This window comes from Zingiber officinale, chromosome 9B (genome assembly GCF_018446385.1).
Source record: "Zingiber officinale cultivar Zhangliang chromosome 9B, Zo_v1.1, whole genome shotgun sequence".
NCBI lineage: Eukaryota > Viridiplantae > Streptophyta > Magnoliopsida > Zingiberales > Zingiberaceae > Zingiber > Zingiber officinale.
Window position 1 is genome coordinate 12,119,682 of NC_056003.1, and position 72,089 is coordinate 12,191,770.

Consider the following 72,089-nt stretch of genomic DNA (forward strand, 5'->3'; position numbering starts at 1 on the left):
CTAGGGCACAGCGCCGACGTCCTTCTTCCTCTTCCTTTCTCTTAGCAACCGGTCGGCGGCTTTTCTTCTTTTCCCTTGTCGCTGGCCGGCCATCCACAACCACCCTTCTCCTTGCGATTTCCAGCGGTGACTGCAGCGAACACAAGTGGCAGGAGCGGCGAGCTTGGCAGCGATTTCCGATCATCCACCTCACCGGAGGGGTTCTCCGGTGAGATCCTTCACCTTCCGGCACTTTTCCAAGGCTTCACCGTTTGGGGGTTCAAGCGGCAGCGGTAGTAAAGTGTGCGGCAGTCCAGATTTTCCAGCAACTTCCAGCGAAGGAGTTCTTCGTTGGAAGATTCATTTGCCATCATCATGTCGAAGCAAGCGGCACCCGGCAGTAGGATTCTATTCACCGGCTTTGGGGGTTCCGGAGCCGGGTCTTCGTGTGACGACGAGGGTAGTCATTGGTATTGGAGGTTGATGTGTGAATTGTGGATAGATTAGCTTAGTTTAATTTTGTTAATTTTGTCAATTTACTTGTGTTGATGCTTTTGATTGAATGCTTGTATCAAACTTGATTCCCAATGTTTAAATTGCACATACTATGCTTAATTAGTTTCATGCATACAACGTGTTCGATCAATTGCTTCAACCAATAGTTAGGTTTATTTTGATGCATTTTAGTTTGGTTAATTCTTGCTTTGTCTTGTTCTTTTAATTTCTTTAAGTTCTAGCTTTGATTTAATGCAATTAGGTTAGGTTAGATTAGATTTCTTTAATGTTTTAGGGTTCATTAAATTCTTACTTTATTTCATGTTGCCTCTTAATTTCTGCAATTGTAGTTAAGTTAGGTTTAACTTTTATTACTTGCATTATTTTTCATTTACTAGATTAGGTTTCATTTAATGCTTTGTCATTTCATTCCCTAGATTAATCGTGTTGATGATTAACCCATAGCGTAGAATGACAATGTGTTGTGGATTAATTGTTGGCACTTAGTTAGATTTCATTCCAGCATTAGATTAGTTTCTTTCTTGTTCTGCTTTTCATTCGTAGAATTTAGAATCAAAACCCAAAACCCCTAATTCTATATCAAAAATCCCAAAAATAGGAATAATATACGATCCTAAGTTTACCATCTTACTGTTACATTCATTGGCAGACGACCCGAGTCATTTCTATGCTACATTAGCGTAGGAAGAGTTAGGTACTTCATTATTTGATGCCCAATTCATGACAAATTGGGTCATAATCAAGTCACAGTAACTAAAATACCCTGGGCGGACAATCAAAGGGTAGATGAATTAGCCAGGATGGCTAGCTCTTTGTCTACTTGGGTCCTAGATAGTCGATAGCCCAAAGTTTCCAAATAGCTCAGATTGACTTGCAGAACAACTTAGAAGAGCCAATCAATTGGAGAGCCCCAATAATCTTGTATCTTCAGCGGGGTATCTTACCAGCAGATGACGAAACAGTGAGGTTGACCAAGAAGAAAGATAATGCCCATACACTAATAGGAGACCAGTTGTATAAGTGGACATTCTCTTGTCCATTACTCAAGTGCCTAGGGCCGAACGAGGCAAACTATACTCTGCGAGAAATTCACCAAGGATGTTGTGGTAGTCATATGGGAGGTAGGATGCTATCTCGCAAAGTATTGCTGGCTGGATATTTCTGGCTCACCCTACAGAAGGATGTCCAGTAATTGGTGGCCAGAAGTATCAAAACCTATCCGATCGGTCGACTGAGATTTTGAAAACCTTCGTAGCCTCTTGTCCCTTTGATCAATGAGGCATGAACATCGTAAAGCCATTTTCCTTAGCCCTAACTCAGAAGCAATTCTTGCTCGTAGTAATAGATTACTTTTCCAAGTAGGTAGAGACAGAGGCCCTGGCCAGGATTATTGAGAGAACTATCATCCGGTTCCTATGAACAAATATTCTATGTCGATTTAGAATCTCGCACAAATTGGTCTCAAACAACGGGCGATAGTTTTAATGGCGCAAGATTCAGGAATGGTGTCAAGAATTTGGTATAACCCAAGCCTTCACTTTTGTAGCATATCCTCAAAGCAATGGGCAAGCCAAGGTCACTAATAAAGAGATAGTCAGGGGGCTCAAGGTCAAGTTAGATCGTGTGGGAGGTGATTGGGTCGAAGAGCTCCCCAGCATCCTTTGGGCATACCGAACGACTCCACAAGAAAGCATGGGGCTCACTCTGTTTCACCTCGTCTATGGCAGCAAAGCAGTTGTGCTGATCGAGGTCGGAGTCACTTCCATCCGGCGATTACTGTACGACCCTGATAATACCGAGCGACGACATCTAGAGTTGGATCTTATTAGCAAGATCAGAGAGAGAACTGTCACCCAGTTAACCGCGTATTGACAATGGATGCGACAAAATTATGATAGGAGAGTGATCCCCCTCTTATTCGGAGAAGGGGATTTAGTATGGAAAAGGATAAAGCCAGTGGGAGAGGTAAGTAAGTTAGCACCTCAGTGGGACGGTCCATATAAAATCATTAAAAAGCTCATGTTAGGTGCATATTACCTATAGGATGCTAATGGTAGGTAGTTGGACCTCCTGTGGAGTGCTAATCAGCCTTACTGTGTCTAAATGTGTCACTCTTTGTATCGACTTTTGTTTGAGAAAAAGATCTAAGGTCGTGGAGTATACGCTATTGGCATACGCACAAGGTACCCGGTCGGGAGAACCCGACTAGGATTATGCTTGAGCCTTCCAGGGAAGCAAGAATAAGAGTAACATAGGCACTCCTTAAGTCCTCAACTCATAGGACCTGGTTGGGTCCTAACATCCCTCCCCTTGTGCAAGCAGCAAGTAGAGCTCCTCCAGACCTCAAGTGGCTGTCCGGGTCTAGTCTGGCAAGGATCTAAAAATCACATTCACAATCAACCCATGCGGCTTTTAGCATAACAAGTTCCGCCCCACTCGCTCTCACTCGATGACCCACACTAGAAAGTATTCTCAGGGCATGGTCTATCCTATGGAAAAATTGTAAGGCAGGAGCAGGGAGCATGAGAGTAGAAGCCAAAAACAATCTTTTTATAAACAATAGGTATACTAGAGAGGGAATCATTTGAACTCAGAAAAAACATCATCCGGCATTTCTCGAAGGATCTGATGGTGATTTAGAAAGTCCTCCGGAGGGTTAGACGACAGATACCCTCCTTCTTTGAGCTATCTGACCGCTCCCACTGCTCCATATGAAAGTGACCGAGCAAAGCGGTCTCCTACCTATGAGCTAAACTCTAAGGAGCGCAAGTAATCTTCCCGACCTAGCCTTATAGGTTTCCAGGGTGGCGGCTGAGTTAGACAATTCAGACCGGGCTTGAGCTAGCTCCGTCTATAAGGAACCCAACATAGTGGCTTGGGACTCCAAATCTTTCCGATAATCTATGAGGAACAAGTCTTTAGAACTGAGCTCTTTGGTCAAATAGGTCATCTCCTTCTTATGCTGCAAAAGGTTGGAACCGCCAACCCAGCGGCCCCCTCAACCCGGCCCCACAAGTATAAGAGGGAGTAAATCACGGTGAATACAGGCCCAGCTATGACATGTGGTCTCAGGTGTTTAGCACGGACAGATATTGATGTTATCACATATGCTGCCGCAGACCCTCGACCTCTCGACTCATGCTGCAAGAATCCATGTCATAACCAGTTGATCCCGCCCGTGGGGGCTCATCTCCTTCTTATGAAATAGCTTGAAGTTGTCCAGGGCGACGGTTTGCTGGGTTAGCTCCGACAACACCTTCTCCTTAAGGGCAAGCTCCTCTTGGTATTGGGTGTCTACCTCTTGGTGGAGGGCTTCAAGTTTCTTTTTGTCATCCTATAAGAGATCTACCGCCTATAAGGCCTCATCGAGAGCTTGTGTCTAGGCTTCATTTAGGTTTTTTAAAGATTCCACCTCCACTTGCATTTGATGCACTGCTGGGATGGAGTTGGAGGGATGGGATTCCAGGCCAATGACACGGTCCTTCAAGATTTTGTTCTGCTGATAAGTGTCCATAATTAGCTGGCTCAAACGCAACCCCAAGGCGAAGAACTAACCAGAGGGAAGGTCAGTCAAGATCGGAAGAAAAAGGCAACAAAAGGAGTTGAAGGCTTATCACAGTAGCATCTTCAGAGAATACATCTACTTGGGCAGGAAATGCACTGACGTCTATCTGCTCCATAGACTACATCCAGACGTCTGCTAGCAACCCCTGTAACATGACTATTCCAGAGGGAAGGGGGGATCATGAAACAGCCCTCGTTGGGAAGGCACGGTAGCATGAAAGAGGAATATACGAGACTTGGAGGATCCAGGAGCAGTCTCGCTCAGAGCAAGTTGGGTGGAAGTAGAAGGCCTGGGGGATGAGGACCTAGCTGGGGCAGCTGGCGGAGATCGCCTCTCAGGAGCTCTTTCTTCCCTCCCAACTAGGATTTTCCCTTGGTCGGGCTCTGTCTGAGTCCCAGAAGGAATGGGAGAGCTTCCCGACGGTCCAGATTCTAGGACAGAGGCCGAGGTAGGACTGGGTATCTGGGCTGCGATGGATGCCCCGGTAGGTCTGGGCCTTTTCCGATGCACATGTGGTTGCTCACTCGAATCTAATGGCTATTCTGGAGTCATGGAGGAACAAGTTGTTGGGGTTGCAAGGTTACAAACATAGTCCCATATTGGAAACACATGGGAAAGATCATGGGTTTATAAAAGAAAAAGATATCTCTATTGGCATGAGGCCTTTTGGGGAGAGCCCAAGAGCAAAGCCATGAGGGTCTAGGCCCAAAGTGGACAATATCATGCTATTGTGGAGATATCTAAATTTTTTTCGATCCTACAAGTGGTATCAGAGCCCGGACTGCCAGAAGGTTTAACCGCCGACTGTGCACAAGAGCTATGGTCTGATTGAGCCATGTGGGTACAATATTAACCTCGAACAAAGAAAGTGGAGGCTCCTATGTTCGAATCAAGAGGACCAGACACCAGGCAGGAAGTCCTAGTTGCGACTAGGCAAGGAAGTCCTAGTAGGTCGGGTGGACCGAGGGGCAGGAAGACCTGGTGGGTCGAGGATCGGACGTGGGAAGCCTATGGTCCTTTGTTTGAGGGGGGGATTATTGGGGTTGTAAGGTTGCAAACATAGTCCCATATTGGAAACACATGGGAAAGATCATGGGTTTATAAAAGAAAAAGATATCTCTATTGGCATGAGGCCTTTTGGGGAGAGCCCAAGAGCAAAGCCATGAGAGTCTAGGCCCAAAGTGGACAATATCATGCTATTGTGGAGATATCTAAATTCTTTTCGATCCTACACAAGTAGGAGGAGCAGAGGGAGCCTTCTGAGTGGGATGAGAAGGAGAATGAACAGGCCACGTCGCTTGAGTAGCAGAAGGATGAGGGGTAGAAACAACCATGACCATCACGGAAGTAGTAGGAGTGGATGACGAGCTATCTCGCTCGGCCAGGATTATTCACCCTTGCGATTTATTTCTATGGAACTCAGCAGAAGAGGCCTAGATAAGGATGCCCGGGCGAGAGTGTCCATTGTAGCCAAGGAGAGGTTAGAATGAGAAGGCAAGAGCACACTAAGGCAGTTACGGTACTTACCCAGAGAATGTGGTATCTCTAAAGAAACGGAGCTTAACCCAAGCAGGTATAAAACGTCCTCTGATAGTAGTTCGTGTAGGTCAAAACGCCAGCCCTCTAGTCATGCCGATGCCTCTATAAAAACTAGATCTGAGTGAAAGTCTCCTAGCGATGGCACAGAGGGAAGAGTAGATTAGCGCCTGGTGCGCCACTCTACGACAGAGGGGAATTTGAAGAAAAAATACTTCTCTTTCAACTTCGGCGCTTGAGGAGGCATGGAAACAAAAGGAGTGTCTTAGTATGAGCCTGGAAACGAAAGAGACCCTCACTATGGCGTCAAGGAGTGAAAAGCAGTGAAACAAGTGAGGCATTAAGGGGATGTCACACAAGCAACAGATGAGATCAACCCCGCATAAAATCTGGATGGAATTAGGGACTAGTTGACAAAGGGAGATACGGAAGTAGCGACTCACGTCGGAGAAAAAGCGGTGAATGGAAAAGCAAAGGCCCACCGTAATTTGTTCCTTGAAGAAATTCATATGGTCATCAAGGGACTGGTGGGGACGATGGATCTCTGAGGGTATAATAATGTGTATATCGGTGGGCACCTCATACGTAAAGCGAAGATCGCCTAGATATATGCTACTAAAGGTTGAAACTACATGAGTGCACCACAACTCTGAAGGATCCATCAGTGGATTGAAGAAAGAAAAAAAGGAAGGGAAAAAATCGCAAAAGAAATGAGAGAAGGAAGGATGTTTGTGACTAGCAACAGGAAATTCAAGGGAGAGGTCGATAGGGGTTTCTTATAACAAGCAGAGAGGGTGTGCTACGTAACGCCTCGGTACAAGTACCAATCATGAGAACCATAGAAGAAACATGTGGCATCAACAAGTGGCATCATAGAATATCGTGCATAGACTCTCTTGTATGGAAAACGTGCATCAATGGGACACATGTCGGCAAGGGAATGAAAGCCTTTATGATATGGGAAATAGGCGAAGCTATAGTAATCCCCACTCGGGAAGGTGAGGTGGTTCTAGAACCACCATAGCTCATGCCCGAGTGGGCGGCTGACATCTACATAGTGAGACTCACCCAGGAAAATAGGATGACTAGTACTCTCAATAAGTCGCGCCTAGGGGAATGAGTCTCCTCTGCAGTAATACCAGCTCTGATAGACAGACCGGCTGGGCATCCACCAAGTGATCAGACACTCAACCTAGCACTTAACCGTAAAAGAGGAATATTAAAAAAAATCCCAGATGGGCCTAATTGATACGTAAATGACTCAGTTCACTGACAACATGCTCACTCACATAACATTCTCGATAACCACAGTAACAAAGTCCAAAAGAAGTTCTAAGACATTACGTTGATGTTTTCTATTTGGACAAGAGGAGACAGTAACAGGCCACTCCAAACTACTCAAAGATAGGAAAAGCCTCTTCAGGGAGCTCATTGAGCAGGCGAGTACGATCCAAGAAATCTTTGGGAGGGATTGATCGCAGCAAGCCCTTCTCTCACAACTATACCAGAGCCCCTTCACCGCCATAGCAGAGCATCTGGTCAATGAGATGACCTACCTTAGCCCAAAGTCCTTGGAAGCTAAGAAGGAAGTCTTGTGAGCTGCAAGGTAAGAGTCTTCCCCCACCTTGTACTCCTTCATCTCCTCCTGGGCCTCGTGTAGATCATCCACACCCCGATCAGCTCCAAGAAGGTGGCCACTGCCTCAATCTTCACCGCTGAGAGCTCCGCCAGCAGGACTCGATGGTGGCCTGATCCGCGCATCCGTTTGGTTCTTAAGGGTGGCTTCCTAATCAGCGTTGGTGGACAGTTCATTCTTTTTAGCAGCCAAGTCTGCCTGTAGAGAGGCATGGGCTACTTGAAGGTCTTGCAGTTGCGAGGAGAGGTTTGCGGCCTCTGTGTTCTTCGCCTCAAGCTCGGCCAGGATGTTGATACGTCTCAGGCCCTCAGACTTAAGTTTAGCCGCATTTGTTTGTAAGGTGACCTCTAGTTCCTTCACTTTGTCAGACTCAACGCGGGCCATGTCCAGGGTGGTCTGTGCTTGTTCCTCCACTATTTGCAGGTGAGACTGTATTAAACTATCTGGGGTCGTTATATCGAAAACCTGACCCACAGTAGCCAGAGATGCCAATTCCTGAATGTGAGCCCTCAGGGACTCATTTTCTCGATACAGACCGGCCACAAACTGTGAGACCCTCAATCCCATGACACAGGTCTGCAGAAAGGATATAATTAACGATGCTCTGGGGATATAAAGAGGGAATAGCTAGGACTTACCGATACTATCTGTTGGGAAAACCTGTCGCACAAATCTAACTGAGGGCATCCCAGTATCTAGGTGGTTGTGTCTTTCCATAAGTTAGAGCACCATGTAACTATATCTGGCTGCAGTTGGGGGAAGAACTAGAAGAAGGGGCTGAACCCAACACTTGGAGGAACGGTAGTTGAAAAGAGGAAGTAAATGCATACTGTCCCTTGGAGCGGCCCTTAGAGTGAGGGGAGGAAGCATGGGCCTCTGAAGATGGCTGGGTGATGAGCGTGCAACTGTCACTTGCGCAAGATCAAAGTAATTCATTTATACTCAATCGAACCCCTTAACCTACACTAAGGTAGTATAGTAGAGGATCAGGTCGTCTCTCACGTGGAACCAGTGATAGGACATTTGCTCTCAGACGAAATCGAATAATGAGGATTTTGTTTTAGAATTTATACACCTAATGCAAATAAGGAAATCCTAACTAACTTGCAAATATGGACTCACAATGCAGTGTCACTCTACGCTGCGATGATCCTTTCTACAGAAGAAACATGCATAAAGAAAGCAACAGTTAAACAAAAGCAATTGACTAAACAAACTAACAACAATTAATCAAAACCTAATTAAGCATAAGTGTTAAACTTGTACCACATTGTCACCCTATGATACAAGATCAACAATCATACTTAAATGAAACTAACATGCATAAATGAACTAAACATAGTGCAATCTATCAATCTAAGAAGCAATAAAAAAATATAACAAACTAATTAAGCAAGAAAGTAAACTACATTAACCTTAAACAATTAACATGAAGGAAAACTAACAACTAAGCAATTTAAACATGAATCAAAACAGTAACTACAACATCCTAAATGCATAAGAACAAAGACAAAACAAATCAAACAAGGAAACAAACTAAGTTAATCACCAAATCCACTCCTCTGTGATCGTACACCAATCAACTACCCTTCGTCGTCACACAAAGGGCCCAGATCTGGAACGCCATCACTGGTGAACATCACAAAACGACTGCCCTTGATCACGACCAGCTTGCTTGAGTGATCTGCCAGAATTGGAGTACTTCTGCTGGAATTGAAGTATACACTGAGATGGAACCTTCTGTTTGTGAAACGCCATCACCAGAAGATCCAACAATGTCAGTGATGAAGTTGAGAAGAAGCTCGCTGGAGAATAAGGCACAGTCAGATTCCTCTACTGGAATCCTCTGCTTTTATAATGTCGTCCATAGGAAGATGTCCGATGAGGTAGGGATGAAGAAGGAATACCTTGCCGGAGGAGAACGCTCCATCTTCAAGAGAACCCTAGACCCACGCCGCTGTCCGCTCAAAGAGACCGCCGGAGCTACTGTCGTCGCCGAGTTGAGCAGATCGGAGAAGAGGAGAAATGGATGTGGAGGACCGGGGAAGAGGCGCTGACAATACGAGAAGAAAAGAAAGTAGAAAGGGTTGGCCGACCGACAGCAAGGAAAGAAAAGATGTCGCCGACTGGTGGTGAGGAGAAGAAAGGAAGAAGAGGTGCGCGTGGGAGAAGTCGCCTGCCCTAGCCTAAGTCGCGAGGAAGAGAGCGCGATAGGAAGAGAGGCTGATAGGAAGAGATAGTGTGAGAGAAGGGAAGGTTTCTTAATGAGTTTCAAGGAAGAAAGGAAGAAGAGGTGCGCGTGGGAGAAGTCGCCTGCCCTAGCCTAAGTCGCGAGGAAGAGAGCGCGATAGGAAGAGAGGCTGATAGGAAGAGATAGTGTGAGAGAAGGGAAGGTTTCTTAATGAGTTTCGAGTTTAGGTCCATTAGAGCTTAGATTCGGATCCAATAACCAATAGGATTGAAATTGGGTTGATGAATTGGGCTTTTAAAAGTGGACTTTTGGATTGGATTGGGTTTTTGAAATTGGACTTGGAATCACATTGATTTGGAGCTCCACTTCTTGATGAACTCTTGGATTATTTGATCCTGATCAACGGTGTCACGACCCACCTTCATGACTTACCATACTGTCCATTCCTCTTAAGGTGGACGTTACTTTTCTTTTCTTTTCTTTTTTTTTTTCTCTTTTCTCTTTTTTTTCCTCTTTTTAAGGCCCGGAGGAGCATGGCCGTGTGACTCCACACGGCCGTGCCAGCTCCCCGCGGCCAGGCAACACACGGCCGTGCCAACCTTCCCGAGGCCGAAGAGCACCTGGCCGTGTCAAATGGCATGGCCGTGCTAGCCTTCCAGAGGTTGAGGGGCACCTGGCCGTGCCGAATGGCACGGCCCTGCCAGCCTTCCGGAGGCCGAGGGGCACCTGGCCGTGCCAGCCTTCCAGAGACCGAGGGGGCCACGGCCGTGCAAAGCCACACGGCCGTGTCACCCTGGCCGAGAGGAGGAAGGCTGTGGTCGTGTGACCCACACGGCCGTGACACGGGCCGTGTGGGGGGTCACGCCTAGCTCTAAGGAAAGGGTGGTTTCTCCTTTGTACTCACCCCTGGCATAGGGTTTCTCTCCCGTTGCTAAGGTAGAGGTCATTAACACACTAATTACTACCAAACTGTAAGTTCACCATACACAACTCTTACTAGTGTTTCAATAGAGTGGAGATACAAACTACATTAACATCAAGTTTCAACACACTCCTTGTACTAGCAAGTTCCAAGATCTTCTTCCACTATTCCGTCACACACACACCCAAACACTGCTCCTGTTGCCTCCTCCTACTCAAGCTTTCCTTTACCTTTATATGCAATATAAGGAAATGCAAATCTATAAGCGAACGCTTAGTAAGTACCATCTACTCACAAAAACATGCGTAGAAAGGAAACATGCTTTTTAAAACTGAAACTGCTTACGGAAAACATAAAACTTACGCTTAACGATAATTCACACTAAAACAGACAATTCTGAGAGATGTACATGGCATACATTTTCAAATAAATTTATCATGCAAAACCTCAACTTAGAACCCATGCTTTTGATGAAAACATGCAACAGAAACAGAAGTCTTATCATACTATAAAGTTCATCTCCAAGTTCTCGAACTTAGGAATTTCTTCCACTAAAGCAAACCTTAAATAAACGATGAACTTTGAAAACTTCATATTACATAACTACTGAAAATAATAATCAACTTGATTGGGCCCTGACATTGTACCACTTTGCACGCATCCTTAATAATATCTGAGGTAGCTAATCCTGAATCTATTAAGGTACTACTACTAGGCGAACTTATGCCTAGGGGCAATCTAAGAGCCCATCCCAAGGACTTTGGTCCAGTACATGCCATTTCAAAGTAAAATACTTTCTTTTAATACTTCTTTCTTACACTTGCACTAAGTTGTCATTTAGACAAACACCTTGTGTGCACTTAACCCCACACTTATAGGGAAGCATTTTAGGCACTTGAATATATGCTTCTTAGTCCCAAATTTATATGGGAAGCCATTCAAGACACTCCAAATATGCTCTTAATCCCAAGATTTGTAGGGCATCTTACATATCATAGCATGAATCTTCTTTAACATGCACAATTCTTTAACATGTCTAAAACATATCTTAACATGTATCTTTTAAATCATGCATAAGAGATCTTATAAAATGCTTCATCGAGGCAACTTATACTGCAGGTGAGTGGCACTTACCTCCTTTCGCTATTTCCTTACTCTTACTTCTCTAGGGTTTAGGGAAACTCAACTCCCCCTGTATGTCTTGGTCTCCAACCCCACGTACTAACCCCTTGAGAAAACCTCCTCTTAAGTTCCTCTCTTGGAAAGCCTTGGAGACTTGAAACCCTAGGGTTCTTGGCCGAAAATCAAAGAGTGAAGAAAGAGAATTTCGGCTAGGGAAAGAGGAGGAGATGAAAAGTTAGGTTTTCATCTCTTCCTTTCCCTTTTATACTAAGTGGAATTTTAAGCATCTTTTCCACAAAAAATCTGCTTATAATCAATTGTTTCCTTTTGCCAATGTGATGCTTTATGACCACCCTAATGACAACTTTAACCAATCATATATAAGAGGTCATGGGTTCAATCCTAGCCTAAGGCCATTTATAAATCTATTTTTTTTTTCTTTTATCTCTTGTTCTACTTCTTTTTGCTCTTTTGAAATAAAGGAAATTTTATTGGTGTTACAAACGGTCTAGATTACTTCCCTACAAAACAAGATGCACCTTTTAAATAAAATTTTAGAAAATATAGGAAGAATTACATCAATGCTCCAAATAAATTTCAACTCGTAAAACATGATATAAATACAGAATTAAATATACGAGAGGGTAAAAATACTAAGTATAAGAGCCAAAATAATGAAACAAAATACAAATTATCAATTCCCCCACACTTATTTTTGCTCGTCTCGAGCAAGTCAACAAAAGAAGAAAATAACTAACATGCATTCCCCCAGCAATTCTTAATCAAGCTTAGAAAATAGTGAAAAGAAAGTTACCTAGGATTGTCTAATTCAAATGACCACAACATTCATGGATTCCATTCATACACTAATTAACAAGTATGATAACTTCAATCCATAGTGAATAAACTGAGAATGATCATAAAATAACCTCACAAGTATGATAACTTCAATCCATGAATAAACTCATGGATTCATGTACTACCATATGCTTGCTTTACTTCTAATCTCCACCACTATATACATGAGAGTGCACAATAAAATAATGAAGACATTATTTGAAATATAAGGAAAACATGAATCAAAGCAAATGATATGATAAGAAAAGAGATGAAGAAGATAAAGCAAGTTATTGGTGGAAGACATGGACATAATGGAACGTTATATAGATGAGTACAAGAAAATAATGTCGAAAAAGATATTCCATCCAACTTCCAAACTAGCTCTCAAAAACTCAAAAAATATGAACAATCTCTACTATAGCTTTCCAATACAAATCTACACATGATATACAATAAAATCTCAATGTCGTTACAATAAAGATTATTACTCACAAAAAATTCTACCACAAAGGCATATGAAATGACACAATATGTCAAAGAACCAAGCTACAAATCCAATAAAGATGTGGACAATCTCTACTATAACCTTTCAATAAAAATCACTCATGATATATAATGAAATCTAAATATTACTACAATAAAAATTGTCACTTTCAAAAATTCTATCCCAAAGGAGTGTAAAATAGCACAATATGTCACAAACATTTTCTTTTCTTTTTTTTTCTTTTCCTATTTTTTTCACATTTCTATTTTTTTGTCATTTTTTTCATTTCCGTTTCCTTTTTTTTTTCAATTCAATTTTTTTTTATTTTCAACATATCATGCAATAACCCAAATTTTTTTTTCTTTTCAACATATCGTGCAATAACTCAAAAATCACCCCTAATAGCTCAACTAAAATGATAAAAAAAAACATGGTTCACCTCCTATGCTTCCCCTAAATTACACTAAGCTATTCCTCTCCCCCACACTTAAACTTTTGTCTGTCCCGGGTAAAATACTCATCATGTACATCTAAGATGTCCACATCCATGAGAAGAAAGCAAAAGAGGGAAATAGATGAAAGAGAGAAAAGAATGAAATGCCCAAAGATAAGGGAATTATTCAAACAATATGTGATAACAAGAGGAATGAATAAAAGGAAGTAAGATAGCCTTCATAAAAATCATGCAAACCTATGATAATGTGGTCTCGAAACAATTAAGCAAGTTCTAGAGTAGCAATAACCACAAGTGCATCACACATCAATAGGAATAATAGGCTCAAAAATATCCTCACTAGGTATATCAAAAATTATCATCTCAATTTACCAACATGAAATCCATCATCAAATTGTAATCACATGCAATCCAAGAATCCAATCATGACAATAAATCATCAAACTCGACAATCAAATTTAACTAGCTTCCACAATTTCTAAGATGATAAAAAAAATACATAGAGAATTTATTATGAAAATCGACAAGACAAACGACAAATGAACTACTAAGCAAAAGCAAATAACGCAAAAAAAGCAAAGAAAGTAAAGACATATATACAAGCAAAAAGAAAAAGAAGAAATAAGATGGAACAGACTCCCCTGAATTTCTAGCGCTCAGAGCTGATTCAGTTTCAACAACCAATCTGAAAGTGGGATGAATGTAGGTGAAGTGAGGATCGCTCCCTCCACCTTCGACTCCTCAAAAATTTTCTCCAGTGGCCGAAGACGGTTCAGTTGGAGTTGTTGGTGCAAGGTGCACCAGAATCAAACCTGAGTTTTGATGTTGTCAAAGGTTCAAGTTAAGTCTTGTTATGATCTGATGATTTGGCTAAGTGTGCAGACTATTTACTCAATCGGGAAAGCCCTAGTCACGGCCAGACAGTAAAGTCCAAACAAGTCTGGAGGACCCAACATTTGGCAGGTAGGTTGAGGTAAATAACTGGAGGAGCGACAGTGAGGTCGGGTTCCTGAAGGGAACAACCTAAGGTCGCTGATCCAACTGAAGAAACCAGGAAGGTTTCCAAGTTGAGATCAAGACAATCTTAACTGTTATACTCATGCATATTACTACTCATGTATTATAATTGTGCTAACTTTGTTTTACAGGAATATTATTGTTATATCGAACTAACTTTATGTTGCAGAATCATATGACCCCTTGAACTTCAAATGGTCATAACTTTTGACTCAGAACTCAGAATCAGGATCTATCAGTGGCCACGCGACCAGCACTCAGAAACCTTCATTTGACCAAGGGTTCTGTCAACTGAACAGGAGGTTCAGTCAACCAAAAAAGGTATTTTATCAGTCGACCGAACAAAGGTTCGGTCGACCGAACAAGCAAATTTGGCAAAACAGATTAGGCTCGCAAACATGGTATCACAGCATGATCAGTCGACCGAAAATGAGGTTCGGTCGACCGAATAGTAAAAGCATTAATGGAGCATTAAGTGTGAATCTCGGCGAGAAGGGAAGTTCATCATTCGGCCCACCGAACAAGGTTATCGATCGACCGAACCATTAAAGATCAGTTAATGCTCGAAGATCAGATCTCAGCGAATCTCAGCACAGAAGGAAGGGAGCAGGTTCGATCGACCGAACCCAAGGATCGGTCGACCGAACGTCGACGGTTCTTATAAAAGAGAGCTCGAGGTCCAAGGCTGAGTAACACTGTTTTGGTTTGAAATTCATCTCTGTGGAAGCTTCTCCTGATCATGCTACTGCTCTACAACTTGCAAGCTACTCCATCCAGAAGTGCCGACCAAGCTGCATCCTAAATCAAATTGTCAGTATATTTTTATTATAAGCTTGCATTGTAATTAACTCAAGTAAGATAGTAGGCTGTTACTATCTTACTCATCTTTTGTACGCACTGCTTCTTTTCGAGGTTTTTGGAAAGAAGAGACTTAGTGGATTGCCCATCGATGCGGTCAAGGATCGCGGACCTTGGAGTAGGAGTCGACTTAGGCTCCGAACTAAGTAACCGAACCTGTTCTCTACTTTTCCGCTGCACGACTTTGTTTTTAAAGTAAAAGAAAAGTTTTAAAAGCGCGATATTCACCCCCCCCTCTATCGCACTCATCCCCAACAATTGGTATCAGAGTCTCGTAGCTCTGAAATTACTTAACCGTTTTTCAAAGTACTTTTAAAACTTTTTCTTTTCACTTATTCCTTTTCTTTTTCTTTTAGAATTTTCTTTCTTTTTCCAGCACTACTAATCCCAAGACGAGAGTCTTGAAAATTCTTTTTGTTTCTCAACTTTTAGTGCAAGAAAAAATGGCACAATCTGAGGGATATTCGACCGTGCGTCCTCTGCTATTCGATGGAAGCGATTTCCCATATTGGAAAAAGAGGATGAAAGTTTTTCTCAAAACAGACATTAATCAATGGTTCATTATCCGATGCGGTTACACATCACCAGTCAACAACCTAGAGGAATGGACAGAAGAGATAAAGAAGAAAGTACAAATTGATTCAAAGGCACTCAACACTTTACAATGTGGATTATCAAAAGAAGAATTAAAACGAGTCAGCCCCTTCGAAAATGCAAAAGAGTTGTGGGATAAGTTAGTCAAACTACATGAAGGGACAAACAAGACAAAGATAATAAAGCGTAATCTTTTATTAAATTCATTACTAAATATTAAAATGTTAGATGGTGAGTCGGCAAGCCAACTACACATGAGGATTAAGGACATCCTTAATGGACTACATATCATCGACCATCAACTCGAGAATCATGATATCATCAGGTATACACTTAACTCATTCCCTCGAAACTCCTTATGGGCATCTATTATAGATGCCTATAAAGTTGTGAAAGATTCTTCTACTATTAAATTAGATGAATTATTTTATGAATTAACATTACATGAGCAGACTAACTTGAGTCAAACCAATAAAGGATTAGCTTTGTATGCAAGACCAAACAAGGAAGCTAAACCCCGAACAAAACCAGAACCAAAGCACTTGAGTCATATAGCATTTATGGCAAGGACAGAAGAGTCCGAATCCGAGTTTGAAGATGAGTATGAGTCAGAGTCCGACGACGAGTCTAAGACAAGCCACAGATTTGCATCCGTTTCCGAAGGATCCGATAAGGTAGCTTTCAATTCGAAGTCTGAAATGTTTAAAGTAATTAAATGCTTGTTTAAAAAATTAACAAAATCTGAAAAACAAAATAACTTGCTACTTAAGGAAATAGACCACCTTAAGGAGAAAGTTAACTTGAGTGACTCGACTAATCATGCTCAAGTTGGAACTTCGACTCAAGTTACAAAACTTGAGGAAGAAAATTCCAACTTGAAAGGACAAGTCGAGCGACTCAAGAAAATATTGGAAAAGTTTGAACTGGGATCCAAGTGTTTAAATATGGTACTTGGGTCGCAACGAGCTGTGTACAACAAATCGGAACTCGGCTATAAATCAAATAAAACAAACAAACCATACTTGTCTTTAATCAGTCAAAATGTTAGAAGTCAAGTCCAAACATGGGTTCCAATAAAATATTTAACCAAACCAATTAAATCAAATTTTTATTTGATCCCTAAGAGTCAAATTCACTACTTAGATAGACCATATCTAAGTTATGACTCAGGGGGAGCAAATAGAAAAATAGTTCAACCAACTTTACATGCTTAGGATTAGGTTTACTTTCTGCTTAGAACGGTTAGTTAAAAAGGTTTACCAAATCCTATAACATAGCATCAGAATAGATTGGAATGATAGTACGTCAAGGAAGCTTTATCGAATGCATGTCAAGGCTGAATCTTGTGTATTCTACCTGGTGCACTAGACTTAGTGGATCTGACCGAAGCTACCCCAGTCAAACATGGGTTAGTTAGACCAAAACTTTAGTATTAAGTTTTTGGGGCGGGACTATTTTGGAAAGTATTCAGCAAGTGGTCTACCGTTGATACACAAGAAGGTTATATGCTAAGCCACTGAACTAAAAATTTATCCTTAGGAAGCTTGCTTGATTAACCCAAAGCTAAGTTTGAATCTAACATGGGTTCAACAATTTTTTTAAAATATTTAATTAAAACTTAACTTAACTTAAAACTTAAAAATAAATTTAAACTAAAACTTAAAGTAATTAAACATTATAAATAAAACGTAAATATTAATAAACCTAAATGAAATACTAAAACTTAATTTTAACCCCAAGTAAAGTTTAAAACTTAATTCTAATTAAAACTAAAAATTAAATTAACACTCAATTAAACTCAAACTTAATTTTTAAAATTATAATTAAAACTTAAAATTGTGAAACTTAAAGGAAAACTAAATCAACTCTAAATTCAAAACTAAATGATTAATCAATTAATTGAACTTGAAATCACTAATTAATTAGTTAATTTTCTTTAACAATTAATCTTGAAATTTCTAAACAAAATAAATTTATAATAATAATAAACTTAAAATTAATTAAAACATAAATTAAAAATTAACTAAATTCAAGGTTAATAAATTAATTAATTAAAACTTAAACTAAAATTTAAAAATATAAACTTAAAACTTAAAGTAAAAAAAAATTTAAAAAAAACTTACACAACATAAAATTTAATCTAGACCTAAATTCAATACTAAAGATTAAAACTTAATTCAAATTTAAATTAAATTAACACTTAATCATCTCAAAATTAAACTCTAACTTAAAATGATAATCATTTTTATTGAAACAAGTAATAACTAATCTAACAACTATAATAATGTAAACAAAATCAATCTAACTCAAAACTAATTTAATTCAATTAATTACCTCTTAATTAATCAAATTATTTAAAACTGAAATTAATAATTAAAGTTAAATTAAGTTAATCAACTTGATCAATTAATCTAATTTAATAAATAAATGAATCAATTATTCTTAATTAATAAATTAATTACTAACCCTAAATTAATTATGTTTAAGTTAATCAATACTAATTAAATTGTTTTAAAAAGTTAACTTAAAAATCAACTTTAAATTAATCCTTAATTAATTCTATTTTAAATTATACAATAAATTAGAAACTAAATAAATCATTAAAGTTTTAAACCTAATTTATTTAATTCAAACAATAATTAAATCATTAATTAATTTGAAGGTAACTTTACACATCTAATTACCACAAAATTCAAACTAATCCAAATTTAATTCTCAACTTAATCAATTAATCTAAAATTTATCAACAACTTAAACTAATCACCATATTTTATTACTTTAAATTTAATCCTAAATTAATTAATCTTAATCAATTCTAAACTAACCTTAATTAAGTTTAACTTAAATAATTTAATAATCAAATTTAGCAAATAATATTTGATTAACTAAATTAAACTTAATTATTAACTTTAAACTTTAACCGTAAATTAAACTTTAATCAAGTATTAATTTAACCTAATTACTAAAATAATTTGAATCATCCTACACAACTATAGGATTATTTAGTTTGATAACTTAAAAATGATGAGATTAATTAAGTAAATTATTCCAAAACTTTGGTCTAACATATATTTTTCATATCTCGCTTGGACTTTAGATTATTATTTAATTAAGGGGAGTATCAACATCATTTCAAAACCAATCTTTCCTAGAATTTTTCAAAATTCATGTTTTCAAAACTTATTTGTTAAATATTTCTTTTAGACTTATGGATTTTAAAATATATTTCAAAATTCTCTTTCCAAAATATTTCAAAAATTATACACTTATTTTCAACTTAATTCTATTAAAATAATTCAAAGCTTAGATATTTTATGATTTTTTTAAAAAAAAAATCAAATGATTTTTCTAACTCAAATTTTTCGTGAACTACTTCAAATATGTTAGTTGGTATTACCCCTATTTTTTGTGTATCAAAGGGGGAGAGATAGTAAATTTAGGGGGAGTTATTGAACTCAGGGTGAGAGTTAAATGTTTGTTTACTTAACTCTGCATATTTTAAACTTAACTGTGAACCTTAGTTGTCAAACATCAAAAAGGAGGAGATTGTTGGTGCAAGGTGCATCAGAATCAAACCTGAGTTTTGATGTTGTCAAAGGTTCAAGTTAAGTTTTGTTATGATTTGATGATTTGACTAAGTGTGCAGGCTATTTACTCAATCGGGAAAGCCCTAGTCATGGCCAGACAGTAAAGTCCAAATAGGTCTGGAGGACCCAACGTTTGGCAGGTGGGTTGAGATAAATAACTGGAGGAGCGACAATGAGGTCGAGTTCCTGAAGGGAACAACCTAAGGTCGATGATCCAACTGAAGAAACCGGGAAGGTTTCCAAGTTGAGATCAAGACAGTCTTAACTGTTATACTCATGCATATTACTACTCATGTATTACAACTGTGCTAACATTGTTTTGCAGGAATATTATTGTTATATTGAACTAACTTTGTGTTGCAAAATCATATGACCCCTTGAACTTCAAATGATCATAACTTTTGACTCAGAACTCAGAATCAGGCTCTGTCAGCGACCACGCGACCAGCACTCAGAAACCTTCATTTGACCAAGGGTTCGGTCGACTGAATAGGAGGTTCAGTCGACCGAAAAAGGCATTTTATCAGTCGACCGAACAGGCAAATTTGGTAAAACAGATCAGGCTCGCAAACATGGTATCACAGCATGATTGGTCGACCAAAAATGAGGTTCGGTCGACCGAACAGTAAAAGCATTAATGGAGCATTAAGTGTGAATCTCGGCGAGAAGGGAAGTTCATCATTCAGTCGACCAAACAAGGTTATCGGTCGACCGAACCATTAAAGATCAGTTAATGCTCGAAGATCAGATCTCAGCACAAAAGGAAGGGAGCGGGTTCGGTCAACCGAACCCAAGGATCGGTCGACCGAACGTCGATGGTTCTTATAAAAGAGAGCTCGAGGTCCAAGGCTGAGTAACACTGTTTTGGTTTGAAATTCATCTCTGTGGAAGCTTCTGCTGATCGTGCTACTGCTCTACAACTTGCAAGCTACTCCATCCAGAAGTGTTGACCAAGCTACATCCTAAATCAAATTGTTAGTATGTTTTTATTATAAGCTTGCATTGTAATTAACTCAAGTAAGATAGTAGGCTGTTACTATCTTACTCATCTTTTGTACGCACTGCTTCTTTCCGAGGTTTTCAGAAAGAAGAGACTTAGTGGATTGCCCATCGGTGCGGTCAAGGATCGCGGACCTTGGAGTAGGAGTCGACCTAGGCTCCGAACCAAGTAACCGAATCTGTTCTCTACTTTTCCGCTGCACGACTTTATTTTTAAAGTAAAAGAAAAGTTTTAAAAGCACGATATTCACCCTCCCCCTCTATCGCACTCATCCGATCCAATAGGAGTATCCACTCCAGAAGCTTCATTATTGCATAGAGAGTTAGGGCATTCTTCAAGTGATAGAATGCATCCTTGCGTGAATGACTGCAAATGAAATATTTATAGAAATCCTGTGCACTAAAAAGAGAAAGATGCAATTCCTACACGCATGTAATGTGAGATGGACTAAAAATAATTTCAAAATCAATAGAGCATGAATCAAAAGATGTGTCACATTCAATACAATCAAAATGAATTACCTCCATGAAATTTCCTAAAGATTCAGAAGAAATATGAACCTTACCATCCTGATAGGTACCTGGAGGGTATAAAACAGTAAACATTACATCATCTTGATTAAATAAAGGAACTAGCTTTGGGTCAGGTACAATCAATGGAAGTGATTCTTGAGTTGTCCCTGCACTTCCATCATCACTAATTACAAAAGCAGGCTCCACTAGCTCAAATGGTGGTGGAAAAGTCAAAGGAAGCGATTCTTGGGTCTCCCCTACACTTCCATTATTATCTCCTATACCTGCAACTTCAAGACTATCTGGAACAGCAATATCATCAACAACAATAATATCAGAATCAACTACAACATTACGATACAAAAAACTAGAAGAGTTATGTAAAGTAGCAGAATTAAAGTCAGGAATATCACAAACTCTATAATCCATTTCCTCAGGAATTGATGCAGTAGGTTGATCTGATTGTAATTGTAACTGTGTCGATGAATGTGTTCTTTCTTGGAATTGTGTTTCTTGTTGTTACAAATATTGTTGTGACTGCTCCCTACAATGTTGTTCAGGCTGATGGTGCTGAAAGTAAGGCTAGTAAGACAGGGGTCACTCAGAAGTCCCTTGTTGTGCATTCTCATACATGAATCCTTCAATTAAATCATACATGTCCTGCTGATGAGTCTGATAATACTGAGGATCAAGCTACTGATACTGGATCCTGGTCGAAAATACATTGGCAAAGGAATGAACATCTTTAGCAATCATCGATCTAGTCTCATACTGTTGATAATTTGCAGCCATAATCTTGATAAGTTCTCTGGCCTAAGTAGATGTCTTGTTAACTAGAGCCCCTCCACTAGCTGCATCAATCATGCTCCTATCCATGGGGAGCAATCCCTCAGAGAAGTATATAATCAGTAGCTGATCGCTTATCTGGTGCCGAGGGCAACTAGCAACAAGTCCTTTAAATCTCTCCTAATATTCTTGAAACGGTTCTCCTGTGAATTGTTGAATTCCACAAATACTCCTCCGAATAGCTGCAATCCTAGAAGCAGAAAAGAACGTCACCAAAAATAATTTCTTCATCTCAATCCAACTGGAAATTAAATCGGGAGGGAGACAATACAGCTAATCTTTTGCTGAATCTGCTAATAAAAATGGAAATGCTCTTAGTCTAACATCTTATTCTGATATGCCAAGTGGGTTCCATGAAGAACAAACCATCTCCAAATCTTACAAATGTTTATTGGGATCCTCACCAGATAATCCATGAAACTTCGGTAATAGATGTACAATTTGCCATAACTCAAAATCTACTTCCAAATCAGAATATCTGATGCAAAATGAATCAACTCACAAATCTGGTGCTCAAAGCTCTCTGAGAGTCTTTTCAGTGTCATTCTCCATAGTACTCATCAAATCTGAGATTCTGATTACACTGAAACTCTGAAACTGCTAATGATATAGAAGAAATTTCCTGATCTTACCTGAAACACTCATGCAAATACCATCAAAAGACACAGGAAAATATATAAGATAAAAAGTGTGCATACAAGAGATGAATAAGGAAGCCCTAACAACATTTTTTAAAATTTTTACAACCACAAAAAATAGAAATAAGAGAGAATAAAATTGAAAAAAAAAATAAAATGCAAAATATAGAAAAACTGAAACGGTGGTCTAAATGATGAAATTAACCAAAATAGGTCTTTATTCACGGCATACTGTAGTATTACTCCTCTCACTCCTTTCCTTCAACTTGTAAAGTTCTAGAGCAAAAGGAGATACTAACAGTTAAGTCTAAAGAAAAATAAAATAACAAAGTAGAAAAGCAAGAACAAAATAAAGATAAAACTATATACAGTCTAAAAACAAATGAACATCACTAGTTCCCAAGCAACGGTGCCAAAATTGTTGCACACTTGTGTATGATCAAATTAATTCATTTATACTCAACTGAACCCTTTAACCTACACTAAGATAGTATAGTAGAGGATCGGGTCGTCTCTCACGTGGAACCAGTGATAGGACGTTTGCTCTCAGACGAAATCGAATAATAGGGGTTTTGTTTTAGAATTTATACACCTAATGCAAATAAGGAAATCCTAACTAACTAGCAAATATGAACTCACAATGCAGTGTCACTCTACGCTGCGAGGATCCTTTCTACAGAAGAAACATGCATAAAGAAAGCAACAGTTAAACAAAAGCAATTGACTAAACAAACTAACAACAATTAATCAAAACCTAATTAAGCATAAGTGTTAAACTTGTACCACATTGTCACCCTATGATACAAGATCAACAATCATACTTAAATGAAACTAACATGCATAAATGAACTAAACATAGTGTAATCTATCAATCTAAGAAGCAATAAAAAAACATAACAAACTAATTAAGCAAGAAAGTAAACTAAATTAACCTTAAACAATTAACATGAAGGAAAACTAAAACTAAGCAATTTAAACATGAATCAAAACAGTAACTACAACATCCAAAATGCATAAGAACAAAGACAAAACAAATCAAACAAGGAAACAAACTAAGTTAATCACCAAATCCACTCCTCTGCGATCATACACCAATTCAACTACCCTTCGCCATCACACAAAGGGCCCAGATCTGGAACGCCATCACTGGTGAATAGCACAAAACGAGTGCCCTTGATCACGACCAGCTTGCATGAGTGATCTGCCAGAATTGGAGTACTTCTGCTGGAATTGAAGTATACACTGAGATGGAACCTTCTGTTTGTGAAACGCCATCACTAGAAGATCCAACAATGTCAGTGATGAAGTTGAGAAGAAGCTCGCTGGAAAATAAGGCACAGTCGGATTCCTCTACTGGAATCCTCTGCTTTCATAATGTCGTCCATAGGGAGATGTCCGCTAAGGTAGGGATGAAGAAGGAATACCTTGCCGGAGGAGAACGCTCCGCCGTCAAGAGAACCCTAGACCCACGCCGTTGTCCGCTCAAAGAGACCGCCGGAGCTGCTGTCGTCGCCGAGTTGAGTAGATCGGAGAAGAGGAGAAATGGATGTGGAGGACTGGGGAAGAGACGGTGACAATACGAGAAGAAAAAAAAGTAAAAAGAGTTGGCCGGCCAGCGACAAGGAAAGAAAAGATGCCGCCGGCCGATGGTGAGGAGAATAAAGGAAGAAGAGGTGCACGTGGGAGAAGTCGCCTGCCCTAGCCTAAGTTACAAGGAAGAAAGAACGATAGGAAGAGATCGGGTGAGAGAAGAAGGGAAGGTTTCTTAATGGGTTTCAGGTTTGGGTCCATTAGAGCTTAGATCCGGATCCAATAACCAATAGGATTGAAATTGGGTTGATGAATTGGGCTTTTAAAAGTGGTCTTTTAGATTGGATTGGGTTTTTGAAATTAGACTTGGAATCACATTGATTTGGAGCTTCACTTCTTGATGAACTCTTGGATTATTTAATCCTGATCAATGGTCCAGATTACTTCCCTACAAAACAAGATGCACCTTTTAGATAAAATTTTAGAAAATATAGGAAGAATTACATCAATGCTCCAAATAAATTTCAACTCGTAAAATGTGATATAAATACAAAATTAAGCATATGAGAGGGTAAAAATGCTAAGTATAAGAGCCAAAATAATGAATCAAAATACAAGTTATCACTGGGTCAAAGAGGCGGGAGGCAAAGATGGCGTGGAAGTCACGGGCTGGTCACCTGGCTGGGAGGAGGTTTGTTCCTTGGCCCGGGCGAGTGGAGGAGAGGAGACCATGGCCTTTAAGGAGGCTGGAGTGCTCACCCGAGGAGTCTTTGCTTGAGCAGGCACTCGTATCGAAGCTGGTCTCTTGGGGGATGATTGGACAGAAGGGGTGGCATGTCGCCTCTTGCACTGAAGTCGCAATGGGAGCTCAGAGGTTGGAGAAGAAGCCCTCTCAACAACAGCAACAGTAGCGGGAGGTTCTACCGCAGGTTTAGATTCGTCTTTGAAGGCCTCGGGCTCTCTCATCTTATGGGAGGAGGCTCCAGCTGAGGAACCAGCTTGAGGAACCTCTTGGCCAGACATAATCTCCTGCCCACGTTTCTACAAAATGTCACTTCGCATAATGGAAGAGTCGAGGGTGAAAGCTCTAAACATGACGACCTCTGTAGGTAAAAAAAGATACCTCATTTAGTGAAGATATGAAAAAAGAGTTGCTTGATCTTCCCAAAAGGAGTAGCCAAGGGTGTCCAGATAGGACTCAGCCTGAACGTATATAACATGTTCTCTCGTAGCAAGGAAGGAAGAAGGAGTTTCACCCCTGCCAACTTCCTAGAAGCAGTAAAGCAATCTGGCGCATGTTGATGGTCGCTTAACTCAGAGGGGAAGGGAAGACCCAAACGCCACTCAACGGGCTAAGATACAAACTCGGGTAACTAGACATAGAAGAAGTGGGACTTCCATTCTTTGTTGGAGGAAGGCGTGCCCTTAAAAAACATACACTCGAGCTAAGACTACACCATAAAAACACCGGGTTCTAATCGTTTGAGGGAATAAAAATGATGAAAAAGCTAAGAGGTTAAGGGAATGTCATACAGGCGATATAGAACTACCATCCCGCACATAACACGAAGGCGTTAGGAGCAAACTGAGACAAGGGGATATATAAATATCAACTCAACTCAAAAAAGAAAAGAGGGATGAGGAATCATAGACCACCAAGAAGTTGGTCCTTGAAGAAAGTAACAAAACCTGAAGGCGAATAACAAGGATGATCGTTAGGCCCAAGGATGCAAAGACTGTAGGCGTTCGAGAGCTTTAACTTAGAATGCACTAACTTAAGATCACTCTTATCGAAATCAAAATGAAAGAAGGCGTACCAGGGGACTAGAGTTTCTCGGACCATAATCGAAAAATGCAGAAGCAAGCAGGAAGGAAAAATGAATACTTACAGAGGAAGCACACGAAGGCTAACGCAAGCGATCAAAGGAGAAGTATGGAGAAGACAAAGTGCTAATGAATAGCCGCTCATTGTCTTTAGGGATTTTAAACTAAAACCTTTAAGATACCTGGGGAATTGAGCTGGGCAATTAAAATGGGGCTGCAAAAGATAGCCGTCGGATCAGAAGAAAGGGAGAACTATTGAGTCTCGTGCCAAAAGCGTGCATCAGTCATCATATCAAAATGAGTCAGCTATACACGTGTCAGCTTCTTATGGAATGACATTTATGATGAAAGAGATAGGGAAATAATAACACTGATACGGGGTCATTAGCATCATACCTCGAGGACCAACAATTCCATGCGACAGCATGGCGAAAAGGAGCAAGTGGCAGCGGGAAAAGCTGGTTAGGATCTAGCACCTCCTCCCAACATCAGAACAGGAGTGCGATTCAAATTTAGCCAACATATGATTATGCGGTAGAAGTCATGTACGCCTTGGTCGCATAGGTCAAGTATGCAGGCATGTTTTCCTTCATCAGAACGACCTCCTGGTTGGTGTTCCAGACTTTTACCTCAGTACGAGTTATAAGCTAGCATGACTCTCATGACCAACGACCTCCCGGTCGGCGTTCCAGACTCTTGTCCCAAGCACAAGTTATAAGTGAGCATGACCCTCGCGACTAACAACCTCTTGGTCAGCGTTCCAGACATCCACCCCAAGCATGAGTTATAAGCGAGCATGACTCTCGCGACCAATGACCTCTCTGTCGGCATTCCAAACTCTCACCCCGTTGCGAGTTATAAGCAAGCATGGCTCTCGCGACCAACGACCTCCAAGTCGGCATTCCAGACTCTCACCCCAGTACGAGTTATAAGCGAGTATGGCTCTCGCGACCAACAACCTCCTGGTAGGCATTCCAAACTCTCGCCCCAAGCGTGAGTTAAAGCAAGCATGACTCTCGTGACCAACGACCTCTCGGTTAACGCTCTAGGCTCCCACCCCAAGTACGAGTTATAAGTGATCATGGCTCTCGCGACCAATGACTTCCTAGTCAGTATTCTAAACTCTCACCACAAGCACGAGTTATAAGCGAGCATGACTCTCACAACCAACGACCTCCTAATTGGCATTCCGGACTCTCGCCCCAATGCGAGTTATAAGCGAGCATGGCTCTCGCGACCAACAACCTCTTGGTCGGCGTTCCAGACTCTCGCCCCAAGCGCAAGTTATAAGCGAGCATGACTCTCGCAACCAACGACCTCTCGGTCAACTTTCTAGACTCTCACCCCAGTGCGAGTTATAAGCGAGCATGGTTCTCACGTCCAACGACCTCCCAGTCTGCTTTCCAGATTCTCATCCCTGCTCTAGTTATAAGTGAGCGTGGCTCTTATGACCAACGACCTTCTGGTCGGTGTTCCAGACTCTCATCCCAAGCGCGAGTTATAAGCGAGCATGACTCTCGTGACCAACGACTTGTTGGTCAACGCTCCAGACTCTCGCCCCAAGTACGAGTTATAAGCGAGCATGGCTCTCGCGACCAACGACCTCTTACTTGGCGTTCCGGACTCTTGCCCCAAGCGTGAGTTATAAGTGAGCATGGCTCTCGCGACCAAAGACCTCCCGGTTAGCATTCCAAACTCTCGCCCCAAGCGTGAGTTATAAGCGAGTATGACTCTCGCGACCAACGACCTCCTGGTCAACGTCCAAAACTCTTGCGTAATACGAGTTATAAGTGAGCATGGATCTCGCGACCAATGACCTCTCGATCGACGTTTCAAACTCTCGCCCCAAGCATGAGTTATAAGTGAGCATGGCTCTCACGACCAACGATCTCTCGGTCGGCGTTCTAAACTCTCACCCCAAGTGCGAGTTATAAGCGAGCATGACTCTCGCGACCAACAACCTCCTGGTCGGCGTTCTAGACTCTCACCCTAAGCACGAGTTATAAGTGAGCATGGATCTCATGACCAACGACCTCTTGATCGACATTCCAGACTCTTGCCCTAATACGAGTTATAAGTGAGCATGAATCTCGCGACCAACAACCTCCCGGTCGGCATTCCAGACTCTCGCCCAAGCGTGAGTTATAAGCGAGCATGGCTCTCGCGACCAACGATCTCCTGGTCGGCATTCTAAACTCTCGCTCCAAGCACGAGTTATAAGCAAACATAGCTCTCGCGACCAATGACCACTCGGTCGACATTCCAGACACTCGCCCCAAGCATGAGTTATAAGCGAACATGACTCTTGTGACCAACGACCTCCCGGTCAGCGTTCCAAACTCTCGCCCTAAGCACAAGTTATAAGCGAGCATGGCTCTTGTGACCAACGACTTCCCAGTCGGCATTCTAGACTCTCGTCCCAATGTGAGTTATATGCAAGCATGACTCTCGCGGCCAACGACCTCTCAATCGACGTTCCAGATTCTCGCCCTAAGTGCGAGTTATAAGCGAGCATGGCTCTTGCGACCAACAATGTCCCGATCAGCATTCCAGACTCTCGCTCTAAGAGTGAGTTATAAGTGAGCATGGCTCTTGCGGTCAACTACCTCTCGGTTGGCGCTCCAAACTCTCGCCCCAAGCGCAAGTTATAAGTGAGCATGGCTCCGCGACCAATGACCTCCTGGTCGACATTCCAGACTCTCACCCCAAACGTGAGTTATAAGCGAGCATGACTCTTGAGGTCAACTACCTCTCGGTCAGCGTTCCAAACTCTCGCCCCAAGTACAAGTTATAAGTGAGCATGGCTCCACGACCAACGACCTCCCGGTCGGCATTCTAGACTCTCGCCCCAAGCGTGAGTTATAAGCGAGCATGACTCTCGCGATCAACAACCTCCTGGTCGACATTCCAGACTCTCATCTCAAGCATAAGTTATAAGAAAGCACGGCTCTTGCGACCAACAACCACCCAGTCAACTTTATAGACTCTCTCCCCAGTGCGAGTTATAAGCGAGCATGGCTCTCGTGACCAACGACCTCTCAGTCGGATTCTAGACTCTCACCTTAGAGTGAGTTATAAGCAAGTAAGGCTCTCGCGACCAATGACCTCTCGGTCGAGTTCCAGACTCTCGCCTCAGCGCGAGTTATAAGTATGCATGACTCTCGCGACCATCAACCGCTCGATCGGCTTTCCAGACTCTCGCCCCAATATAAGTTATAAGCGAGCAGGGCTCTCGTGACCAACGACCTCTCGGTCAGGTTGCAGACTCTCACCCTAGTGTGAGTTATAAGCGAGCAGTGCTCTCGCAACCAACGACCTCTCGGTCGAGTTCCAGACTCTCGCCTCAGCGCGAGTTATAAGTTAGCAGGGCTCTCATGACCAACGACCTCTCGGTTGGATTCCAGACTCTCACCTCAGTGTGAGTTATAAGCGAGTATGGCTCTCATAACCAAGGACCTCCATATCCACTTTTGGGACTCTCGCTCCAGTGTGAGTTATAAGCAAACATGGCTCTCGCGACCAATGTGTTGGAACCCTAAGGTTGTCTTGATATGATCAAACAAGTTAAGTTATGTCCTATTTGGTTTAACTCCTGTGTCTAAGTGTGCAGGAGCTTAGGAGCACAGGAAGTCGAGCGGAAGATGCGGATAGCGAAAAGGATGACATGGGAGAGAGCCGACGGGCTCGTGCGTCGGAGGGAAGAGGTGTCGCGGAAGAGTGCACCGGTGGACGAGAAGAGCGTACGCAACGTTCGAGGGATGAGAAGATGGAGAAGAAGGTTGCTCGAGGAGACGGCTGGATATTGGGTTTGGGTGAGCTTTATTCTGAATGTCCGAGATCACCCAAGAGAGCGGAACCGGAGTGGAAGACCCGGACCTAGGTGAGCAGAACCGGAGCAGAGGGTCCGGACCGAAAAAGTCAACTATGTTGACTTTTGTAGGTCTGGGCGCTCGGAGTTCGAGCGGAACCCTTTCGGGCGCCCAGAACTCAACTTTTATCAGAATCGACGTATACGTTAACCGACGCATCGGGGATAGAATTCCATCCCATTCCAGGCGCCCAGAACCCTTCCAGACACTTGGAATAGTGCTATAAATATAGCTATGATTTCAGTAGCTGAGACAATAACTTGTAATTCATTTCTTTCTGTTCTACTTTCATTTGTAAGCTGTTAACGTTGTAAGAGACTACTCCGCCTGAAGGAGATCGTCATAAAGTGTGCTTCATTTTCCTTGGATTAGCAATATTTTGATTGCAAATCAAGTAAATCTCCTTGTGTTTCTGTCTCTATAATTAGTCTCTTAGTTTTTTATTACAAGTGTTCTTTATTAAGCTATAAGTCGAAAAAGGGTTGAGTTTATTTTTTCAAGGCAATTCACCCCTCCCCTCTTGCCGGCCACCAAGGGTCTAACTGTTGGAGTGTATACTGAAAGCCTAAGCTTTGTAAACATTCATTATGAATAAAGAATCAAATTTGGTCTAATTATCTACATTTGTTCATTTAATTTATATTGTAGATAACATAGTATGTGGTGTCACATACAGAAGATGATGTTATCAGTACCTTATAAATTATAAACAGTAACTCACGACCAGAATGGAAAGGAACAAACCATTAGAAGGTCGTAGTGTAATTAGGTATTAGTTTATCTTGACTATATAATTACACTAGTACACTCAGAGTGTATTGAGTAGGACCATTTGAGGTCGTTTCTTTTATACTGACTTTATAAAGGAACAAAGACCTCGGTTATTATGGAAGTGTGTGCTCTTAATCCTAATATAATAACAAGCATATATATTTGATATTTATTTCTTTAATTTATCAATGGGTGAGATTTAGTTCGATGAATCAATAAGCCCGATAAATTGGGAAATGATATCACTTATAGTGTGTGTTGTTGATTATAGAAGGAAACTGTGCCCTAGAGATACTAGGTTGATAATGTCCCCAAGAGGAGCTCATAAGGATTGTCATATTAAACCCTGCAGGTGGACTTAGTCCGATATGACGATAAGGTTGAGTGGTACTACTCTTGGACTTAGACATTAATTAAATGAGTTGTCAGTAACTCACTTAATTAGTGGACATTCGATATCTTAAACACAGGGAGACTAACACACTCATAATAAGAAGGAGCCCAAAAATGTAATTTGGGATTGGTGCGGTAGTTCAATGATAGTTCTCTAGTGGAATGAATTATCATTGATAAAATTAAGTTGTGTGTTGGGGGACGGGATGCTTAATTTTATCGGGAGACCAAAACCAATTCCTCCTCTCGGTCCCTATCGTAGCCTCTTATTTATAGAGTTCTATACCCACCTATATCCACCTTCTATACCCACCCAATAGGGGTCGGCCAAGCTAGCTTGGGATCAAGCTAGGGCCGGCCTAGGTATGAGATTGGGTGGTCGGCCCTAGCTTGAACCCAAGCTAGTAGGGCCGGCCAAAATAAATTAAAAAAGAAATTTAATTTTAATTTTTATTATTATGTGGAAGATATATTTTAAAGAGAATTAAAATTAAAATATCTCTCTTGTAAAAGATCTACAAAAGATTAAAGAAAGAGATTAGATCTCTTTCCTTATTTGTAGATTGGAGAGATGTTTTATTTTTTCTTTAAAAATTATTCACATGTTGATAAAATCAAAATTATAGAAATTTCCTTTTATCAACCATGAAGAGATTTTAAAGAGAAATTTTATTTTTTAAAATTTTCGGAAACAAATTAGGAAGTTTTAATTGTTGATTAAAACTTGTCCTCTTTTGTTATCCAATGATGGCCGGCCACTTGAAATTAATTGGGAAAATTTTATTTTATTTCTCTCAATTAAATCATGTCAAGGAAATTAAGGAAAATTTATTGTAATTAAATTTCCTAATTTGCCTAGGCCAAGGAATATAAAAGAAGGGGTGAGGGTGCCTTCACAAGACACAACATCTATTATTCCTCTCCCTCTTTTGTTCCTTGGTGTGGCCGGCCAACCTCTCCCTCTCTTCCTCTTGTGGTGGCCGAACCCTACCCTTCTATTGGAGCTCTTGTGGTGGCCGGATACTACTCGGAGAAGAAGAAGAAGAAGGAGAGAAAGCTAGCATCTCTTGGAGCTTGGTTAGTATTTTGTTTTTCTTCCTTGGTGAAGCTTCCTCTTTGTTGGCCGAACCTAGCTAGGAGGAGAAGAAGGTGATTGGTGGTTTCTCGTCTCGGTTGATCGTTGCCCACACAACGTCCGAGGTTAGAAGAGGAATACGGTAGAAGATCAAGAGGTTTTTCTACAAGGTATAACTAGTAATTTCTATTTCCGCATCATGCTAGTTATTTATGGAAATAATACCAAATACAAGAGGCTTACGTTCTAGAATTTCGAATATGTTTTTCGAAGTTGTGTTCTTTTGTTTCTTTCTTTTCCTTGTGATTTGATTGTTCCTTTTGGTTAACCTAAAGTTATTTTAGGAAATTAAATATTGGCTTTCTATTAAAGGTTTTGTCTAGTCGGTGGTGGTTGCTCCCATATCCAAGAAGGCCATGTGCCTCGCCACGTCGATCTTGGGAACCTTTATGGAAATTAATATTTAATGGAATTAATAACTTAAGGAGACTTGGGTCGAACGTGTAAAGTTCCGCAGGAGATCCAAGTCAAAACCTAAAAGAACAAATAGATTAAGTTTTGGATCAAACGTGTTAAGTTCCGCAGGCGATCTAAAATTTAATTTAAAAGAACACATGGTAGCTAGGAAAAGGTTGAGACCTTTGTACAAAATTTTTGTACAGTGGAACCTATAGGTTTTCTGAGTAGCAACCAACAATTGGTATCAGAGCTAGGGTTTTGCCTCTGTGTATTTGGTATTTAGTTTAATTATGCACATGTCATACATAATTTAGGCAGGTTAATAGTAGGATGTGCTAACTTTGTGGATGCAGGATCCAACTATTATGGCTTTTAGTTATTATGTGTGTGATTGGACCCTTGGACATGTCAAGGGCATTTATATATGTGTGCATGATTGTATTAAAATACAGCAGGAGCTGTATTTAGTTTTATTAGGATTTTATTTTTGATCTAGATACATGTACATTCCTTTTATGGAATATAGGATCAAAAATGTAAAATTCTATTTATGTCGCGGATCGAATCTTGCAAAGCGTGGAACCTTCTAAGGACCAGAGGCGCAGCAGAACTAGGAGCAAGATGGATGCGACAGTTAGACCCGGTGGCGGTGGCCAAATATGGCAGCAACTTCGGATGACAACACACGGAAGACAATTAAAGATAAAAGCCATAATAGTTGAAAATTAGATTTTCTATTTATTACTTTTATATTGTGCTGTGTGTGCATGTTAGTTTACAAGTTTAGTAGGCTAGCATAGTTAAAATTCCTCATTTATAAATAACTAAGTGGGAGAGGGATTTTTAAGTAAATCCCATGGTCTCCATTACTGGTTTGTAAGTGATGCAAACAAGCTTGCGTTGGCTCTGAGACTTCCTCCATAACGGATGAGCTTGTTTGCGGATCACTAGAACAGACTTCTATTTTTGATGACTATAGGAAGTTAATCAAGGCGTGTGATCTTCCCCAACGGAAGGGCATAATCTTATTAATGGACTTAGTGTCAAGTAATGGTGAACACTTAGACACATCTAATAGTATCCTCCCCAACGGTCACTATTATTATTTGTGTGACCAAATAATACCAACTATTAATTTTATTTGTCAAAAGTTAGGTTGACAAGATAATAAAATTAATGGGTTAAACCCTCCTTTTACAAATGTTGAAATTGTATCGTCCACACTAACGTGGCATAAAAAATTCACGGTGTTATGAGGTGTTGGTTAATTTAAAATAGTATTGTTTGAGGAATCAATATTATTCTAAATTTAGAGTTCGACCAAAAGTTATTTGTGATTCTTAGGATGACTTTCAACCCACTATCCATCATACTTCAACAAAATAGACTTCTTGGACCAAATTACATAGATTGGAAAAGAAACACGGATATTGTTTAACTGCTGAAAGCTATAAATTTGTCTTGTTGAAGTCTGTCCTGCACCTTTGGTGAATCTACCCAAGAGAAGATTGAATATCATAAGAGATGGGTAAAGGCGGATGAGATGGCGCGGTGTTACATTTGGCTTCAATGTCAAATGTATTGCAACATCAACATAAAGATTTACCAACGACTTATGATATTATGAACAATCTCAAGGAACTCTTTGGTCATCGGGATAGGGCTTCTAGACAAGAAGCTATGAGAAAGATAATGGCAGCCACCATGCAAGAGGGTACCTGTGAGGATCATATCCTAAACATGATGGCTTATCCGAACGAGATATGAGATCCTTGGAGGAGAAATTGATGGGAAACCCGGATCGATATGATCCTCCAAGCGCTACCTAGAAGTTTTGAGTTCCACTGAACTATAATATGAATAAGAGGATTTATTCATTAGGGAACTCTAACTTCAGCCGAAGGATTATTTCGTCACAATGCTCAAATTCACTATCTTGAAAATGGTTCTACTTCTAAACCGAAAGGAAAGAAGAAGAAGAAACAAACTGGTTCAAAAGAAAGTGAATAAATCTCAGAGTCTTGGATTTAAAGTGGAATGAAGAAGCCGAAGGGCAAGTGCTTCATCTGCAAGCAGGCAGGACATTGGAAGGTGGATGTTCTCGTAAGAACCAAAACAAAGGTATATCTCATACTCTAGTTGTTGAAACATGTTTAGCGGTGTTATCTACCAGCACCTGGTGTAGATACGGAGCCACTGATCATATCTGCAATTCCTTGCAGGGGTTCCAGGAAACCCGACGACTATCTGAAGGGGAGATTACCGTCTACATGGGCAATGCTACTAAGGTGGCAGCTGTTGCAGTGGGAGACGTCTACTTATCTTTTAGTAGAAATAGAAATTTGGTTTTAAGAAATTGTCTTTATGTACCCAGTTTTAGAAAGAATTTAATTTCAGTTTCTAAACTGTTTTTAGATGGATATTCAGTTTCTTTCAGTAACGATGTAGTTATTAAAAGAAATAAAGTGATTATCTATTCTGGTGCATTAGTTGGCAATTTGTATATTTTAAATCCAATTTCTTCCACAAAGCAAAACATGAAAATTTATAACTCATCTTCTAATTCTAATAAGAGAAAAGAACCTTCAGAAATGAACCAAGCATATCTTTGGCATCTAAGACTTGGTCATATTAATTTAAGTAGGATTCAGAGGCTTATAGCCGATGGACTTTTGAGTTCATTAGAGTTGGAAAATTTTCCAACTTGTGAATCTTGCTTAGAAGGTAAAATGACCAAGAGGTCGTTCAAGGCCAAGGGTATAGAGCCAAAGAAGTGTTAGAGTTGGTTCACTCGATTTGTGTGGTCCTATGCATCCGGGCAAGAGGAGGTTTTAATATTTTGTCTCTTTCATAGAGCGATTATTCAAGATATGGATACATTTACCTAATGCGCAGTCAGAATGCTTTGATAAGTTCAAAGAATACAAGGCGGATGTGGAGAAGCGATTAGGTAAAAGTATCAAGACACTACGATCGATCATGGTGGCGAATACCTCTTAGGAGAGTTTAGGAATTACTTATCGAAGGTCGGGATTCAATCCCAATTGTCCGTACCAGAATGGTGTAGCGAGCGAAGGAATAGGACTCTTATGGAGATGGTTAGATCGATGATGAGTTATTCGAATTACCAAATTCGTTTTGGGGATATGCTCTGAAACAGCAGATATCGTTCCGAACTTAGTACCTTCTAAATCAGTTTCTTCTACTCCCATAGAATTGTGGAATGGGCGAAAACCAGTCTAAGACATATTCGGATTTGGGGTAGTCCGGCACATGTCTGAAACCAGATCTTGATAAGTTAGAATCTCGTACGAAGTTGCGTGTTTGTAGGATATCCTAAAGGAACGAAGGTGGTTTATTTTATAGTCCTAAAGACCGAAGGTCATTGTTAGCACCAATGCCCGATTTTAGAAGAAGACTATATAATGGATCACAAGCCCGATAGTAAAGTTGTTTTAGAAGAACTTAGAGAGGACATGTCTACTTGACCAACGATACAAGATGAAGTACCACAAGAGACCGCAACACGTGTCACACATGATGCACAACCACAACATGCCTCGTCGTAGTGGGAGGGTTGTGAGGCGACTGAAAGATTCATGTTTTGGGAGAGTCTTGGACTTGATCCGGGTAAACATGAACTGATCCCCGATCATATAATGAAGCACTCCAAGATATAGATCGGCATCTTGGCAAAAGGCAATGAATTCGAAATAGAGTCCATGTACTCTAATAAGGTATGGGAGCTTGTAGAACCACCGATGGTGTAAAAGCCGTTGGATGCAAGTGGATCTACAAAAGAAAAGAGGGATGAGACGGGAAGGTAGAAACCTTCAAAGCTAGGCTTGTTGCGAAAGGGTACACTCGGAAAGAGGGAATCGATTATGAGGAAACCTTTTCACCGATAGCCATGCTTAAGTCTATCCGGATACTCTTATCCATTCCGCTCATATGGATTATGAGATTTGGCAAATGGATGTCAAGACAGCTTTCCTTAATGGAAGTCTTGAAGAGAACATCCATATGAAGCAACCAGAAGGATTCATTGAAAAAGCCAAAGAACATCTAGTGTGCAAGCTTGATCGGTCCATTTATGGACTGAACATCCGGTTTAGCGAAGTAATCCAGTCATATGGATTTATTCAGTGTCCGAATGAGTCTTGTGTATACAAGAAGTGTAACGGAAATGTGGTGGTATTTCTTGTACTATACGTAGATGATATTTTGTTAATTGGCAACAATGTCAAGGTATTATCGGACGTAAGGGTATGATTGTCCAAGCAATTTGATATGAAGGACTTAGAAGAATGTGCACACATTCTTGGGATCAAAGTTATAAGGGATCGTAAGAAAAGAATGTTGTGTCTATCCCAAGCTTCATATATAGATACAATCCTTGCTCGTTTTAGCATGCAGAATTCCAAGAAAGGTTTCTTACCTTTTAGACATGGAGTAGCTCTATCTAAAGAGATGTCTCCAAAGACATCAAAGAGATAGAGGACATGAAAGCAGTTCCTTATGCTTGGTGTAGGAAGCCTAATGTATGCAATGCTATGTACGAGACACATTATCTGTTTTGTCGGCATGGTCAGTAGATATCGAGTAACCTGGACAAGGACATTGGATGCGGTAAAGCATATATTAAAGTACACGAGAAGGACTAGAGATTATATGCTAGTTTACCAAGCGAACGATCTGCTCCCTGTGGGTTACACGATTCGATTTCAGATAGGGACAACAGTAAGTCTACATCAGGCTATGTGTTTACTTTAGGAGGAGGAGCCATTTCATGGAGGAGTGTTAAGCAGAAATGCGTTTCGGACTCGACCATGGAAGCTGAGTATGTAGCAGCCTCTGAGGCAGCTAAAGAAGCAGTATGGCTCAGGAACTTTCTAATGGACTTAGATGTGATTCCTGGTTTGCCCAAAATCATCACAATTTATTGTGATAATAGCGGTGCAGTTGCAAACTCGAAGGAACCACGAGCTCATAAGGTAAGTAAACATATAGAGCGCAAGTACCACCTGATACTAGATATCGTGAAGCGAGGAGAAGTTGTCATCGCCAAGATTGCATCAGCAGATAACCTGGCAGATCCTTTCACTAAGGCCCTTCCGGCGAGAGCTTTCGATCGGCATGTGGAGGGAATGGGAATCAGATGTATGGTAGAAGATATGGCAGCTTAGTCATTAGTATAAGTGGGAGATTGTTGGAGTGTATACTGAAAGCCTAAGCTTTGTAAACATTCATTATGAATAAAGAATCAAATTTGGTCTAATTATCTACATTTGTTCATTTAATTTATATTGTAGATAACATAGTATGTGGTGTCACATACAGAAGATGATGTTATCAGTACCTTATAAATTATAAACAGTAACTCACGACCAGAATGGAAAGGAACAAACCATTAGAAGGTCGTAGTGTAATTAGGTATTAGTTTATCTTGACTATATAATTACACTAGTACACTCAGAGTGTATTGAGTAGGACCATTTGAGGTCGTTTCTTTTATACTGACTTTATAAAGGAACAAAGACCTCGGTTATTATGGAAGTGTGTGCTCTTAATCCTAATATAATAACAAGCACATATATTTGATATTTATTTCTTTAATTTATCAATGTGTGAGATTTAGTTCGATGAATCAATAAGCCCGATAAATTGGGAAATGATATCACTTATAGTGTGTGTTGTTGATTATAGAAGGAAACTGTGCCCTAGAGATACTAGGTTGATAATGTCCCCAAGAGGAGCTCATAAGGATTGTCATGTTAAACTCTGCAGGTGGACTTAGTCCGACATGACGATAAGGTTGAGTGGTACTACTCTTGGACTTAGACATTAATTAAATGAGTTGTCAGTAACTCACTTAATTAGTGGACATTCGATATCTTAAACACAGGGAGACTAACACACTCATAATAAGAAGGAGCCCAAAAATGTAATTTGGGATTGGTGCGGTAGTTCAATGATAGTTCTCTAGTGGAATGAATTATCATTGATAAAATTAAGTTGCGTGTTCGGGGCGAACACGGGATGCTTAATTTTATCGGGAGACCAAAACCAATTCCTCCTCTCGGTCCCTATCGTAGCCTCTTATTTATAGAGTTCTATACCCACCTATACCCACCTTCTATACCCACCCAATAGGGGCCGGCCAAGCTAGCTTGGGAACAAGCTAGGGCCGGCCTAGGTATAAAATTGGGTGGCCGGCCCTAGCTTGAACCCAAGCTAGTAGGGCCGGCCAAAATAAATTAAAAAGAAATTTAATTTTAATTTTTATTATTATGTGGAAGATATATTTTAAAGAGAATTAAAATTAAAATATCTCTCTTGTAAAAGATCTACAAAAGATTAAAGAAAGAGATTAGATCTCTTTCCTTATTTGTAGATTGGAGAGATGTTTTATTTTTTCTTTAAAAATTATTCACATGTTGATAAAATCAAAATTATAGAAATTTCCTTGTATCAACCATGAAGAGATTTTAAAGAGAAATTTTATTTTTAAAATTTCTGAAACAAATTAGGAAGTGTTAATTGTTGATTAAAACTTGTCCTCTTTTGTTTTCCAATGATGTGGCCGGCCACTTGAAATTAATTGGGAAATTTTATTTTATTTCTCTCAATTAAATCATGTCAAGGAAATTAAGGAAAATTTATTGTAATTAAATTTCCTAATTTGCCTAGGCCAAGGAATATAAAAGAAGGGGTGAGGGTGCCTTCACAAGACACAACATCTATTATTCCTCTCCCTCTTTTGTTCCTTGGTGTGGCCGGCCAACCTCTCCCTCTCTTCCTCTTGTGGTGGCCGAACCCTACCCTTCTATTGGAGCTCTTGTGGTGGCCGGATACTACTCGGAGAAGAAGAAGAAGAAGGAGAGAAAGCTAGCATCTCTTGGAGCTTGGTTAGTATTTTGTTTTCCTTCCTTGGTGAAGCTTCCTCTTTGTTGGCCGAACCTAGCTAGGAGGAGAAGAAGGTGATTGGTGGTTTCTCGTCTCGGTTGATCGTTGCCCACACAACGTCCGAGGTTAGAAGAGGAATACGGTAGAAGATCAAGAGGTTTTTCTACAAGGTATAACTAGTAATTTCTATTTTCGCATCATGCTAGTTATTTATGGAAATAATACCAAATACAAGAGGCTTACGTTCTAGAATTTCGAATATGTTTTTCGAAGTTGTGTTCTTTTGTTTCTTTCTTTTCCTTGTGATTTGATTGTTCCTTTTGGTTAACCTAAAGTTATTTTAGGAAATTAAATATTGGCTTTCTATTAAAGGTTTTGTCTAGTCGGTGGTGGTTGCTCCCATATCCAAGAAGGTCATGTGCCTCGCCACGTCAGTACTGGGAACCTTTTATGGAAATTAATATTTAATGGAATTAATAACTTAAGGTGACTTGGGTCGAACGTGTTAAGTTCCGCAGGAGATCCAAGTCAAAACCTAAAAGAACAAATAGATTAAGTTTTGGATCAAACGTGTTAAGTTCCGCAGGCGATCCAAAATTTAATTTAAAAGAACACATGGTAGCTAGGAAAAGGTTCAGACCTTTGTACAAAATTTTTGTACAGTGGAACCTATAGGTTTTCCGAGTAGCAACCAACACTAACAAGTGGTATCAGAGCAAGGACGCTTCAGAAGGACTAACCGCCGAACGAAGCAAAGAAACTAATGGTCGGACCAAGCATCGTTCCACCAAAATTCGAGGGAAACTTCGCACACTGGAAACACCGAATGGAGGTATTTCTAAAAACTGACTTTGAGATTCGTTTAATAATCAAGTATGGCTTTGTACCTCCTACGAATCAAAACGGAGAGGAGAAGGAAGAGAATCTTTGGACGAAGAAAGAACAAAATGACTCTATAGCAAATAACTGAGCGGAATATCACTTGCTGAGCGTGCTGCTGCTTCAAGAAGTCCTATCACTTGCTGAGATTCGTTTAATGTGTTGGGGAAATGTAAAATATGGTGCCCAAGTAATAATAAAATAATAAGGTTATTGGACAAATAATCATATTGGATTTTTCAGGAATTTTTAAGAATTTTCTGGGAATTTTTCGGAGTCCGTTTGGCGTAGTTTAAGGGGATCATTTATAGGCTAAGTGGAAGCCCGTTTGAAATACCTAAAAGTGGGAGTTGATTGAGGAAACCAACTTAGGGTTTAATTTATTGAACCTAAGTTTAAAAATCTCACCTATTCCTAACCCGTGCCCTAATTTCACGCCGACCACCTCACTTCCCGATTCCTCCCCCTCCTCTCTCGCGTCACTGCCGACTACCTCAGCCGACGCTGATCGCCAGCAACCTGTGTGTCGCCGAACCACTCCTCTCCGTGCCACCGTCGGCCACCACAGCGTGACGCCGAACGTCGCAGCCTACCGCCATCTCGCCGATTCCCTTTATCCCTTTCGTTTCCTCGCGCCACCATCCGAAGCCCGCAACGGCGTCGGCAGATCGCCGGCCTCGCTCACCCCGCACTGGCGGAGCCTCCCTCTCTCAGCCGAAGTTGCGCCACACGCCACCGTCCAGCGCCGGTTCTTCCTTCTCCTTCCCTTTTCTCTTCGAGATGTTGCCGACCACCGCCCGGAGGACGATCGCCTCTCACTGATGCTGATTCTTGAGAGCCTTCGAGTGTCGGTTCCCGAGTACTGCCTCTCGGAGCAGCGCCGTCGTCGATCTTCACCGCCGGCCCTTCTTCCTTCAACCGGCTGAGTTTGTGCCCTAGCTTCCTCCCTGAGCTGATGCCGAGTGTCCTTCCTGATCTAGCCACAGTCGAGCTTACCTTTGGCCATGCTCTAGCTTTAGGTTCATCACCTTTCATTTGGTTGGCTCGCTATCACAGCATACAGATTATGTCCGAGGGAGATCTGTGGATCATCAACTGATACATTGTACTCGGGTGAGTTTTTATTTTGGAATCTGTTGTATGCTTAACTAATGGTTAATTAGTAGGGTTATGGGTGGATTGTTGAAAGGGAGTAATTTGGTTCGATTGATTCTGAATAACTTGGAAGATCTATTTTCTATGATAGATAGTAGTATTGGTTTGATGATGTTGTTGGAATCGAATGGTTGAAATATGTTGATTAACATTCAGTAAGTGGAATGGTTGGTGGGTTGTTAAAAATAGATTAATCGAATTCCATTGATTCCGAATAACTTAGAAACTCTAGTTTCTATAATGGATAGTTGTGTTGGATTTATGATAATTAGCTTGATAGTTGAGTTAATGAATTAATGATTAGAAGTTGGAATTCAGTTGGGATGTGTTGATTTACTAGCATTGGATTTGTTAGATGAAATGAAATTGTGATTAGTTGAATCATTAAATTGAGGATGAGATTAATCAGGTGGATGCATGATCATTATTAGTATATTATGGATTGGTTGTTTATTGATGATTGATGATAGGATTGGAATTTTAAATGAATTAATGGATTCATGATAATTAAGAAGTGGAGAAGCTCAAGGATTATGTTCGATTAGCGTTTCCCTAATTAGATTAGGGATTCTGTTTAGTTATTTAGTTTCTACTTAATTGGTTACATTATACATATTGTGATCGCAGGACTTGGGTTCGAGGCGAGCGTCTCAACGTGGGGGCTGTATTTGGCACGATCTACATTTAAGGCGGGTACTTCTTGCTTTATCTCTTTAGTATTTTGATCCTAGTGCATGAGTTTTATGTTCAGATAGTTGCTGTATCTATCTTGACTCCACTCTTATTTTTCCTGCGTTTGATACTTCCACTCAATCTTTGAGCTACTCGTTTCTGTATCTATACAGTCTCTCGTTGCTATTCATGATATTTAGCAGATACCAGACATCAGACACTAGATACTGGATATATAGATACCGAACACTAGATACTAGATACTAGATTCTGGATAGATAGATACCAGATACCATGTTTACTTGCTTTGACTGCTATCTATTCATGTTTCTTATTGAGCATGCTGGCTTCGTGTAGCATACCTGTTTCTGTTTATATATATATATGATGACTGCTGCATTATTCGCATCATGTCATTGCATGCATGCCGGCGACCATGTCTCCCTTGTGGTTGAGAGGGTCATTGGCCAGGGTCGCACGCTCGGCCACTCATGGGTAGTGGCGGCTGGAGCGTGCCGCTTGTCCTGTCGTGCCACACTCGGCCACTCATGGGTAGTGGCGGCTGGAGTCGCGACAGCAGGGACCCCCGTCGCAGACGTAGCTATTCAGCTACTATGCACCTGTCCATCCGGTCACTCGAGAGTAGTGGCGGCCTTTGGGTGGTACAGTTTGTCATCGATCCGGCCTCTCGACCATACAGGGGTCGTGGTGCAGAGTGGTGGGCGAGGTGACCATCCGTACATACGTTGTTGTTATTATATCTGCTGGTTGTTTACTTATGCTGTTGTTGCTTATCTATGCTGCTGTTGCTAGATTATGCTGCTGTTGTTTATTTATGCTGTTATGCTTACATAGGTTGAGATTTATACCTGTGATATGTGTTTAGACACTAGCTTACTTACTATTGACCTGTATATACCTCACATGATACCATGTAGTTATGAGCAGTACTGTAGCAGGACTTTGCTACACTTTACCTTTTACTACTAGCCTAGGATATGGGTTCAGGTATGGACACTTATTATGTTATCACTGTAGTATCTGCTATTTCTTTACGAGACTATATACCTTTGTATCTCTAATTTGTTTTACTATACTCATGCACTATCTGTCTATTACCCGCTGAGTCTTTATACTCACCACCCCGTATATTGGTAATTTCACCATGTAGTAGGTAAAGGATTTATGAAGTCGCCTGGAGATCCTGTCCGCCAGTTCCACGTCACATTCGAGGACGACCTTACGATTTCGGTATTTCTTACGTTATTTATATTTTGGGTTTTGTACTTGTTTATGTATTTGTATTCTCTTGTATTTGGTTTGATATTATTGTGTCAAGCCGAGCCGGCTCGCAGTTAGTTACTTTATGTTTTGTGATCGTTGTTTGTGATTTCCGCTGTGTTGATTTAGTACAGTTGTGTGGGCTGATTCATATATTTATATAACTGTGTGGTTGTGTTTATTTCTGTTCCAGCCGAGTGGGCTGCTTATATAACTGCGTGGTTGTGTAGATATATTCCAGCCGTATGTGGCTGATGTATATTGTATGTATGTATGCCTCAGATTGTCACCCATACAGGGGAGATGCTGCCGAAATTTTTCGGTAAGGACTCCTTTTGGGGGCGTGACAATTTATTGGTATCAGAGCCAAGGTTTTAGAGGCCTATTTTCGTTCGGTTTTTCGTGATTTGGTTCCTCGATGTGACTTTTCGGGTTTTGGGACCAGGCAACGACAGGATTCTCCGAGCTATAGGAGGTATGTTTGCATATTGTTCTCTTACATATCTGTTAGTGCATGCATGGTTGTTATGTTAGTTATGTTATGTATTAGTATGCTTTGGTTGGTACCTGTCCAGTTGTTTGTAGCATACATCAAATGTGTTGGGGCAATCACTAATCATGGTTGACCCTACTAGAGATCAAGGAATACAGTCTCATAGGACTTCCTTTACCATACCAGTGTTATTAATTTCTATTATCACTAGTCTAGTAGTGGTTAGTATCTGCTAAATATCATATTGTTTCGGTTCGTGGAGAACCAATTTCCTCGTATTGCTTTGGTTCATAGAGATCCGATTTACCCTTATTGACTTGGGTTGTAGATGATTGATTTATCCTAGTTGGTTTGGTTCGTAGAGGACCAATTTACTCTTGTTGCGCTTAGTAGCGGATCCTAGTTGGTTCGGTTAGTAGAGGACCGATGTACCCTTGTCGACTTGCTTAGTAGGGTTGATTTACTCTGTTGGTTTGATTTGTAGAGGATCGACATATCCTAGTTGCTTAAGCCTATAGAGGTTCGATTTACCGTTGTTGACTTGGTCAGTAGAGGACTGATCTCTTTCTTATGTTCTTAGTTCGGTCAGTAGTTCAGTCAGTTGGAGACCGACTCACTCTATTTTATAGAGATTCTGATTCTCGGGTTATGTGTGCTGGTTAGATAACCTAAAAGTTACGTTTGAGTTCAGGACTTGTACAGACGGAGAATTGACTAAGTTAGCTGCATACTATTGCTGGCTTGACTAGTTTGTAGAGGATCGATGTATCCTATTCTATGGAGACTTTAACCATAGACTGTATATACCTGGTAGGATGACCTTGAGGGTACATTTGGATAGATGACCCCCACTGACGTGGAAAAGTGTGAAGCTAGTTGTTTAACACTTACGAGATACTTTATATCTGTGGGAGGTTAGGTGTGATCCTGAGTCACTTCTTATTCAGGAGGAGTTCCTGTAGGAAAACACCTCGATATGGATTTGTGATACATCCGGGTGACACCCGATGTATAGGGACGTAGAGCGTTTCTATTGGTTAAATGACATGAGAAAGACATCGCGGATTTTGTAGCTTGATGTCTAGTATGTCAGTAAGTGGAGGCTGAACATCGGAGGTTAGTAAGATTATTTCAGTAGATTCGGATACTGGAATGGAGTTGAGCGCATGTTATAATGGACTTTATTGTGGGATTACCAGGACACAGAGAGGATACGATGCGTTGGAGAAATCAGTGATTGGTTGATGAATCTGCTCTCTAGTTATTGATTTGTAGGATGGATTCTTTAGATCGAGTAGTAGGATTATATGGTAGAGAGGTTACCGAACCTCAGGGTATATCTCTGAGAATTGAATTGGATGGAGATTCCTGATTTGCATCACGATAGTGGCAGATTTTACAGCAGACCATGAGTATGAAGTTCTGTTTTAGAACCGCTTTACATCTTTAGACAGATGAACAAACTGAGAGCTTAATGTGGATGTTAGAGGATTTGCTGATACTAGGTGTTGTGGATTTTGGAGATGATTGATTTACTTACAGTTGGCTAGATAGCGGTGTGAGAGTAGCGGAAGCAGGATAAGCTCATAACCCACAGAGTCATCTTTGACAGTTGGAGATTTGTTATGATACTTGGATGGAGTGGTATATGAGTATGTTGTTGGATTGTTACACTTAGATGTGGATCCTTGAGTTGAGCAGTAAATTTGGGGACCAAATTTTTATTAGTGGGGGAGAATGTAAAATACGGTGCCCAAGTAATAATAAAATAATAAGGTTATTGGACAAATAATCATATTGGATTTTTCAAGAATTTTTAGGAATTTTCTGGAAATTTTTCGGAGTTCGTTTGACTTAGTTTAAGGGGATCATTTATAGGCTAAGTGGAAGCCCGTTTGAAATACCTAAAAGTGGGAATTGATTGAGGAAACCAACTTAGGGTTTAATTTATTGAACCTAAGTTTAAAAATCTCACCTATTCCTAACCCGTGCCCTAATTTCACGCCGACCACCTCACTTCCCGATTCCTCCCCCTCCTCTCTCGCGTCGCTGCCGACTACCTCAGCCGACGCCGATCGCCAGCAACCTGTGTGCCGCCGAACCACTCCTCTCCGTGCCACCGTCGGCCACCACAGCTTGACGCCGGACGTCGCAGCCTACCGCCATCTCGCCGATTCCCTTTCTCCCCTTCGCTTCCTCGCGCCACCATCCGAAGCCCGCAACGGCGTCGGCAGATCGCCGGCCTCGCTCACCCCGCACTGGCGGAGCCTCCCTCTCTCAGCCGAAGTTGCGCCACACACCACCGTCAAGCGCCAGTTCTTCCTTCTCCTTCCCTTTTCTCTTCGAGATGTTGCCGACCACCGCCCGGAGGACGATCGCCTCTCACTGATGTTGATTCTTGAGAGCCTTCGAGTGTCGGTTCCCGAGTACTGCCTCTCGGAGCAGCGCCGTCGTCGATCTTCACCGCCGGCCCTTCTTCCTTCAACCGGCTGAGTTTGTGCCCTAGCTTCCTCCCTGAGCTGATGCCGAGTGTCCTTCCTGATCTAGCCACAGTCGAGCTTACCTTTGGCCATGCTCTAGCTTTAGGTTCATCACCTTTCATTTGGTTGGCTCGCTATCACAGCATACAGATTATGTCCGAGGGAGATCTGTGGATCATCAACTGATACATTGTACTCGGGTGAGTTTTTATTTTGGAATCTGTTGTATGCTTAACTAATGGTTAATTAGTAGGGTTATGGGTGGATTGTTGAAAGGGAGTAATTTGGTTCGATTGATTCTGAATAACTTGGAAGATCTATTTTCTATGATAGATAGTAGTATTGGTTTGATGATGTTGTTGGAATCGAATGGTTGAAATATGTTGATTAACATTCAGTAAGTGGAATGGTTGGTGGGTTGTTAAAAATAGATTAATCGAATTCCATTGATTCCGAATAACTTAGAAACTCTAGTTTCTATAATGGATAGTTGTGTTGGATTTATGATACTTAGCTTGATAGTTGAGTTAATGAATTAATGATTAGAAGTTGGAATTCAGTTGGGATGTGTTGATTTACTAGCATTGGATTTGTTAGATGAAATGAAATTGTGATTAGTTGAATCATTAAATTGAGGATGAGATTAATCAGGTGGATGCATGATCATTATTAGTATATTATGGATTGGTTGTTTATTGATGATTGATGATAGGATTGGAATTTTAAATGAATTAATGGATTCATGATAATTAAGAAGTGGAGAAGCTCAAGGATTATGTTCGATTAGCGTTTCCCTAATTAGATTAGGGATTCTGTTTAGTTATTTAGTTTCTACTTAATTGGTTACATTATACATATTGTGATCGCAGGACTTGGGTTCGAGGCGAGCGTCTCAACGTGGGGGTTGTATTTGGCACGATCTACATTTAAGGCGGGTACTTCTTGCTTTATCTCTTTAGTATTTTGATCCTAGTGCATGAGTTTTATGTTCAGATAGTTACTGTATCTATCTTGACTCCACTCTTATTTTTCCTGCGTTTGATACTTCCACTCAATTTTTGAGCTACTCGTTTCTGTATCTATACAGTCTCTCGTTGCTATTCATGATATTTAGCAGATACCAGACATCAGACACTAGATACTGGATATATAGATACCGGACACTAGATACTAGATACTAGATTCTGGATAGATAGATACCAGATACCATGTTTACTTGCTTTGACTGCTATCTATTCATGTTTCTTATTGAGCATGCTGGCTTCGTGTAGCATACCTGTTTCTGTTTATATATATATATATGATGACTGCTGCATTATTCGCATCATGTCATTGCATGTATGCCGGCGACCATGTCTCCCTTGTGGTTGAGAGGGTCATTGGCCAGGGCCGCACGCTCGGCCACTCATGGGTAGTGGCGGCTGGAGCGTGCCGCTTGTCCTGTCGTGCCACACTCGGCCACTCATGGGTAGTGGCGGCTGGAGTCGCGGCAGCAGGGACCCCCGTCGCAGACGTAGCTATTCAGCTACTATGCACCTGTCCATCCGGTCACTCGAGAGTAGTGGCGGCCTTTGGGTGGTACAGTTTGTCATCGATCCGGCCTCTCGACCATACAGGGGTCGTGGTGCAGAGAGGTGGGCGGGGTGACCATCCGTACATACGCTGTTGTTATTATATCTGCTGGTTGTTTACTTAGGCTGTTGTTGCTTATCTATGCTGTTGTTGCTAGATTATGCTGCTTTTGTTTATTTATGCTGTTATGCTTACATAGGTTGAGATTTATACCTGTGATATGTGTTTAGACACTAGCTTACTTACTATTGACCTGTATATACCTCACATGATACCATGTAGTTATGAGCAATACTGTAGCAGGACTTTGCTACACTTTACCTTTTACTACTAGCCTAGGATATGGGTTCAGGTATGGACACTTATTATGTTATCACTGTAGTATCTGCTATTTCTTTACGAGACTGTATACCTTTGTATCTCTAGTTTGTTTTACTATACTCATGCACTATCTGTCTATTACCCGCTGAGTCTTTATACTCACCACCCCGTATATTGATAATTTCACCAGGTAGCAGGTAAAGGATTTATGAAGTCGCCTGGAGATCCTGTCCGCCAGTTCCACGTCACATTCGAGGACGACCTTACGATTTCGGTATTTCTTACGTTATTTATATTTTGGGTTTTGTACTTGTTTATGTATTTGTATTCTCTTGTATTTGGTTTGATATTATTGTGTCAAGCCGAGCCGGCTCGCAGTTAGTTACTTTATGTTTTGTGATCGTTGTTTGTGATTTCCGCTGTGTTGATTTAGTACAGTTGTGTGGGCTGATTCATATATTTATATAACTACGTGGTTGTGTTTATTTATGTTCCAGCCGAGTGGGCTGCTTATATAACTGCGTGGTTGTGTAGATATATTCCAGCCGTATGTGGCTGATGTATATTGTATGTATGTATGCCTCAGATTGTCACCCATACAGGGGAGATGCTGTCGAAATTTTTTGGTAAGGACTCCTTTTGGGGGCGTGACACAATAACTTGTAATTCATTTCTTTCTGTTCTACTTTCATTTGTAAGCTGTTAACGTTGTAAGAGGCTACTCCGCCTGAAGGAGATCGTCATAAAGTGTGCTTCATTTTCCTTGGATTAGCAATATTTTGATTGCAAATCAAGTAAATCTCCTTGTGTTTCTGTCTCTATAATTAGTCTCTTAGTTTTTTATTACAAGTGTTTTTTATTAAGCTATAAGTCGAAAAAGGGTTGAGTTTATTTTTTCAAGGCAATTCACCCCTCCCCTCTTGCCGGCCACCAAGGGTCTAACAAGTGGTATCAGAGCAAGGACGCTTCAGAAGGACTAACCGTCGAACGAAGCAAAGAAACTAATGGCCGGACCAAGCATCGTTCCACCAAAATTCGAGGGAAACTTCGCACACTGGAAACACCGAATGGAGGTATTTCTAAAAACTGACTTTGAGATTCGTTTAATAATCAAGTATGGCTTTGTACCTCCTACGAATCAAAACGGAGAGGAGAAGGAAGAGAATCTTTGGACGAAGAAAGAACAAAATGACTCTATAGCAAATAACTGAGCGGAATATCACTTGCTGAGTGTGTTGCTGCTTCAAGAAGTCAATTGCATCGGGAGCTACTCGTCGGCCAAAGAACTCTGGGAAAAATTCTTGGAACTCCATAAAGGCACATCTGAAGCCAAGCTCACTAGACGAGACATGCTTCAGAACAAACTGATGAATATCCGTCTGGAAAAAGGTGAGAAGGTAGCTGATCTACACGCAAAGGTCAAAGAACTAATCACTGGACTCGAAAACCTTGGTGAAACAGTAACCAATCGGGACTCAACACGCTACGCACTCAATGTCTTTCCCAGGACTCCAGAATGGACCTCGATAATCGACGCCTACTACATCTCAAAGGACCTGGAGGTAAGTACCCTAGAGGAACTCTTTTCTACACTAGAATTACATGAAACCAGGTGTGCAAGTACAACAAAAGAAGCAAGCCAATTATGTCACTAAATGCAACCAAGATGGATGAACTCGAGTCAGACTCAGAAGAAGATCAAGAAGCTTACATGGTAAAGAATTTCAGAAAATTCTTTAAATCTAACAAATTTAAAGAAATGTATAATAGGAAAAATCTAAGAAATAGAAGAAGGGTTCAATGCTACCAGTGTCAAAAGGAAGGACACTTAAAAGAGGACTGCCTAGAACTCAAAAAGAAAAAAAGGCAAGATGCCCAAGCAAAACAAGCACAAGACTCTAATAGCAAAATGATAAATTAAAGAATGAAAACTTAGAAATAAAAAAAATTAACAAAATCATGCTAATAGAAGATTTTGAAAAAGTAAAACTTAAAATGTTAAATTAAAAGAAGAAATAGAAAATTTGAAAAATTTTGCATGTTCAAATGTTTCTATTTTTAGAAACTATAGAGGATTAAACTGGTATTATAGATTTCACAAAGGTCAGATCAGAAAAGTAATAAAATATTATATCCCTAGAAAATACCTGATTAACCCTGTAGGAAGGAACCTATGTTGGATTCCAAAAACTTATTGAAATTAAAAAGTGAAATTAGACTTAGGGCTTTCAGGTAGAAAATTAAATATTTGAATTCATTAAAAGTCTTTGTCTAGAACTGGTTGATGATCCAATAACCAAGAAAGTCTAGTGCCTCACCACAGCTTGGAAGTCAATTTCTGAATTGAATATTTAATTGACAAACTGATAAGCATGAAATAGTTAATTAAATTAAATACTTTCAATATTTGTCAAATGTTTAACATTTGTTAAAAAATTTAAAATTGCAAACTTCACTTAAAAACTTTTCCAAATTTCACTTAGAAATTTATCTTTAATTACAAACTTCATTTAAATTATTTTTGTTAAAACTTATTTTTTTTAATTTGTTTAACTTAAATTTTTTAAGTTATTTTATACGTTGCACAAAAATTTTATCTTTAAACTTAGAAATTTTTCTGCACAAAAATCAGAATTACCCTTAGACCTGTTATGATACCTCATTTTTTTAATGTGATTAAAGGGGAAGAAGGGACTATTAAGTCTAGGGGGAGGTATTATCCAAATTTTAAATTGTAATATCCTTTTTGCACTTATTTACAAAATTATTTGCTTTTACATTATATTTGTTTACCCTATCTTAACTTGGGTTGCTCACATCAAAAAGGGGGAGATTGTTGAAACCCCAAGGTTGTTTTGATGTGATGAAATAAGTTAAGTTAGGTCTTGTTTGGTTTAACCCCTGTGTCTAAGTGTGCAGGAGCTTAGGAGCATAGGATGTCGAGCGGAAGACGCGGCTAGCGAGAAAGACGGCACGAGATAGAGCAGACGGGCTCGGTGCGTCCGAGGGACGAGGTGCCGCGGAAGAGTACACCGGTGGACAAGAAGAATATACACGGCGTTCAAGGGATGAGAAGCCGGGGAGGAAAGCTGCTCGAGGAGAAGGCCGAAAATTGGGTTCGGATGAGCCTTATTCCGGATGGCCGAGATCACCCAAGCGAGCTAAATCGGAGTGGAATACTCGGACGAAGGCGAGTAGAATCGGAGCAGAGGGCTTGAACTGAAAAAGTCAACCATGTTGACTTTTGTGGGTTCAGGCGCTCGGAGTCATTCCGGGTGCCTGGAGTCCGAGCGGAACCCTTCCGAGTGCCCAGAACTCAACTTTTATCAAAAACGACTTATATGTTAACGGACGCATCGGGGATAGAATTCTATCCCACTCCAGGCGCCTGGAACCCTTCTAGGCGCCTGGAACAGTGCTATAAATATAGCTCTAATTTCAGTAGTTGAGACAATAACTTGTAATTCATTTCTTTCTGTTCTACTTTCATTGTAAGTTGTTGACGTTGTAAGAGGCTACTCCGTCCGAAGGAGATCATCATAAAGTGTGCTTCATTTTCCTTAGATTAGCAATCTTCTGATTGCAAACCAAGTAAGTCTCCTTGTGTTTCTATCTCTGTAATTAGTCTCTTAGTTTTGTATTACAAGTGTTCTTTATTAAGCTATAAGTCGAGAAAGGGTTAAGTTTATTTTTTCAGGGCAATTCACCCCTCCCCGCTTGTCAACCACCAAGGGTCCAACATAATTGTTGGTGCGGGAAGCATCCGATGATCGACCATTGTTTTGATAATGGCAAAGGAATCCAAAGTTAAGTTGTTTTGTGATCTAATGCACTTGATTGAGTGTTTCAGGAAAGTCATAGCTGCGGTTAGGCAGGTGGAAACCCCTAGGGGGTGGTTGTTGGTGCAACCTTAGGTCAAGGTTGACCTGGTTGACCCGACTCGAGGTGACTTGACTCGAGTTGTATTTTGATGTTTGACTTGGGAAGATTGTCGGTGCAACCTTAGGTCAAGGTTGACCTAGTTGAGTTGCATGTTGATGTTTGACACTCGTGAGAGAGTTCTATTCTTGATGTGAGACAAGAATAGATGGTTGGGAGTTTATTGGTCCAACCCTAGGTCAAGGATTGACCTGGTTGACCTGAAAAGTCCAAGTATGGAGACTTGGCACTGGGAAAGTCCAAGCAGGGAGCTTGGCACGCAAAAAGTCCAAGCAGGGAGCTTGGCACGGGAAAAGTCCAAGCAGGGAGCTTGGCAAGTGGGAAAGTCCTAACTGGGATGTTAGGCAGTGTGGAAAGTCCTGGTGAGTGAAGCCAGGCAGTGGGAAAGTCCTAACTGGGATGTTAGGCAGTGTGGAAAGTCCTGGTGAGTGAAGCCAGGTGAAAATCCTAGTGAGTGAAGCTAGGTGAAAGTGGAAGTCCTGGTGAGTGAAGCCAGGCAGTGGGAAAGTCCTGGTGAGTGAAGCCAGGCAGTTGGAAAGTCCTGGTGAGTGAAGCCGGGCAAGGAAAAATCCAGATGGATCAAGGGTGATCGGACATCTGGTGTTGAGAAGGTCAAGTAGGTCAAGGGAGTGACCGGATACTTGACACGAAGAGAAAAGTCCAAGTGGGTCAAAGGGATTGACCGGACACTTGGTAGGTAGTCTTAGCAGGTCAAGAGAGTGACCAGATGCTAAGCATGAGATACCAATAGGTCAAGGTTGACCGGATATTGGTTTGGAAGACTTGGAACTTGGTTTGGGCAAAACCCAAGCTCTGGATCGATCAGTGGATCGATCCAGCGATACGCTGGGTATCTGATCGGTCTGGTGACCGATCAGATAACGATCAGTGGCTTACTGAGGTTCTTCTGATCGGTCTGCAGACCGATCAGAAAGCGAACAGAAGGCAAAGAGAAAAGGAGGGTCCACATGCACCCTGATCGGTCCACAGACCGATCAGGAGACGATCAGAGAACTTGGGCGAGTTCTCTGTGAAGAGTGCTGATCGGTCTGGGGACCGATCAGCACAGGTCCTGATCGGTCCCCAAGACCGATCAGAGAGGATCTGGACCGATCAGGCTTCAGCCTGATCGGTCCACGCACTAGCCGTTGCTACGCAACGGCTAGTTCTCTGCTCTTCTTCTTCGCAGGTATAAAAGAGTGCAACAGGACTTCGGTGAGTAACTCTCCGCAGCTACTTCTTCTTCCTTCTGGAAGTTCTCTCCTGCCTGAAGCTTCTGCTTCTTCTTCCTGCTGAGCTTTGTTGAGCTCGTTGAGTGCTAAAGCTTCGCGTGAGCTTCTTCCTGTTGCTGGTTTTCTAGCTAGGCTTGGATCCGAGAAGCTGCTGCTTCACCAGGGTTCCTGCTGACTTCAAGAAGGCAAGCAAGTGTTGTTTACATTTCTGTTCTTGTTTTCTTGTTCCTATTTGTACTCCTATTGCTGTTGCAAAGATTGTGGTGAGGTTTCTCCACCCACAAGGAGTATCTATTAGCCGGGTTTCCGGGGACTCATCCACCGACGGATTGATTGGGTTCGTCCACCTTACGGACACGCCGAGGAGTAGGAGCATCATCTCCGAACCTCGTACATCGCTGTGTTAAGGTTTGATATTCTTCCTTTCGTTTCTAGTTTATTTTTCCGCTGCGCTAACGAATTGTAGGAAGAAACGAGCGATTTGGGGCGGCTATTCACACCCCCCTCTCTAGCCGAGTACGTAGGATCCTAACAGTGGTTACCCTAGGTCATAGGGGGTGGTAACCCTATGCGGAAAGTCTTGGCGGGTCGAGAGCTTCAGGTAAAAAGTCCTAGGGAGGGGTAACCCTAGGTGGAAAGTCCTGGTATCGCGAACCAGGTGAAAGACTGGACCAGCCGGGAAGCGGAAGTCCAGCAGAAAGTTCGGAAGCTCCGAACGCTGTGCAAAAGTCCAGTCGATCTGGAGGATCGCACTAACAACAAGTAAATCTCCTGAGTGGAGTAGGTGAGGACGCGTTCCCCGTAGAAGGAACAGTAGGCATCGGGTCGACCTAGGGTTTTCGGTTGGAAGTCCGAAGTCAGACCCGGACAGTCCGACGACTATCAAGTTGATTTATCATATTATCCATGTGCTAACTTTGTTTTGCAGGGTTTGTATTTGGGACTAACACAATTTGCAGGAACAAAAGAGCATCTTTAACCTCGGATGAACAGTGTCTGAGGCGCCTCCATGGGGCTTGGAGGCGCCTCGGGTGCTAGCCAAAGCCAGCTGTCCAGAAGGGTTAAAGGCATCTCGGAGGAAGCTGGAGGCGCCTTGGGCCAGGCGTTGGAGGCGCCTTGGAGCAGCTTGGAGGCGCCTTCAAAGGGATGAGGTGCGACCAGGTTGGCGCTGATCCACCCATGCGACTCAGCGGCCTGGAGGCGCCTCGGACAGGCTTGGAGGTGCCTCCAGCACTGTTTAAAAGGAGGTTTCGAGCAGTGGCCTAATGATCAATTAAGAAAAACTTTCTTCTTTTGTGCTCTGCTCAAAAACTGTTCCTGAAGTGCTGTAGCGACCTTCCGACGACCCGGAGCTTCTGTTTACATTCTATTGTTGTCGGTATTATCATTTCTCAATCTTGCACTTATTGTAATACTTGTAAAACCTTATCGATCTTATAGTTGTTGCCCACGGAAAGCGATCAAGGATCACGGGCCTTCGAGTAGAAGTTGTCACAGGCTCCGAACGAAGTAAATCTCTTGCGTGTTCTTTGTGTTTGTCTTTATTCCGCTGCATTTATTCTTAATCGTACGAAATCGATTGTGAAAGCCACGAGCGCTATTCACCCCCCCCCCCTCTAGCGCTTTCGATCCAACAATTGGTATCAGAGCGGGGTCGCGTTGATCTGGTGCAACCACCAATCACGCAATTTTTACGTGGTATTTTCAGTTTTTACGGAGTCAATTAGAATTAGCTTAATAGCTATATTCTAATTAATTTTTTTTTGAATCAGATTTTGCTCGAGACTGGTGCAACACCACTCGAGTTCGCAAATCCTTAACTCCATTTCCCTCACTACTAATTCAAGACCTAGTCTTGGAACACTTTTATTGTTTTTGTTGTTTTATATTACAAATGGCCCAACAAGAAGGTTTCAGCACCGTTCGCCCCCCACTTTTCTTCGAAGAAGACTTCGGATATTGGAAGGGGCGAATGGAAACCTTCCTGAAGACACAATTCGACACGTGGATGATCATCAAGACCGGACTTCAACTGCCATTCGACGAAGACGGCAAGCCAACACCTTGCGAAAAATGGGAAACGGCCCTAATCAAGAAGGTGGAAGCTGATGCCAGAGCAACCTTCACCCTCCAGTGCGGACTGACCAAGGAGGAACTCAACAGAGTTGGACCATTCTCCAGCGCAAAAGAGCTTTGGGAGAAGCTGATCGAACTCCACGAGGGCACCTTCGACACTAAGGTAAGCAAGAGAGATCTCTTGTTTAATGAATTATATAATTTGAAAATGCAGGAAGACGAGATGGCCAGCCAACTTCATGCTCGTATACAAGACATACTAAACTCTCTCCACGCGATCGGGCAAAAGGTCGAGAACAGGAACATCATAAGGTATGCTCTTAATGCTTTTCCAAGGAGCACATTGTGGGCATCAATGGTAGATGCCTACAAAGTCTCCAAGGATTTATCTTCAATTAGATTAGACGAGTTATTTTCTGAATTTGAACTTCATGAGCAGACTAATACACAACCACCCAAGAAAGGTGTAGCTTTGCTTGCAGGTACCAGTAGAACACGCGAACTAAGATCACGAAGAAGAACCAAGCAAGAGTCAGAACCAGAACCAGACTCAGAAGATGAAGACGACGAACTAACAGCCGAACTCGTGAACTTGGTAAAGAGGCTCTACAAGAAAAAGAAGGGCTTCAACAAGAAAGACCTAAAGAAGGCAGTGCAATCAAAGGAAGGGCAAACGAGCTCGAAGATCAAGTTTGAGGTGACCTTCTATGGATGTAACCAGAAGGGGCATATCAAGGCCAACTGCCCCAATCAAAAGGACGCAAAGAAGCAAAGAAGAAAGAAGGTACTAAAAGCAACCTTTGAAGAATCTTCAGAAGAGGATACCGACGACGAGCTCGAATAGACGAGCCTTCTTGCCCTGATGGCCCGAGACCAGATCAATGTGTCCGAGAGTGAGAGAGAGTCAGAAGCAGAATCGGAAAGAAGCCACGGATCTGTATCCGTTTCCGAAGGGCCCGATCCCTCTGTAAGTATCCCTCGACTTAACAACCTAGTTAATTATTTGTTATGAAAATTAGCTAAGTCTAATCTTAGAATTAAGTCACTTCTAAAGGAAGTAGGTGTCCTTAAAGAAGTGAATAACTCCGAATCTTTGACTGAACCAGTTCAGACTGGAAACTCGACTCAAGTCCAAAAACTTGAGGAAGAGAATTCCAGCCTGAAAACTCAGGTCAAGGATCTAGAGAAAATATTAGAACGATTCTCTTTGGGTTCCAAGAACCTTGACCTACTTCTTGGAACCCAAAGGGCAATTTACAATAGAACTGGACTAGGATTCAAATCCAAAAAGAAATATAAATCATATTTTTCACTTATACAAAGAACAAATAGAAAAATGGTCCAAGCATGGGTTCCCAAGTCCAACCTGATCAATTAAGTTAGACTTGGACAATATTGGATCCCTAAGGATCATATACACTACCTCGATAGACCATATCGAGGCTATGATTCAGGGAGAGCAAAAAGAAAGACAATATTAATAAAACAAACATAATTAAAAAAATTCAAAATTTGAAATTAAATTAAAAATTCAAAATTCAAAATTCAAAATTCAATTAAAAATTTGAAATTAAATTAAAAATTCAAAATTCGAAATTAAATTAAAAAATTCAAATTTTGAAATTAAATTAAAATTTTAAAATTCAAAATTCAAAATTTGAAATTAAATTCAAAATTCAAAATTCAAAATTAAAAATTCAAAATTTGAAATTCAATTCAAAATTAATTAAAAGTAAAATTCAACTTAATCAAATAAAAATAGAAGGAGGATCCAGAATAGCTGACACCCCCAACTAAACTACCCGACTGGGTAACCGAACTTAATCTACCCGACAAGGTAACCGAACTTTACCTACCCGGCAGGGTAAATAGGATTAGAATAAAAAGGGCTAGGTTTAACTTGACTCACAGTACTGGTGAAGTTTTTGGATGATAGTACGTTGGGGAAGCTTGGGCATCGCATGTCTAGGAAGATATGCTTTCAACCTGGTGCATTTGGCCAAGTGGAACTGACCGAAGCTACCCTTAAATGAATTCTAACTAGTTAGATCAAGGTTCAGTACTAAGTTCAATGGGTAGCACTATTTGGAAAACCTCAAAGGCATGGTTACTTTAATGATGTCCTTGTGACTCACCATAGCCCAGAAGTTTATCCAAGGAATGTCTACTTGTTAAACTCAAAGCTAAACCTGAATCTAACACAAAGTTAAATTAAACTCCAAAACTGAATCTAATTCATCTCACAACAATTATAAGATTCCTTGATTGAAAATTTAGATCAGGTGAGATGACTAGGTAATAAAAATTAATTCAAAATTAAAATAATAAAATTAATTAACTTAAAATTATTTTTCAAAGTTAATTAACTTAAAATTATTTTTCAAAATTAATTAACTTAAAATTATTTTTCAAAATTAATTAACTTAAAATTATTTTTTCAAAATTTAATTAACTTAAAATTATTTTCTCAAAATTTAATTAACTTAAAATTATTTTTTCAAAATTTAATTAACTTAAAATTATTTTTCAAAAATTTAATTAACTTAAAATTATTTTTTCAAAATTAATTAACTTAAAATTATTTTTCAAAAATTTAATTAAAAATTTAATTGACTTAAAATTATTTTTTTCAAAATTAATTAACTTAAAATTATTTTTTCAAAATTAATTAACTTAAAATTATTTTTCAAAATTAATTAACTTTAAATTATTTTTTCAAAATTAATTAACTTAAAATTATTTTTTCAAAATTAATTTACTTAAAATTATTTTTCAAAGTTAATTAAATTAAAATTATTTTTCAAAATTAATTAACTTAAAATTATTTTTCAAAATTAATTAACTTAAAATTATTTTTTCAAAATTAATTAACTTAAAATTATTTTTTTAAAATTAATTAACTTAAAATTATTTTTTTAAAAAATTAATTAACTTAAAATTATTTTTTCAAAATTAATTAACCTAAAATTATTTTTAAATAATAATAATAATAATAATAATAAACATACATGCAGGGGTTACGTAGGCGCCCAGCGGAGGCGCCTTGTGGGAGGCGCCCTTATTCATGGCGGGAATTTTCCCGCCACCTTAATCAAAGGCGCCTCGGATGATCTCCGAGGCGCCTCTAACTTCCCCTTGGAGGCGCCTTAAGCACCTCATAAGGCGCTTCTAACACGAGATATCAGAAACGAACAGACGCTTCTGTTCGTTCTGTCTCGCAACGATTTTCTCTTCACTTTCGTGCAATTTCCTCCCTTAAGGCACCTTCAATCCCTACAAACACCTCCATCCCGCTACAATGCCTCCTAGGTATATTTTTCACCTTCCTATTGTCCTTATTTGTAGTCTCTATGCATTTCTTTTATATATTGTCAAAAATAGGAAGCGTCGCATTGTGGATCCTACACCGGCTAGGGCCCCTTCCACGGACCCTAGATTCCCCTCGGAGCAACACAGGATAGATTTTGCTAGGTTCACCTTTGAGTCCATTAAACCAAGGTATATAGGTAGGGACTATTTTGTCTCCCTGCAGTCCAGATGATATATTACTATTATCTAGCTAAACTGGTTGACTGCACCACTACAGTGAATCAAGACCTATGTACCCAATTCTATCGCAACCTTGAAAAGGTTGATGATAGCACCTATTCCACCAAAGTTGGTGGCACTGACCTTCAGTTGACTCCCTCCCTGCTTCGCACTAGCTTAGAGCTTAGGGAGTCTCAGTGTACATTTTTATGTTACCCGAGTAGGGAGCTACCTTTCAGTGATCCCTATTCCCACATTACCTTAGACGACATCTACATGCATTTTTTTGGGGAGGAGAGACTCTTTGGCCTGACTGAGTTCAGGTCCACTCTCCTTCGAGTTCAGGACTATGTTATGTACAGAGTCCGGACAGCATACATCATGCCCATCACATCTCGAGACGTCTCGAAGATGCGACCATCCCATTCATTCTTTTTGTATGCCCTTAGCCATCGCCTAGACATAGACATTGCATTGCATATGTTTCATAACATCATTCAGGCATCTAGTATAGTCACGACTGGAGTGATTCATATGCCTTACTGTCATATCCTGACCCAGATTTTCGCCGCCTCTAGGATAGACACCACCAGAGGGACACTCATCCCACTCACCATATATGATGAGTTAGGTCAGCGTAGTCTTAGATTAGCGGGGGCAGAGGTCACTGCCGAGGGGATTCTGGCTTGGAAGGGCCGGCCGCCACCAATCGTTGCTCCAGAGGCCGAGGATGCACCAGGAGAGGGAGAGGAGTGGCCCGACTTCTTAGCAGAGGAGTTTTTCACAGATCCGTCCACCTCTGTCAAGCCCTCCACGTCAGCTGGGCCCTCGACTTCGACATCACTTTTTGTCGAGGGCAGACTAGCCCGTCTTGAGGTTCAGTCCATCGAGACTCGGCGCGCTGTTCGAGAGAGTCATCGCTTCCTCCGATATCTCTGATCTGAGATAGCTACGGGGTTCGTGTCTCTCCGAGGTGAGATCCGTCGCCAGGGACAGCCTCAGCCAGCACCCGAGCAGCCCCTTGCACCACCCCAGCCGATGATCCCTTAGCTGCCGATCCTCCAGCTGACGATCCGCCTGCTTGACTCTATCTTTTTAGATTGTCTGATATGTCACTCACTTTTTGGATTTAGATATTATACTCACCTTTTTCGTTGTATCTTGAAGTTGGTTATCTTATATTTTCCTGACTTATGCTTTAATTCAGTACTTATTTATCACTTCTTCAAAATTGTGAGTATAATTTCAAAACCACGTTTAAATTGTTTTGCAAATTCTAGGAAACATATTGTTTTCAAAATTCCAGTCTTTACTAGACTTTCAAAAATATGGAATTAGCTTAGGCTCTACCCTAGAAATCTTACTCCCCTAGAATTCAGCTAGAGCATCTCACAAACACCTAGGCTTACCTTGTTTGTGTTTAAAAAACATAGAACGGCGTGAGATACATAGGGTACAGCCTGGACTCAAGAATGCTTATATCTGTGCATCAATATGATTCTGGGCGTTAAATACCTAGTCAACATTAATCAAGTCAAGTCTTCCAGCACTAGTCAAATCTAACTGGATCTATTGACTTAACTTGACTAACCAAGTGAAAGCTATTGCCCTCTAGGTAATCAGCTAGTAGCTAACTGGTTAGACATGTGGCCGCGAACCCAAGTGCTTGATTTTTTTTGGCATGAACATTAGGGCTCTGATACCTTACTTAAAGCGAACTAACTCATTAACAATCAATCTAACCCAACTCATGCTTGGACATTAAGGATTAAAGCTCCTCCCTTGCCCTCAAAAGCTTTAAATTAATTATTTGACTAAAAGAAAAACTCTTTAAAATTTAAAGCTAAGTTTTCAAAACCTTAAACTTTCGAATCATGTTTTATTTTTTTTTAAATTCGGGCTAACTAAGATTTCAAAATTTAACTAAGGACTTTTCAAAGTCAACCCTTTAGCTTTTTAAAGACAACTTGCTACTTAAGCCTTGGTTTCACTTAGCTAAAGAATATTATATAAAACCAAGAGTTACCTTTGTCTCTTATTAAAAGCCTAATGGTTCAAAATTGCCTTAAATTTTTTTTTGCAATACTACAAAAGAAAAATCTTTCTTCAGCAAAAGTCAATTTAAAAAAAAAAAAATCAAACTTCGAGCTCAAACTGTTTTAACTTAGTAAAGTTGATTTATAAGAAAAGTTCCTTTTAGAAAATTCAGATTCTTTCCTCTCTCCTAAAAATCTAAGATTTTTTCGATTTTTTCAAACATACTTAGTTTTTGATGAATGGCAAAGGGGGAGAGTAGGGAAATTCAAAGAAAGTTTAACAAAACAAAATTTTAAGAATGCCTTCATTAAGGGGGAGCCTGACAAAGTTTAAGTGTTTAGCTTAACCATGCGTGCATTTAAAATCTATTAAGCTTGCTTACTTAAACTTTTTGTATCTTGTTTTACTTAGCTTTGAATTTCAGTTGTCATAATCAAAAAGGGGGAGATTGTTGGTGCGGGAAGCATCCGACGATCGACCGTTGTTATGATAATGGCAAAGGAATCCAAAGTTAAGTTGTTTTGTGATCTAATGCACTTGATTGAGTGTTTCATGAAAGTCCTAGCTGCGGTTAGGCAGGTGGAAAACCCTAGGGGGTGGTTACCCTGTTAGAGTGTATACTAAAAGCCTAGCTTTTGGTATAAACATTAATCTAGAAATAAGAATCGCATTGGTCAAATGTCTACATTTATGATAAATGTAGTTGCTCAATTAATTTATATTGTAAATAACATGGTGTGTGGTGTCACATACAGAAGATCATGTTATCGGTTCCTTATAAATTATAAACAGTAGCTCACGACCAAGATGGAAAGGAACAAACCATTGGAAGGTCGTAGTGTAATTAGGTATTAGTTTATCTTAACTATATGATTACACTAGTACACTTAGAGTGTATTGAGTAGGACCATTTGAGGTCGTTCCTTTTATACTGACTTTATAAAAGAATAAAGACCTCAGTTATTATGGAAGTGTGTGCTCTTAATCCTAATATAATAACAAGCACATATATTTGATATTTATTTCTTTAATTTATCAATGGGTGAGATTTAGTTCGATAAATCAATAAACCCGATAAGTTGGAAAATGGTATCACTTATAGTGTGTGTTGTTGATTATAGAAGGAAACTGTGTCCTAGAGATACTAGGTTGATAATGTCCTCAAGAGGAGCTCATAAGGATTGTCATGTTAAACCCTGCAGGTGGACTTAGTCCGACATGATAATAAGGTTGAGTGGTACTACTCTTGGACTTAGATATTAATTAAATGAGTTGTCAGTAACTCACTTAATTAGTGGACATTCGATATCTTAAACACAGGGAGACTAACACGCTCATAATAAGAAGGAGCCCAAAATGTAATTTGGGATTGGTGCGGTAGTTCAATAATAGTTCTTTAGTGGAATGAATTATTATTGATGAAATTAAGTTGTGTGTTCGGGGCGAACACGGGATGCTTAATTTCATCGGGAGACCAAAATCAATTCCTCCTCTCGGTCCCTATCGTAGCCTCTAGTATATAGAGATTTATACCCACCGCATACCCACCTTCTTACCCATCCAATGGGGCCGGCCAAGCTAGCTTGGAACCCAAGCTAGGGCCGGCCAAGACCAAGTGGATGAGTCATGTAGGTGGCCGGCCAAAGCTTGGGTCCCAAGCTTAGGTGGCTGGCCACTAGAATATTAAAAGGATTTTTATTAAAATTATTTCTTATGTGGATATCATGATTTTAAAAGAGAGTTTAAAAATTAAAAATTTCCTTTTATAACTTTCTACAAAAGATTAAGAGAAGAGATTAATCTCTTTCCTTATTTGTAGATTAAAAGGATTGTTTTAATTTTTGGTAAAAACTTTCCTTATTTGTAAATCATCTACATGTTTAAAAGAGAGTTTAAAATTTGAAATCTTTCCTTATTTGTTGATTAAAGGAGGATTTTAAATTTTAAGAAAAATTTCCTTTTTAACCATGTTCATGATTTAAAAAAAAGTTTAAAAATTAATAATTCTCTTTTATTAGTTTCTACAAAAGATTGAGAAAAGATTTGATATCTTTCCTTATTTGTAGATTAAAAGAGATTTTAATTTTTAGAGATAACTTTTTTTTATCCACATGTTTAAAAGAAAGATTTTAATTTATTAAATTTCTTTTTATAAACCAATCATGAAGGATTAAATTATTGGAGAAATTTTATAAATTTCGGAGACAAATTAGGAAGTTTTAATTAATTAAAACTCTCCTTGTTTGTAGCTTTGGTGTGGCCACCATATAAATTGAGAAAAGGAAAATTGTTTTAATTAAATAAATTTTTCCTTTTCATGGCAAAAGAATTAAGGAAGTTTTAATTAAATTTCCTTATTTGTCAAGACCAAGGATTATAAAATAGGGTAGAGAAGGCTTCATGGTGAACAACCTCTATTATTTTTCTCCTCTTTTCCTTGGTGTTGTGGCCAACCTCTTCCTCTCTTCCTCTTGGTGGTGGCACCTTCTCTATTTGCTTGGAGCTCTTGTGGTGGCGGATACTACTTGGAGAAGAAGAAGAAGAAGAAGAGAGAAAGCTTGTATCCCTTGGAGCTTGGTTGGTGGAAAAGATCTTCATCTTTGGAAGCTTTGGCTGAAACTTGAAGAAAGGAGAAGAAGGTGCTTTGGTGGATTCTCATCTCGGAAGATCGTTGCCCACACAACGTCCGAGGTTAGAAGAGGAATACGGTAGAAGATCAAGAGGTCTTTCTAAAAGGTATAACTAGTATTTTTTCTTTCCGCATCATACTAGTTATTTTTGGAAATAATACCAAATACAAGAGGCTTACGATTCTAGTATTTTGAATATGTTTTTCGAAGTTGTGTTCTTTTGTTTTATTTTTCCTTGTGATTTGATTGTTCTTTTTGGTTAACCTAAAGTTATTTTAGGAAATTAAATATTAGATTTCTATAAAAGGTTTTGTCTAGTCGGTGGTGGTTGCTCCCATATCCAAGAAGGCCATGTGCCTCGCCACGTCAGTACTGGGAACCAATTATGGAAATTAATATTTAATAGAATTAATAACTTAAAGTGATTTGGGTCGAACGTGTTAAGTTCCGCAGGAGATCCAAGTCAAAACCTAAAAGAACAAATAGATTAAGTTTTGGATCAAACGTGTTAAGTTCCGCAGGCGATCCAAAATTTAATTTAAAAGAACACATGGTAGCTAGGAAAAGGTTCAGACCTTTGTACAAAATTTTTGTACAGTGGAACCTCTAGGCTTTCCGAGTAGCAACCAACAATTGGTATCAGAGCTAGGGTTTTGCCTCTGTGTATTTGATATTAGTTTAATTATGCACATGTCATACATAATTTAGGCAGGTTAATAGTAGGATGTGCTAACTTTATGGATGCAGGATCCAACTATTATGGTTTTTAGTTATTATGTGTGTGATTGGACCCTTGGACATGTCAAGGGCATTTATCTGTGTGTGCATGATTGTATTAAAATACAGCAAGAGCTGTATTTAGTTTTATTAGGATTTTATTTTTGATCTAGATACATGTACATTCCTTTTATGCAATATAGGATCAAAATGTAAAATTCTATTTATGTCGCGGATCGAATCTTGCAAAGCGTGGAACCTTCTAAGGACCAGAGGCGCAGCGGAACTAGGAGCAAGATGGATGCGACAGCTAGACCCGGTGGCGGTGGCCAAATATGGCAGCAGCTTGGGATGACAACACACGGAGGACAACTAGAGATAAAAGCCATAATAGTTGAAAATTAGATTTTCTATTTATTGCTTTTACATTGTGTGTGCATGTTAGTATACATGACTAGTAGGCTAGCATAGTTAAAATTCCTCGTTTATAAATAACTAAGTGGGAGAGGGATTTTTAAATAAATCCCATGGTCTCCATTACTGGTTTGTAAGTGATGCAAACAAGCTTGCGCGTTGGCTCTGAGTGCCTTCCTCCATAACGGATGAGCTTGTTTGTGGATCACTAAACTTCCATTTTGGATGACTATAGGAAGTTAATTAAGAGCGTGTGATCTTCCCCAACGGAAGGGGCATAATCTTATTAATGGACTTAGTGTCAAGTAATGGTATACACTTAGACACATCTAATAGTATCCTCCCCATCGGAGTCACTGCTATTATTTGTGTGACCAAATGAAACCAACTATTAATTTGTCATAAAACTAGGTTGACAAGATAATAAAATTAAAGGGTTAAAACCCCTCTTACAAATGATTGATTTGTATACGTCCACACTAACGTGACATACAAAATTAACGGTGTTTGAGATAATTTTATTTGTCATAAAGATACGTTGACAAGATAGTTAATGGGTAAACCCTCCTTTTACAAATGTTGAATTTGTATACGTCCACACTAACGTGGCATGCAAAATTCATGGTGTTTGAGGTGTTGGTGATTTTAAATAATATTGTTTGAGGAATCAATATTTTATTTTAAATTCAAAAAGTTTTTGACCAAATATTTGATCAAAAACAGATCAACTATTAATTTTATTCGTCATAAAGTAAAGTTGACGAGATAATAAAATTAATGGATAAAATCTCCTCTTTGATTTTGTATACGTCCACACTATCGTGGCATACAAAATTCATGGGGATTTTAAAGAATTGATCTTGACCAAATATTTTTGTGATTCTTAGGATTTATGATGTTTGTCAATCCCCAGTAGTCATACTATAGAAAAGACTTAGTAGTCCCAATTGTAATGATTGGAAATAGGACTTGGACATTAAGGTAGACTGTCTTCTAAAGAACTAAGAACAATTTAGGTGTATTTAATTCATTTGTTGAAACATGTCTAGTGGTGTTATCTACCAGAACCTGGAGTGTAGATACAAGATGCCATTAATCATGTCTGCAATTCATTGCAGGGTTCCAGGAAACCCGACAACTAAATGAAAGGTAAATCACCGTCCACATGGGTACTACTGTAAAAGTGGTAGCTGTTGCAGTGGGAGATGTTTATCCTTTGATAAAAATAAAATATGGATTTTAAGTAATTGTCTTTACGTACCAAGTTTAGAAAGAACCTGATTTCAGTTTCTAAACTATTATAGATATTGTGTCTATTTTGATAACAAAGTTGTTATCAAGAAAAATAGGGAAGTTATCTATTCTAGTATGATGGTTGACAATTTATAATCCAATAACTCTCACGATGCAACAAATGGAAATTAGTAACACATCTTCTAATTTTAAGAGAAAGCAACCTTCGGAATTGAACCAATTATATCTTTGGCATCTAAAGCTAGGTTATACTTGAGTAGGATTCATTGGTAGCTGATAAACTTTTGGGTTCATTGGTAGTGGAAATCTTTCCAACCTGCGAGTCTTACTTGGAAGGAAAATAACCAAGAAGCTTTTAAGTCCAAGGGGTATAGAGTCAAAGATATGTTGAAATCGGTTCATTCTGATTTGTGTGATCCTATGACTATCCAGACAAGAGGTAGTATTGAATATTTTGTCTAATTTATAGACAACTATTCAAGATACAAATAAATTTACTTAATGTACCGCAAGACTAAGTTCTTTGATTAGTTCAAAGAGTACAAGGTTGATGCGGAGGAATAAAGTACAAAGTCACTATGGAAGATCGTAGTGGCAAGTACCTCTTGAGAGATTTTAGGAGTCACTTATCAGAAGTTGGATTTCAATCCTAACTAACTGCATCTGGTACACCCCAACAGAATGGTGTAGTAGAAAGAAGGAAAAGAACTCTTATGGAATAATTAGATAGATGATGAGTTATTAAGAAAATTACCAAATTTGTTTTAAGGATAAACTCTGAAAATGAAAGTGAACATAGTGCCTTCCAAGTCATAACTCTCTACTCGAATTGCTGAATAGGCGTAAGCCTATTTTGAAGCATATTCGGATTCTGGTAAACCAGCGTATATGTTAAAGAGGGATAATGAAAAGTTGGATAGGAGTTCACTTGTTTGTAAGTTATCCTAGATAAACAAAAGTAGGTTTATAGTCTTAAAAATCAGAAGGTCATTGATAACATCAATGACTAATTTTAGAAAAGGACTATATAATGAACCACGTGCTCATAAGTAAATTTGTTCTTAAGACAATAATAAAAGACATGTCTAATCTAGTACCAACTGTACAAGATGAGATACCACAAGAAAATCGCAACACGTATCACAAATGATACACAATTGCAGAAAATGTCTTGTCGTAGTGGGAGGGTTGTTAAGCAACCTTAAAAGATTCATGTTTTGGGAGAGTTTTGAACTCGATCCCTGAAGGACATGAACACGATCTCCGGACATATGACGAAGCACTCCAAGATAAATATGAAGCATCTTGGCAAAGAGTAATGAATAATAGAATTAGAATATATGTATTCTAATAAAATCTGAAGCTTGTAGAACCACCAAGTGGTGTAAAAGCCTTTGTGTAAAGGTCTATAATAGAAAAGAGGGATAGAAGGTAGAAACCTTCAAAGAAGGCTTAATGAAAAGGAAACCTTTTCACCGGTAGTCATGCTTAAGTCTATCCGATTCTTTATCTATTTGGCAAGTGGATGTCAAGACGGCATTCCTTAATGGAAGTCTTGAAGAAAGCATCCATATAAAGCAACCGGAAGGGTTCATTACAAAGTGCTAAGAGCATCTTGTGTAAGCTCAATCGTCTATGGACCGATACAAAGCTTCAAGGTCTTGGAACATCCAGTTTATCAAAGTAATCCACACCTATGGATTTATTGAGTAAACGGATAAAGTTTTGTGTATACAAAAGATGTGATGGAAACGTGGTGGTATTTCTTGTACTATACGTAGATAACATTTTGGTAGTTGGAAACAATATCAAAATGTTGTCGAAGTAGGGGTATGGTTGTCCAAATAATTCGATATAAAGGACTTGGGAGAATGTATATATTTTAAGATCAAAGTAATAAGGGATCACAAGAAAAATATATTTATTCCAAGCTTGATACATCGAAAAATCCTTGCTCATTTTAAGCATGCAAAACTCCTCAAAAGGTTTCTTACCTTTAAGCATGGAGTGTCTTTATCTAAAGAGATGTCTCCGATGACATTAAAGGAGATTGAGGACATGTAGGCTCTTTATGCTTGGTCAGTTAGACAACCTAATGTATGCTATGCACGAGATCGAAAATTTGTTTTGCCAAGGGCATAGTTAGGATATCAAAGTAACCCTTGACAAGGACATTGGATTAAGGATATATTAAAGTACCTTAGAGGCGCTAGAGATTATATGCTAGCTTACAAGGCGGTTAATTTGGTCCTAGTGGGTTGCATTTTGGCTTCCAATCGGATAGGGATAATAATAAGTCAACCTCGGGGTTTTGTGATTACTTTAGGAGGTATAGTCATAACTATGGAAGAGTGATAAGCATAGGTGTTTTTCTGGACTCCACCATAGAAGCTTAGTATATGGCAAGCCTCGAGGTAGCCATAAAAGTGAATGACTCAATAACCTCAAGATAGACTTAGATATGATTTCGGTTTGTCCAAAGATTGTTACAATTTAATGTAATAATGTTGGTGCAGTATCAAACTCAAGAAACCATAAGTCTATAAGGTAAGTAAACACAATAAGTACCACCCAATACGAGAAATCGTATAAACGAGGAGAAGTTGTTGCCGCTTAGATTACATCAGGTGATGACCTATAGATCTTTTCACTAAGGTCCTTAAGGCAAGAGCTTTTGATGGACATGTTGAAGGGTTGGGAATCGATGTATGGCGGCAGATATGACTTAGTCTTTTAGTATAAGTGGGAGATTGTTAGAGTGTATACTAAAAGCCTAGCTTTTGGTATAAACATTAATCTAGAAATAAGAATCGCATTGGTCAAATGTCTACATTTATGATAAATGTAGTTGCTCAATTAATTTATATTGTAAATAACATGGTGTGTGGTGTCACATATGGAAGATCATGTTATCGGTTCCTTATAAATTATAAACAGTAGCTCACGACCAAGATGGAAAGGAACAAACCATTGGAAGGTCGTAGTGTAATTAGGTATTAGTTTATCTTAACTATATGATTACACTAGTACACTCAGAGTGTATTGAGTAGGACCATTTGAGGTTGTTCCTTTTATACTGACTTTATAAAGGAACAAAGACCTCAGTTATTATGGAAGTGTGTGCTCTTAATCCTAATATAATAACAAGCACATATATTTGATATTTATTTCTTTAATTTATCAATGGGTGAGATTTAGTTCGATAAATCAATAAGCCCGATAAGTTGGGAAATGGTATCACTTATAGTGTGTGTTGTTGATTATAGAAGGAAACTGTGTCCTAGAGATACTAGGTTGATAATGTCCTCAAGAGGAGCTCATAAGGATTGTCATGTTAAACCCTGCAGGTGGACTTAGTCCGACATGACAATAAGGTTGAGTGGTACTACTCTTGGATTTAGATATTAATTAAATGAGTTGTCAGTAACTCACTTAATTAGTGGATATTCGATATCTTAAACATAGGGAGACTAACACGCTCATAATAAGGAGCCCAAATGTAATTTGGGATTGGTGCGTAGTTCAATAATAGTTCTTTAGTGAATGAATTATTATTGATGAAATTAAGTTGTGTGTTGAACACGGATGCTTAATTTCATCGGGAGACCAAAATCAATTCCTCCTCTCATTCCCTATCGTAGCCTCTAGTATATAGAGATTTATACCCACCGATACCCACCTTCTTATCCATCTAATGGGGCCAAGCTAGCTTGGAACCCAAGCTAGGGCCGCCAAGTTCAAGTGGATGAGTCATGTAGGTGGTCGGCCAAAGCTTGGGTCCCAAGGTGGCCGACCACTAGAATATTAAAAGGATTTTTATTAAAATTATTTCTTATGTGGATATCATGATTTTAAAGAGAGTTTAAAAATTAAAATTTCCTTTTATAACTTTCTACAAAAGATTAAGAGAAGAGATTAATCTCTTTCCTTATTTGTAGATTAAAAGGATTGTTTTAATTTTTGGTAAAACTTTCCTTATTTGTAAATCATCTACATGTTGAAAAGAGAATTTAAAATTTGAAATCTTTCCTTATTTGTTGATTAAAGGAGGATTTTAAATTTTAAGAAAACTTTCCTTTATAACCATGTTCATGATTTAAAAGAAAAGTTTAAAAAATTAATAATTCTCTTTTATTAGTTTCTACAAAAGATTGAGAAAAGATTTGATATCTTTCCTTATTTGTAGATTAAAAGAGATTTTAATTTTTAGAGATAACTTTATTTTTATCCACATGTTTAAAAGAAAGATTTTAATTTATTAAATTTCTTTTTTATAAACCAATCATGAAGGGATTAAATTATTGGAGAAATTTTATAAATTTCTGGAGACAAATTAGGAAGTTTTAATTAATTAAAACTCTCCTTGTTTGTAGCTTTGGTGTGGCCAGCCAAATTGAGAAAAGGAAAATTGTTTTTAATTAAATAAATTTTTCCTTTTCATGGCAAAAGAATTAAGGAAGTTTTTAATTAAATTTCCTTATTTGTCAAGACCAAGGATTATAAAATAGGGGGTAGAGAAGGCTTCATGGTGAACAACCTCTATTATTTTTCTCCCTCTTTTCCTTGGTGTTGTGGCCGGCCAACCTCTCTTCCTCTCTTCCTCTTGGTGGTGGCCGAACCTTCTCTATTTGCTTGGAGCTCTTGTGGTGGCCGGATACTACTTGGAGAAGAAGAAGAAGAAGGAGGAGAGAAAGCTTGTATCCCTTGGAGCTTGGTTGGTGGAAAAAGATCTTCATCTTTTGGAAGCTTTGTGCTTGGCCGACACTTGAAGAAAGGAGAAGAAGGTGCTTTGGTGGATTCTCATCTCGGAAGATCGTTGCCCACACAACGTCCGAGGTTAGAAGAGGAATACGGTAGAAGATCAAGAGGTCTTTCTAAAAGGTATAACTAGTATTTTTTCTTTCCGCATCATACTAGTTATTTTTGGAAATAATACCAAATACAAGAGGCTTACGATTCTAGTATTTTGAATATGTTTTTCGAAGTTGTGTTCTTTTGTTTTATTTTTCCTTGTGATTTGATTGTTCTTTTCGGTTAACCTAAAGTTATTTTAGGAAATTAAATATTAGATTTCTATAAAAGGTTTTGTCTAGTCGGTGGTGGTTGCTCCCATATCCAAGAAGGCCATGTGCCTCGCCACGTCAGTACTGGGAACCAATTATGGAAATTAATATTTAATGGAATTAATAACTTAAGGTGATTTGGGTTGAACGTGTTAAGTTCCGCAGGAGATCCAAGTCAAAACCTAAAAGAACAAATAGATTAAGTTTTGGATCAAACATGTTAAGTTCCGCAGGCGATCCAAAATTTAATTTAAAAGAACACATGGTAGCTAGGAAAAGGTTCAGACCTTTGTACAAAATTTTTGTACAGTGGAACCTCTAGGCTTTCCGAGTAGCAACCAACAATTGGTATCAGAGCTAGGGTTTTGCCTCTGTATTTGGTATTAGTTTAATTATGCACATGTCATACATAATTTAGGCGGGTTAATAGTATGCTAACTTTGTGGATGCAGGATCCAACTATTATGGCTTTTAGTTATTATGTGTGATTGGACCCTTGGACATGTCAAGGGCATTTATCCGTGTGTGCATGATTGTATATACAGGAGTTGTATTTAGTTTTATTAGGATTTTATTTTGATCTAGATACATGTACATTCCTTTTATGGAATATAGGATCAAAATGTAAATTCTATTTATGTCGTGGATCGAATCTTGCAAAGCGTGGAACCTTCTAAGGACCAGAGGCGCAATGAACAAGGAGCAAGATGGATGCGACAGCTAGACCCGGTGGCCAAATATGGCAGCAGCTTGGGATGACAACACACGGAGGATAACTAGAGATAAAAGCCATAATAGTTGAAAATTAGATTTTCTATTTATTGCTTTTATATTGTCTGTGTGTGCATGTTAGTATACATGACTAGTAGGCTAGCATAGTTAAAATTCCTCGCTTATAAATAACTAAGTGGGAGAGGGATTTTAAATAAATCCCATGGTCTCCATTATCGTTTGTAAGTGATGCAAACAAGCTTTGGCTTGGCTCGAGTGCCTCCATAACCGATGAGCTTGTTTGGATCACTAGAAATGACTTCCATTTTGGATGACTATAGGAAGTTAATTAAGAGCGTGTGATCTTCCCAACGGAAGGGCATAATCTTATTAATGGACTTAGTGTCAAGTAATGGTATACACTTAGACACATCTAATAGTATCCTCCCCATCGGAGTCACTGCTATTATTTGTGTGACCAAATGAAACCAACTATTAATTTGTCATAAAA